General features: G+C 48.7%; 2 protein-coding genes and 1 non-coding gene across 3 annotated transcripts; 2 read left to right on the top strand and 1 right to left on the bottom strand.

The window, feature by feature from the left end:
* Positions 1-5,707: 5,707 nt before the first annotated feature.
* On the bottom strand, positions 5,708-7,127 carry nat16 (N-acetyltransferase 16). The gene is made up of 3 exons (XM_030779516.1): positions 6,912-7,127; positions 6,509-6,733; positions 5,708-6,274 (listed from the first exon to the last, which is right to left on the bottom strand). Exons 1-3 carry the CDS (start codon positions 7,125-7,127, stop codon positions 5,708-5,710), a joined length of 1,008 nt encoding a protein of 335 aa, XP_030635376.1.
* Positions 7,128-18,471: 11,344 nt separating this feature from the next.
* Positions 18,472-18,553, top strand: trnal-aag (transfer RNA leucine (anticodon AAG)). The gene has a single exon. It is a non-coding gene; the product is annotated as a tRNA-Leu (tRNA).
* Positions 18,554-19,772: 1,219 nt separating this feature from the next.
* snapc2 (small nuclear RNA activating complex, polypeptide 2) lies at positions 19,773-38,600 on the top strand. The gene is made up of 5 exons (XM_030779211.1): positions 19,773-19,979; positions 20,246-20,419; positions 20,731-21,331; positions 21,529-21,668; positions 38,571-38,600. The coding sequence occupies exons 1-5, from the start codon at positions 19,773-19,775 to the stop codon at positions 38,598-38,600; spliced, it is 1,152 nt and encodes a 383-aa protein (XP_030635071.1).
* Positions 38,601-67,960: the final 29,360 nt, after the last annotated feature.

The following is a 67,960-nucleotide window of genomic DNA, read 5'->3' on the forward strand; positions in this document are numbered from 1 at the left end:
CACGTAAATCCCATATGCACTGTCATGCTTTATGCAATCCAGTTGCCTTTTACTTCCAAACTCGGCACAAAACAATCTACAGAAATGAACAGCATACAGTTGCACATAGTTTGAGGAAATCCAACACCAATAGCATCGATCGGAACATGTGGTTGTGTTTTTCAATCATGAGTATATGAATTATAATTATTAACAGCCACGTGTTGGGCCATGGATGTTATGAGAAACTGTCAAAAATTTGGTGTTGCTTTTCCCTTTGCGTTCCTTCAACACGTTATGTCCAATTTAACCAGAGGCACAGCTCATCATCAAACAACACTGCCCTTAAACAAATGTACAAGAAATATACTTTAAACCACAGATTTCAAAAGTCATAGCAGAGACAGGTAATAAAATGTGAAACAAAACAGTAAAAAAAAAGGCTGAAAAAAGGCTGAGAAGGAGAGAAATATGACATAACATGACATGAATTAGTGTTTCTTTTGTCTGGAGTGAAACGAATAATGGAATTCTCTACATTCTCCACTATACTCTTCTGCTAACTGTTTCATCTCTGTCCTTTCTTACAAAGGTTTTTCCATTCATCCTTTATGGTGATAGGACCCAGGAGATCAAGTGGAAGGTCAGGACCCCTAGAGCTTAGATGGTAACTCTACATCTAAGTAGGCATAATGTCCACGCAACCTGACACTGCAAGGAAAACACCAGATTGTATTTCACTCACTTGAAACTACACCTGACAGCTAATACAGCAGCTGTGTGAGTGTGGGTTAGGGTAAATGCTCACAACACTGCACTGTTACTATAATACCATCTCTGTTGTCTCTTGAGACTTTTTTTTTTTCAAAAATGGCAATGAAAAGCTTAGTACTGCACACAGTACCTATGAACCTAAACAGAACTTCTAAAGGAGTTATCTCATATGGACAGTTCTTTCATTATCAGAGTGGTAACGTGACCAGATGCTTCCTTCAATTACCAGCTACCCAAGAATAACCCTAACCCTAACCTTGTCCTCTATCTTCCAACTGTCTTTGTTGCCATTTCAGGAAAAGAAAGTTAAAAGCCAATTCCTATTTGAGTTCACGTGATGCCACAACATAACCCTAACATCTGATATATCCCTTATGGAACTGTGCCTGCTGTTCAGGGAATGAACACAAAACTTGGATTCCAATTCTAGAACTACTCAGTAACCCCCAGTGTTCTATTCACAGCTACATCTTCATGGCACTAAGACAGTAGAGTTAGTTAGCAAGGATTTTCTGGCACCCAAGAAATACATCTGGGAAACAATGTCAGCAAAGCTAAAGGAAGTGAAGGAGAGGTGTGAAAAATCAACAAATAAATAAATTAAACGTTTAAAATTGTGAAATGCAAACATTTTCAAACAATTTCCCAAAGATGTATCCATGGCATAGTAGCAGAGGTCACCAATGGACAGCTCATTTTGGCTTGAAAAATATTTGCTGCAAACATTATGCATAGATTTCATTGTTCCAGTGGTACATCATGAATCATAAAATCATATATAATCTGGTGACAAAATACCTTGCCATGGATGTAGATTAATAATGGATTATATTCTTTGAAACCACCAATCTTTGGACTTCTCCACATATAAACCTTTCATCAAGTTTATTTGTATCTGTGGTAAATTGTCTGACTTCGACCACTCGTTGGAGACCCATAAATAAATTCATCAAGCTGTGCCGGCTCAGACAATTACTGAGGTGACAGACTGGGTTGAAATAAACATTGCTAACATAGCTATTTCTAGTGCTGGAGGCAAACATGCAGTGCAGGCTCACATAGAGTTTGGTTTTGTATGGTCCCAGTTCACATGTTACCAATTATGTAGCTATACAGAATAGCTAAGAAAAATGTCATGATATATCATTTAAAAAAAAAAAAGCATACAATAATTAGAGCATGTGTCATTAAGTTAATACAACGGAGCATGTGCTTTAAGGAGAAAAGAAATGGAGATTATGATTTTAAACCAATCAAACCATCTGCATTTTAATAATATCACCAACTATCTGGTATTCTGAGACAAGATGAAGGGCCATTTCCAGACACTTTGGAGTCTCTAAAGTTTTGAATTTTTAGAATCTGATGTAGCAGTCGTTGTGTCAAACACAAGCAATGAATGCCCTTTTAACAATTCCCAAAATCATGTGTTTTTTTTTTATATTTCTTTTTTGGCAATATTAAGCCAAAAACAGCAGTACATCATACAGGGTTTTGTTTGGTTTTTTTTTTTTTTTACAGAATAGTTCTCTCTTCCTTTGTTTTCCCCTTTAAGCTCAAAACATACAAAGCCTTCATTCATGTCATGTCATTTTGTACACTGAAGAGAGGCTGAACAATACACTGGCCTTCATATACCACATATTCTGTATGTCATTACGCACAACAAAAGATAAGTACATGGGTTACATAACCTTGTTTACCATGAGGCCTTTTATGTTTTTGTGAGGTATTACTAAACTGCAAACATAGCAGCATTTATAAATACCAGCAACTACACTGATTCAGCAGAAAGACACTATGCGTGCACATGTATAAATTTCCTATTTTCACTGCAGGCATTACACCAGTATAACAGGTCACCTTCCACTTATTGAAGAAATTAGTCAAATTCAACAAAGAACCATGGAATGCAGTCCAAGTGAGGACGAGGAATTGGTCTTCCTTTTTTCCTGCAGTGATAGAGTGTTTTTAACACAACACCTCCTACTCACAGTGGGCATCTGATAGAATATATATGAATAATAAATTGGTTGTGTTACATAGACAGAATCAATGGGCCTTTTTTAAGAGGACATATTTTCCTTAATGGCTTTGGGAACTTTACAGAATCTATGTAGTGTTAAAACCAATCCCTTCAGTGTTACCACATCAGTCACAATCTGACTTTAAATCTTTCATAGTGCCAGCTGCGAAATCTGATTCATTCTGGTCATTCTGTTATGGAATATCATTGTCGTGAGGACACAGCAGTGCCACAAAAAACAATACCGACATTACAAGGTCCAATACAAAACAAAAATATACCAGTAGGTTTAACAACAATGCACACAGCGTATTAATGTAAACAGTCAGCTAAAACGGTAACATATGGCTGGAGCAGTGTAATAATGGTCAAAAAAAGAGACTCAATCTTTGAAGAAACTTAGAAGCTGAGAAGAAAATATATGTATAGTATAATTTACCTGATGTCCAATTGCCTGGGTTCTGGGAAACAAAATTTATGTCCAAATTGTATATTTTAAAATAGCAAAAAAAAAACTGATTTATTGTGCATCGTATGCTGTCTTAATTTATTTTTGCTTAATTTCTTTACTATTAAAAAAATAGCCAATATGAGCATTATTCAACTAACTTTGATGTGGTAATTCAATGTTTTAAGGTTAGAGTATTACAAACTGCCAAATCAAGAGTGGGCATTTTTGTCGAGAGTAACAGGTGGGGCTAACGTGTTTGTATAGAGTATTTCACCTTTCTCATTGATAAAGGTGGGAAGCTTACTATGTAAGATGTGGTTGCAGATCAGGTAGTTGCATGTAAATGTGGGTGGTAGAGTAGGGAAGAGTTGGGTGTTGGGTTGGATGTTTGAAGAAGTGAGTGAATAATGGATGACTTTCACTTCTCTCCACTTCATCACTGTTCGGCACTCACTTCTTCTTTCTTCTCCTCTTCACACTCTCAGCTATAAGATCAGTAAAGGGATTCCTCATCCTCACTCGGTGTTACGTGGTATCCATTGAACGTGTCCAATAGCCAGTACCGTTTTGAGATCTTGACGGGGATAGTGTGCCACTGATGTTGTGTTTTTAAGAAGTTGGTTGGTTTTTCTGACAGGTCTAACTGAAAGCTCACTGGGCTTTATCTCAATGCCTTTGGGGTGGTTTTTTTTCCCAATGATCAAGAATGTGATTCTCCTTCTGAATGTCAATGCTTCTCTAAAAAGAATTCCGCAAAGTATACCTGGAAAGTTCAATGAAAAATGTTCATGTTTAATAACTTTCCTCCTTCCTTGAGCTGCCTTCAAAGGCCAGTGGTGATGTGGGTTAAAATTACTGTCTAGTTTCTCCTCCTGAGAAGATTTTTCCTTTTTTTTTCAGAGTTCTGTTCCTTTTTTTTTCTTTTATTGTCGATGAGTACTGTTGTCCCCTGAGTCAAGCTAAAACAGACAGGCCATCCTCTTCTTTTCTTTTATTAACTGTAGCTTCTAAGTGTGAAAAATGCTCAGTGCCATTAAATGTCAGATCATCGTAATCCTGCGGAAAGTTGATGGAATGTGATCTAAGAATTGTGATGGTTTCTCCATCTTCTGAATAATCAGCTGTTTTATCTTTTTTTATTTAAGATATTAGGCTGTGAGGGCACCTAAGGATGACTGATAGTGACGAAGAGTTTATGTTAATGACCAGAGTCTGGTTAATCTTAATTTGTATGTAACATAGTAACATAGACTGCGATTATCAAGGGACATAGCCTTTCCGAGTTTTGTTGCCAATACTATTGTTAAGATGACTTTGGTAGTTTTATGTAAGTTAAGTAATACAAGTAATGTTGCATTCTGGCAACATTTTGTAATTTAATCTTTTTAAATTTTGTGAGCAAGGGGTTTGACAGCATGTAGATGTCTAAAACAAATAAACAACAACAAACCCAATATTATTGTCTAACTTAGCTTTGGCTACGTTTCTATTGTTTTTACAGTAATACAATATATTAGCAATCTTCAAATGGATAACTGAACAGCACATAGAGAGACATTTATAATTTTTCTGCATCTCCTGCATTAATATGTTAAATTTCTGGAGCCGCGGTCAAACATAAACAACAAATGAAAACATTAGCCATAGGATCTACTTGCATAACTTAAAACAAAAATCTCAGACACCCTGAAAATCATAAACAGGAGGTTTTAAGAACTTTGAGGTCGATAAGAGCTACCTGTCCTGAAAGTGGTTTACGGAACATATAGTATATGAAATGTTTTACTGCTCTTTCAAGGTACAACTATAAATAAGAAAGTTTAGTTTAATAAAATTCATTGAGAATTTTAGATTTGATTCTAAATGGTTAAATGAGATTTAGTCAGGCTCCCTTCACATTTACCGATGCTACGCAATGTTCAAAGATTGCAGGCTAATAAAAGCAACCAGTTCCATCCACTCTCTAATCTATAGCACAAGGTGCCATATAAGTTGTTATAAAGTGCCTATGAGTTGTGCAGTCCTATTTGCAACTCCGTATATGTATAGATATCTGTATATTTATGTACAAAGAAAGGGACCAAAATGAACTAGTGCTTGACATGGGTTTTTCTGTCTAAATTTCATTTTGTTTTATCAGCACTTCTTGTTGTGGGATATTTTATAACTGAATTTACACGAGCACAAGGTTTTAATTTTCAAAGAGTATTCAAGTATTTTTTCCTTCCATACTTTTTTTTAGGGGAAATTTTAGCATCTTCAGTTCATATTTCACTGGCTCAATCAGATTTTATTCCTTAAGATGCATAAGAAGAAACTATCTGAGAGATGCTAGACCATCATGGTGTTGTTGTTGGAGTTTTGCACTCTTACAAAAGAGAGACGTAATTCTTATTTGGAGGAGACGGGGACTAGGGGGGGAAGGAAGGAGTGTCTGACATGTTTGAATCCTCAATCAAATTAGCAATTGGCCCTGGCTACACGACATCAGACTCCACCACACATTGCTCAGTGTATTCCTTCACCAGCTCCACTCCCAGGGTCTGCCGGAAGAAATCTGCCATGGGCTTCCAAAGTGGTGGATCCAAGAACACCTGACACATCACGTGGCCCTTCAGGGTACCAGTGTGGCGCCGGAGGTGGCAGAGCAGTTGCTGCACAGCCAGCCTCAGGTCTTTCCCAAACACATCAATGTTGAGGTAAAACCAGTCTTCGCCGATGGGCACATGGAACGGAAAGGTGCACAGGCTGGCTACCGAGGGCTGACTGGCGTCGTCTACCATCCAATCAATGTCTTTCTTCAGGAGTATGTCCATGTTGCTTGGCAACGGCTTGAATGGCTGCCAGTCCTGCACGATGGTGGCATTGGGTAGAACATCCTGCATCAGCTCGCTGCTCAAAAAGAGGTCAAGCACCTCTGCTTGCTCCAGGCGCACGGGCGGCTTTGGAGCAGGGAGGCTGTCACCAGGGAGACCAATGTCGGGCCCAAGTTCGGCCAGGCGAAGCTTGAGGTCTTCAGCACAAAAACGAACCAGGAGAATTCCCTTTAGGCAAGAGTTTGGTAATGGCGTGAGAAAATGTGAAGAGATAATGAGATACCATAGTTTAAGTGTGGCATTATCATAAAAAAAAAATCATTGTTAGATCATGCCTTCAGAATTATGAACAGGTGCCATCTCTCACATGGAAAAAATAACAGCTGAAATAAATAGCCAGACCATTATCAAAGGTATTTTAACTTCATCTGCCAAGCAGTCTACCAAACAAGTAGCTCCTACCTGTTTGGTGATGAGCCGGTATTTTTGGAAGTCCTTGGGGCCGAGTTTGTCATCTCTGGTCAGTCGGGTCACTTTGACCTCAGGATACTTGGACTTGATCAGTTGGGAACAAAAGCGGAGCAGCACCCCAGCTACACCCTTCCCCCTTTCCTGTGGTGCTACACGTAGTCCCTCAACCAGCATGGTCTCTCCATCATCAATAACACACACTGACTCAAGTGCAATCTGGAATTATAAATGTAGAGATTTACATTTTTGTAGGAAAGGAAACAGAGTCATGTAAGAGACTTTCCATGGATTTCTTTTTGTTTTGATGTTTCAAGCACAGACTCATCTGCAATGTCATGTAGAAGTATGTTGTCTAATGTCTGCTTGGAGTTCAGAACATGATATTTAGTCTTACCACTTTGCCTTGCTTGCGAGCCAGAATAACAGTGCGGTTCGATTCCTGTAGCCATGCTTGGTAGCGTGTGGGCAGATAATCTAGGCCGCCATAGATATCTTGACTCATTGCCATGATATCGTCAAAATCCTCCTCTGTTGCCACGGTGAACTGAAGCTCTGTCTGAGGAGGGGTCTCAGGCAGCTGAGGGCAAGGAAGGCTGTTTTCGATTTTCATCCTTACCTACCTCTGGTGGTAAGAAAGACAAAAAGACAGAGAGAGAGGCAGAGAGAAAGAGAGAGAGAGAGAGAGAGAGAGAGAGAGAGAGAGAGAGAGAAAAAGAGAACAGAAAATCATTTTGTCTGTTGAACTCAGTTTAATAAACAATATTTCCACCTGAAACCAACCTCTTGAAGCAGAACCAATTGATCCTGATCAAACAAGCTTTGTATTACACTGATAACTAAACCATTCCAAAACAATGGTTTAAACTCTTCAAATTCCTTAAACCCTGTTTAATCAAAAAGTCCCTATCAAAGTCTTTTTTGCCACAACTACAGCTGCCCTGCTTATTCGTGGACTCAGAGCAGAGACCTTTGGTAAAATGCCTTTAGGAAACACCTTCTATCTTTTTCACCAACAAAGTTTACAAACTTAGATGATACTGACTCTCGGGCAGCCAAGACACAGGGAAGACCTCATAATGACCAATCACTGCCTGTGGACTGATTACTCAAATGATTCAAAGCGTTAGTGCTTCAAAACTGAAGGCCATGGGAAGTTGAGTGGTAAAATGGTACATTGTTTACTTTCATTTGCCAGGCTGGCACCAGGGTAGCACCAACAGAGGCAGCTGGCAGTGTTCCTCAAAATTTCCCCACCCTTCCAGTCCCTACCTCTACTGCCAGCTCCCTAATCCCTTCACTAATTCCCTCTCTACCGCTCTGGCCTGGATCATTTCCGAAAACAAACACATTTTTCCCAGCTAAGAAGAGAAAGGATTAGAAGTATGGGCTGGTATCAAGGCAGAGTGAGGGAAAAGATGGATGGATGGGCAGAGAGAGGAGTGCAGGCATGCATGTATGGACAGTGAGAACAGAGGATTGAGCTGTTGAAAAGCTGACAGATCCCCAGAATCTGCCTGCTGGAAGAAATACCATGGTATATCCCAGAGAAAACACAGCGCCTGTGTGCCTGGTTCAAATTAGAAGTAAAACACTCTGGTACTTTTCCACCCAGTACACTGCTAAAATGGACTAATCGCCTAGCCTGTTGTCATCCAACAGTGCTTCGGATGGGTGCGGCAAACAGGAAATGTGTTGACATTCCTCTCTAGTGAGCGTGAAATGAGAATTATTCATTCCTGTTCAAATGAACTCGGAAGGTATTCACTATTTGTTTAAATCTTAATCTTTTGGCATGCGCGCTATCTTCAGTGGAATGTTTACATCAGAGCTTCAGAACTGGAAAACATCTTATCCCTGACCATGTACATCATAGATATAGCTGCATAAAACTGACTTTTCATAGCTGAATTTTTTAGACTAGGTAAAAAGTTTCACAATCAATTTCAAATTTTTGTTTGACATCAAAAAGCAGACACTTAAATAAATATGGTTTAAGTAGATCAGTGGACAGCTCACCGCCTGATTACATATGAGGAGTCACATCAATCATAATTCTGGACGTACCATTACATTTAGTGTGATAAAGCTACAACACAGAATTTCAGGAGAAGATTAAGGTCAAGGAGAGTTTAAATTTGGTAACTATAATCTAGATTGTTGTTCGTGTGACATTTAAGTGGATCAGTGATGAAGGATAAAGTTTATTTATCTTCATTTTTTTCATGACCCTTTCTCATTGAATCTTTCAGCTTCCAATCTGTTCCGGGCAGCACACCATAACTTACATCACATCTGTGTTTTCAGCCAAATCAATGACAGTCTGTTTCTTTCTCTTGTCCTACCCTAATTGACATCTTGCCCTGGCTCTCTGTTTCCCACCGTCTTTAATCCCCAATTCATTTACCCTAGTTATTTACCCAGTTTAATTTCCACATCAAACGTGTATGGGATCACGCAGCATGGGAAGATGGGTGAGTGTTTAGACTGCATTTCATTTGATGATTCTTTTTGTTTGGACAACACAAGCCCTTACTATGAACTACAAAACACTTTCAAAATGCTGCTGAACACATCCAAACATAAGGAACGAGATCAGTGAGCTTTCATGCATTTTTATAACCTTTATGACAACTCACTGATGTTAACAGTACACAATGTCCTAACATGTATTAAATATCATATATGTAAGGTCTTCCTGTACAGCAAGGTACGTGACACCCCCATCAGTGAGACAGCCCTCGTTCTCAGTTATGATAAATGATGACAAATAAATAAATGTGATATGACATCAGTGATATCATCAATATGCAGACCGCTCAGGCTGAAAGTTCATTGAATGTTCCAGACTAAATTGTAACATTAATGTCTCTAATACCTTTATGTAACTCCAGCTGTGCTGTGGTAGTTTTCGATGATGTGTTGTTATACGCAGTTTGCACAGTCAAAGTACGATGGGAGGTTGGTCAATATGTTTTTTTTAAAAATTGTTTTGAGCATACGTCCTCACAATAAAGACTCGAACATCCTCTCATTTATTATTTGTAAACAGTAGTACATGGTACTAAGAACAAGATGAACAGAGGTATGTACAGTAGTGCAACTCACTGAATGTAAAGAATACCACGAGAATTATTCCTGCACTTGTCTCTAAAAAACATGCATGGCAAGCAAAACTACAAACCACCATTCCATTTACAAACTAGATATAATTCAAGCTTGTTGTGTTTTCAGAAATAGATAAAATATTTGGTTTATTTGTTATGCAAAAGATGTCAACACTTAAAAAAAGAAATTAATCATTTACATTATTTCTTGTATGATTTTTATGATACTCAAATTATATAAACATCAGAGCTCAGAATATGCTCTATCTCAAGAACAAAAAACAGAAAACAGAAACAAAAGAGGAGAGAGAGAGAGAGAGAGAGAGAGAGAGAGGGAGGGAGAGAGAGCGTGCATAAAATACGAATAATTTTACCTGCTGAACCAAGAGAGAACACAATAAAAAAACAGAGACAGAAACACGGAAAACTGTTATAAAGAAAGTGGAATTTAAGGGAGGGAAAGTGAACTGGCAGCAGACATACTTAAGCAGGATACATTCTCCATAATCTATGCGCGGACTGTCCTGAGTTTACGTAACATGCATGGGTAATATCCTATGACATCACATAGACAGATACAAGCTCTCTGCTTCTTGTTTCCGTACATTAATCTAGGTTAAAATTCACATGAGTTCATCTGTGCAGTAAGCCTTACTCTAATACATGACATAATACTGAATGATTAAAAACTGTTATTAGATTTAAAAAAAAACAAAAACAAAAAGAACAGCCTTTGGGGTCATCAAGCATAAATGACCTCTCATCGTATGCAGGTATACAGGGCACAGAACATCTTGCGAGAATGCATCGCATAAGAGAGATGGTTTCTTCTGATTTATTCATTTCCACTTTTATCCTTCCCATTCCCTTTTTCCTTCTGCTCTCATATTTGTATCCTTCCCCCTCTGTCTATCTTCCTACCCTTAATAGTTCTGAGACAGAGAGGGATAGAGCCAGTAAAACCACAGTTATTATGGCAACCAACCACATTGTGTCCAAATTTAACTGCCCTCCAATCTCTTTGTAGAAATTCATTAAACTGACTATGGTGACCAAACTCAAACTCAAACTTAGGACAAACCAAAGACCCTTTTGTCATATTCTTTATAAACTAAAAATGCACAAAACTAATCTGATGTAGACAGACACTTTTTCCCCTAAAAACCGGATTCATGGTCATGTGTGAGGAAGGACCAAGCACAAAACCAAGGACTCCACTGAGAGGAACTTATTAACCAAACAGGTAAGAGAATGAACACACCAAGAAAAGACTGCGTTTGTACTGACTACAGTACTCAAAAGGGGCACAGAACCCAATGCATCTTATATACTCGTTTTAGATATGTACACAACATTTTGCACAAAAGTGTGTAGTCATGAGACACATACACACTTGTTATAACTACACACAGAACCTTACTTAAGATGTTAGATGCTACTTATAAGCCTTTTCTTGGGTCATTTGCTGAGCGGCCAGTTGAATCAGAGTTTCTCAGTGGGTAAGCCATCAAAGTTTATTGAACCGGGACATATATGGAGATATATGCATTTGAACACATATACTGCAGAACTCCCTGGTGTGGTCTGCAGCTGTTGGCTGCCTCTCCCAACAACTTACGGGGCGCCACAAGGGCAACATTATAATCACTTCAGGGCCCTCGCTCTCTCTCTCTCTCTCACAGCCCAGAAAACAGCATTATATGTTCATGGGATGGTTCCAGATCAAATGTAGGAACACCTCCAAATGGGTACAACATATAACACTTAACATATTTTGCCAAGAATAACAACACAGTACACAGAATGTGTATAATTGTGTGTGTATGTGTGTGTTTCACACGAGGTGCTTATTTACACAATTGAGTGTATTTCTATTACATCATAAGAAAGCAGTGGCTGGCTGTACAGCCAGACAGAATGATAGCCAGAACAGAAGAGTATCAGCTCACAAGTAACAAATCAAAACACCACACCACTGCAAAATCTGTGCCTTTGCATTCACGTGTTCCGCATCGTTTTGCTATTTCAACGCCAATCAATCACCATTTCGGGATCTAGGTATGTCATAGTAATATTTTCAATCTGTAGTAGCCTACCTTGATTTTATATGTAATGTTCATTATGAGTAATGGTGAGTCTCATGGTGATTCAGGGAGTCAGCAGCCTGGGTATGCTAAATATTTCGTATTGCCGACTGCACACATGTTAAGAAGCTATATGGCTGAAAGCTTTTATATTGACTGTTTATCAAAAGGGCTCTGAATCATTCATGAAAATAGCAATATTCATATAGCATGATGCAGTGAACAAAAATATCTGCCTGCAAATAATAAGGTCATGTCATGGATCTTTTTTAAACCAAGGGAGGTGCTGATGGGGCTGGTGGGGGTGACGGGGGCTTAAAGCTGATTGGTAGAGGCTTATACATACTGTACTGTGTCCCCACGACTTTGCAGTCCTTAGCATTGCATCAAAAGCAATGTACAGACGTAAAACTGACCAAGCATGACAATGGTGCGTGCTCATCGCCACTGCAGCAAGCAACCTACACCACAAGCCCTATGAATCACGAAAGCTGACACAGTCTCTTATTAAACAGGTATAGCACTGTGCAGTTGAGAGTAGAGGAATAAATATAGAGCAGGTTATATTTTCTCCTGAAATGAGAGTTTTCTTGGACACGCAGAATCCAGGTAAATACGAATTTACAGCAAACGCACCATCAAAACGCAAGCGCTGGCACCAAAGCAATGGCGAGTATAAATCTCGATATTTATATGCAAACCAATCACTGACTCCCGCTTGTCCGATTTTCAGGCGCGCCCGCACACAGACGCGCGCGCACCAAGTATGCAGTCACGTTGGGAGAAATGCAGGCGTTTTGCAGGTCATTAAAACATTCTTTGTGTGGTCCCAATAAAAGCTCATTCACAAGAAGATTGTTTATATATGATGAAACATAGATCCCACTTAATATTATTTAGCGACAGTTAACGATGTCAAGGTCGTGGGACTCAATTAAGAAATGACCGACTTGAGCATCATCACGAGACATCCAATCGCTCGCATTTCATGGAAATTCGTTCGTCAGTGAACCTACACGCTTCCATTCTTTTCAATGTGCTCTTTCATTGGGACTGAAAATACACGTCATTACAGTAAGAATGTCTATTCATTTACAATTGCACTCGATAACCATTATGAATCTTTCAACTGCTTCTAAATTACAGTTCTTGTAGGTGAAATTCTCACGTTTTTCTTTGCTGCAAGATATGACAAAGAAATAGTCATTGTTTTCATCCATAATATTCACGCAATGCCACCACATTGTGAGCGTTTTCTGTCACATATTGATGAAGAAGTGACAACTTGTGCGCGCGCACTTATGACGACGTGAAGGTATAAATACGGTGCTAAGTAAAATGAAATTAATTTAATCTAAAGATATAGTTCCCTTATACTTATCTATTCTTGTCTCTTTAAGGACTTCCATAATTTGGGCCACACAAAATGGCCGTTGAAGATGTGGGGGTTCATATTTATAACGATTAGGCTATATTTAATGAAAGGAATGATGGCAAGGCGCAAATGCAATCGTCATTACAGACGGAACATCGAAGCATTTCTAATTATGCTAAAATAGCCTAAACTAACAGACCAATTCAAATAACCGTATTGCATTGTTTGATTGTCTGTGAGCTCACGTTATGGTGAACTATCTAGGTTAACAGCTAAACTAACAGTTAGTTTAAATGACGTTTGACTCATTTTTCCTACCTTTGGAGGAATCTATAGATGTGAGCTGGTGATGTGGACAGGCGTCAGGCAGATGGAGAATGCGTGAGAGTAGTGGTAATTTTCCCGTGGCTCTATCGGCTACCGTGGTCGGTCATTCAGTATATGAGATTACCACAAAGCCCCTCCCGCAATCCCCGCCCCCAATAAGTGACTCCCTTGAGCACTACGCAGACATGTGTATGTTTCTATGCATATCAAACACTCCTTCCTTTTCAAGAGGGTGTTGTTTGACGCAGCACTTTAACTGAAGTTTACATTCTGGACAGACACACAGAGACATATTCGTGTTTCATAGACACTAATATATCATCTCGGTGGGTTCCTACTTTGCTTATGTTAATTCACATAGAGATAGCCTGAACGTGGCACCGCTGTGCATTGTAGCTACTTGACGTAGCTAAAATACATTTTGCAGTTTCGGCTTTCGGGTATATAGCATGGATCTATTTTTTTATGGCATAGCACACAAATGAACCACGAGATCAGAAATCATGACAAGATTCTGAATTAACAGAAAAGCAAACCGGTCGTTAAACTCGGCACAATTTAAAACCTTTTAAACAGGGTCCTGCGACCCAGTGTACTTGTTTATTCGTTGTTATTCAAGCAAAACAGGTTTTGTTTGATGGTGCTCAGAGAGAGTTCGTTTACCACCTGAGACCGTATCAGCACACCGAATGTTTGTGGCAGAAGTAGCGGTCAGAAATTTATGCAGTTAGATTTAATGACAAATAAGCATCGTAGGCCGCTGTTGCTATGTTCCCTGGACATATAGGCCTACTCATAACTTCAACTTGTATTTTAGTTTAACGCTCTTGCCTCTTTAATCCAAAGGCTGGAACCGTGAATTCAGGTACGTTATCTCGGCAAAATGGTGATCGTTGCATTTTCCCAGTCCCAGATAGATAGGCTACAGGAAAAGGCTCAAGGATAAGCTATTGCTGCGCCTGCGGAAGAAACATCAACTATTCCAAGTATTTCAGACCTTTTATCCAAAATTGAATTTAGGAACATATCATTTAATCCTCCGCTATGCTCCTGCTACCTGCTTTTATTTCAAACAACTTACAGATCTGGGGAATGTAAGCAATAGATTTCTAAAGTCTCATTTAAACAAATCGCAAATTATTTGATCATTTTATTTGATAAGCGTAACAATAAGGGTCACGGTGGAGACCACTTAAATTGCAAAGTCAGTCTCAAAACTGTGTGGTTCAAAAGAGCATTCAGCTGAATCTCTGATTCAGAACCATGGACAGCTTAACTTCGGTTTTATGAATGAGCGCCTCCCACCGATGCGATTTGAATGAGGGATTTTTCCCTGACGTCTTTAGTCTGCATTTTTTCAAATGGTCTTGCCAAATTGCCACAAAGTGACCTCGCGGTTAAAATTATAATGACACTTACAGTTTCCCCCCCCCCCAATGATGTTTCGGTAATCAACTGAGCATTAACAGGCAGACATTAATGTCACCCAAAACTGATCAGCTGCATTCCACAATTTAATTTTTGCAGTCTGATCCAAGATTTAAGAAAAGACCCAGTAATAGGTTATTTTTGCATGAGAACGAACTAGCTCAGAAGTCAGGCCTATTCACAAGTTGTGGCTCACCCTGCATTTCTGTTAAAGACGACGTTCTGATAATTGTAGGCCCGATAATGGTCGACCTATTTTGTTCGATCATCCCAGGCAGCAGGAGTAAAGACGTTAACAAAAAGCCAAGGCTTGAACAGAGCACCATTTCCTTTCGTGAGCTTGACATATGTGTGTTAGGCATACGGAATAATTGAATAATTGTGCAGGAAAAGTGTCGAAATAACTTTTTTTATTTAATTTTTTGCCCTTTTATCTCACTATCTCCCAATATAGTCATGGCCGTTTCCCCTCGTATTTCTGGTCCCGGTTGGTTGCACAACCCCCACTCCGGCCGGGTAGAGCGCAGACCTCCACATGTCTCCAGCGATACATGTGGAGTCAAACACCACTTCTTTTCACCAGACCGCGCGAGACTTTCCCGAGAAGCTGAAACGTGCGCGGAGCTTCACGCAATGCTGCCCAGAATGATCCGCCTCTAATCTGGTGCCCCAAACCAGCGGCGGGAGCTGGTGTTGCAACAATTGGGAGACGATTTCCTGCCGCCTTCCCTCCCACGAGCACAGCCAGCTATGTTTATATGGATGCCCGGACAAGCGGGAAACCCCACAACTGGGATTAAATAGTGGTTGGCTAAGGTGTTTACTTCTACACCACCCGAGCTCTCCTGGGAAGATGAAGTTTTGGTATCAATGTCACCAGGGTAGGAACTAATTTGGCCAATAGTAATAGGTTTTATGTCGGAGACGAGCAGCTGTAAACTCTTACAACTGTCTAAAAGGCAGAAAGTGAACCAGTTCAAGACACTATCAAAATTATTTCCTGTTGGAAAACCAAAAAACAGACAGACAAGCAAAACAGATTTAAGTTCAGCACCAAGTTAGTAGAGAGCTCCAAATCAACACTTGCCTGGGTTTTTGTTGAAAAGGGCAATAGAGTTTTTAGTTAGTTTGTTAATCGAGGTGTGATGTTCTAGCAATGTCAGCATAATGTTAAACACACTTTTCAAGGTTAATAACATTTGAAAAGCCATGTGGAGGAATCATGAGATCCCCTTCCCACTTTCCCTGTCCTTTTACAGGGGTTTTAGGAAGCAGTCTTCCCATTTGAGATGTCTCCCTCCCTTCTGTGTTTTGGTGATAAGGGAGTTCTGTGTCCAGCCGAGGTCACATGAAGATGTGGGTGTTACTTGACTCCAGGTCAGGGACATAACAGCTGCGGGTGTCACATTGCTGACATATTCAGTATTGTCACAGTAATCCTGGTCATTTTATTACAATGATTTCCATAATTCGTGTAGGATGTCCGAAGACAATGGTGTGTGTGCCAGAGCAATTTCACTACATGCTTTATATATCCACATAATCTCTCATTTCCTGTAAATAGCTATCACAAGTAGGGGAAGTACAGATGCAACTATTATGCAAATATCAGTGCTCCCGCTGCAGTAATAGTATGATCTGAGATACAGTGACCAGCATAGCGTGCATGGATAAGAACATAAATCTTTATTATTATCATTAAAGAAAATCAAAGAAAAGATTAAAACAATAAGAGCGAAAAAAAGCAAAGAAGAAGAAAATATGATATTTTAATGGACCTCCATGGGGCTTCCACGCAGCCTGGATACAAGATAGTAGGGGAATGCACACCATGAGATCACACAGATCAAAAAACACACTGCAATTGAATTTCAAACTGTAGTGATAAAATGACTGCTTATGGCTTTTACAGATCTTTAAAACACCTGGTCAATCAGAGATATAAGTATTTTAAAGAAGTTCACTCCAAGCCCTGTACACTGCAAGACCCAACACAACAAGACCATATTACAGACAAGAATTCTAAAGTCCTAAAAAGGTCCAGGGTGACATGGCCATTGGAAAATCAGCCCTTAACCTGTTATTTTAATGATAAGTAGAAGCGTATGTGAGTAGAGGTTGTGAAGCTCCAGTCATTTAGCAAGGTTGTTAAGTCCTCTTAACAAAGTCCATGCCCAGAACAATGATGTATCAGAGTCATCATTTGATTGTCACATTTCAGGTGATTTTCTAGGTTTTTTGGATGTTATTTTTTGTGGTGTCCGTCAAGTCACTTTTAAGGCAGTAGAGGCAAGGACTCAAGGTGGGATGTCAGAACTGGGTGTTGAAGGCACTGGTTATATTTCTCAGTTTGTCATATGCCTTCCTCTTGGCTTGCTGTTCATAAAATGTGGCTGGGCTTCCTAAGCCCAATGATCTTGGAGCAGGCAATTACTAGACAGTTTCTACTGTTGATTGGAAAGGATAAGAAACAATATCTGAGGAGATGAAGAAATTCAACACTTTTTTTCTGTGAAGCAGCTGTAATTGAGGGACAGTTTATCTGCTTAAACTTCTGAAATCGATACTGGTTCACAGTCTTCACCCTTTCAAAATGAACAGCCACTGTGACCAAAGGACAGCCAATGAACACTGAACATGAGGTCCTTCCCAAAGTCTATCACCGTATCCATCTTGGGGTAATGTTTATCTCATGTCATACATTGTCACAACAGATGATGGATTCCTGAAGGGCCAAGCCATAATCTTGCTCAGACCCTGAGAAACCTGAGAAGAGGACAGCATCACCTGCAGGTTTGACAAGATGGTGGTGGGCATGTTTGCTTTCACAGTTATTAGAACAAAAGGGAAAGAAGGAAGTGGGGAAGAACACACCCTTGTGGCCAGACTCTGCTTGTGGTCAGGATGCCTAATATAATGCCATACAAATAATGTGTTCACTCTGTGTTGTCTGTCTGTTAAAATTCATAAAATTAGGCTGTAGTCATGACTGTTGCGGTAAATGGATTAGAAAACTAGATCACATTTCATGAATAGTCATGGGAAGTACTTCTTGGGTCTAGAAAAATCAGCTTCATCTCTCCATGGTAATACAAATACACAATCAACTTGTTGAGGACAGAAAAAATAGCTTTGGCAAGCTGGGAGGGAAGGAGAGAAGAGGATAGTGTTGGAGAAATATTACTCTCCCTTAAGATAACCATTGTAGCAACCATGATAAACAATAGAAGCGTAAATAATGTATTCATTACCTGCCGGCCCACAATAGGTTGCCCTAAAATAACTGCCTGTAAATTATGGACCACTGTTGAATCCAAAAATCTTGCTCTGTTGTACATGCCTCCCAATTTGCTCGTGTAGTCAAAGAAAATTGTGGATAATGTTTATGTATTATCATATTTCCATATACTAACGTTGTCGTCCTTGGACATTGATGAAATGAAAGTGCGAATTTAATCGTTGCTCTGTGATGGATTATAGGCACAAATAGCAATTAACAGCACAACTAACCACCGCATGGGAGGCCATCTAATCCTGCCATTAACTTTAAGAGATATTTGATTGTAAAACAACAAAACCGCAGATTTATAAACGTATAAATAGGATATATATCAGAAAAATGCATACTACATCACAGGTAGCGTGGCCGAGCGGTCTAAGGCGCTGGATTAAGGCTCCAGTCTCTTCGGGGGCGTGGGTTCGAATCCCACCGCTGCCAGTAAAACTTTTTTCATAAAATGATTACATAACGCGTAACAATCATGCAGGGAAATAGTTACAAATGACAAAATGTTGAGTTTAAAAATAGTGACATTAGTTTAAAAATTAAGTGCCTGAGACTCAAAGAACTCGGAATTCAATTCTGCAACGCACAAGATATTTACTTTAAACTGCAGTGAATGTTTTAGGATGTTTAAAGCTCACTGTGCTTATAACACTCTAATACTCATTATTCATTTCTTTTTTTTTCTTCCAGTTTTTTTTTCGGTTTCAAAGAGTGTGATGGAAAATGTAATAAACAGTAATCATCGAACTTTGATGAAAAATGTATTAGTAACCGGTAGGACTAAAAAAAGATATATAATTTTCGAAGTGAAACGAGGTATATAAAATGGAATTAAACGCAATGTTTATATGTAGCATAACATGTGGACATCTCTTTTACAACGTTTGCTCCTGCTCCTCAAAGCTGACGGAAGGGAGCGCAAGGTTGTTAAAAACGCTTATTTAAAACGGATACTTTTTGGTCCCACTTGTGACTCGTTTCATAGCCATCAGTCGCTGGAAGGATTCTCAAGGAATATTCAGGTAATGTAAATGCTCATGTAAATATATATCGTTCGTGTATTCCATTCGCTATTCAGCGTTATGATATGTATACAGTACGTTACACGCTCTCTTTTGCTACCCACTTTAACTTGTTAACGTAGTCTAGTTGGTAGCTAGTTAGCTTTCTTGTATGCTACTCATTACCTACAGTTAGACACAGTCATGTTGAATAAAACAGAACGAGACTGAGAAATACGTTATCAGCTTGTTTATTCTCATTACAACTAGGAAGTATATCAGTCTAGTGACTACACCCATAACTGAGATGACAAATATATTTAAGTTAGCACCACATGCTAAAGCTACGCATGTGCGCAGGCTTCTTTACTTAACAAGCAGCTCGGCATTAAGCTAAATGGGACTACTTTGCTATATGTTATGCAATATCTTGAAAATGTCTTGCTAAATGAATAAGTATGTGTTCGCCCTTCGTATCACACTTACGGCTGAATGTAGACTCTTCCAGATAATAGCGAAACAACAATCTTACAGGACTGTTCAAAAACCGTCATAGGGTTGTCACCAAAATTGTCCTAAAAGCATATAATTCTTATTAGGGACATATAATCCTTTGCTGCATCAAATTTGATCATTTGTGCCTCTCAGCTATGAAGCCACCATCTCGTCGTCGTGTTCGGCCCTCGCGTTTTGCAGTTGTGAAGAAGACTGAACAAAAACAAAAACGAGAAGTTACTGCGTGGAATCGGCAAGAACAGCGCCAATTCTTGTATGGTCTGAAAAAGTTAGCCTTAGGCAACAGTGACCTTGATCTCTCAGTTCTGCAGAAGAGGGTACCAAAGCGCTCCATTCTGGAGGTAAGGTTGTTAAAGTATACAAGATCCTAATAAGCTGTGCCTCGGGACAGCAAGTGTTTAGTCTATTTATGAGTGCAGTTTTGGGGACCAATAGCACTGCACATTTTTGTTCTACCTCAGAATTAATGTGGTAGATTGATTGCTGTAATCCAACACCAAGAGATTATATTCTTAATTGGATCAATCAAAAAAAAAAAAAAAAAAATTAAAAATGGTGACCTGGGTTCACATAATGCTGGCACTGACAAGTTTGCACCTTGTTTCAGATTGAGAGCTTCATTAAATCTTTGAAGAACCGTGTTGTGCAGAGAGTGTCCCTGCAAGTGCACAAGCAGAAGAGGGAGGAGCGTAAAGCTAAAGTACCCATTGAAGTCTGGGCAGAACTTGCTCAGCGGATAGCTGGGTCCCATGGGGATAGCATCTCTGCTGCTTTCACTCAGGTTTGTGTCAAGAGTTAATGTTATTTGTGGTATTTAACTAAGGACTGTTTTCCAAATCCTTCTCTCCGCAGTTTGATCCATAAATTAACAGAAATTCAGTTTTTGACATGAAAAAATAACTTACCAAAAGTACTTATATTAAATTTTATAAAAAATAACATCACATTTACTCACATGTATTACTAGTTTCTTGTATCAACCCATAACAGTAGTGATTTTATGAAGTTAGCCTAAGTCTACATTGTCAGTGGGTGACAAAATGTTGCAGACTTTGTCTTTGGGTCATTAAGAAACATAAGGTCTCGTTCCAGATGCTTGTTATTGCTGCTACTGAGCCCCAGAGTTTCGTCCACTCTGATCCCCCTCGTCCTATCAATGCTCCAGCCCCCCTCTCCACCAGCCTCCGCACTGTCCCCTTAAGGCCTATGCTCAGGACTCAGCAAGGGTCCAGATTACCTTCTGCTTCTCCCCCGCTCATCTTACCCAAGCAGTCCCATCAGATCTCTGAAGCCACGACTGTTGCAACAAGTCCCCACGCTGGAGCTCGATTTCTGGTGTCTTCTCCACTTGCTCAGCCGTCATCCTCGACAGCTTTGAATGATCGTTCTAAAGGGTTACTTCAGGGCAGCACAACATGCAGTGCATCTGCGTATAACATACTGCAGACACTGGACAGTACAGCAAATTCTAATCAGACCGTTATGAAATCAGCATTAGCTACCTGCACACAAAGCACCAAAACTGGACCAGCATTGCTGTCACTTCCTTCCAATTCTAAACAACAGTCTAAAGAAACCCAAGACATCCAGCCAACACCAGTCGGGCTGAAGTGGATTGTGGATTTCAGTAAGATGTATAGATTTCTTAGCACTATCAACAGTAATACAGGAGAGCTCTCTCTCAGCGCAATGGGTGAGTACCCTTTCTCCATAGTTGCTAGTGAAATAATCTGATTTTCATGTGTCAGCATGTGCTACTGACTTTAAGAACACATTCCCAGTACGAGTGCAGAAACCTTCTAAAAACTGCCAATTTCTGAGAGAATTTAATGAACTGAAAATATTCCAGGGTTGAAAGACACTGAATAATGTATTTTGTTGCTTCCACAGAGAGTGCTGTGTTGTTAGATCTTCTGATGTCTTTGCCTGAAGAGCTCCCCCTGCTGGATTGTAAGGAACTGCAGCATCACTTTCTTCAGGTCTACTCAGGCTTAACCTCGTCTACAGAGGTGCCAGGCTCAGCTCTTTGTGTTAGTCGAGACTCTCCACACACCATAATGTCCTCAGATACACAGAGAGGAAATAATACAGATGGAAACACTGATGGAACTAACCATGACAAGGGTTTTGGGACCTTTTTCCACACAAAAGCAAATCAAACTAATGATGGAGTAAGAAAACACAGTAATGTAACCACAGTCATGTCCCAGTCTGTAAAATGCACCACACAAAAGAGCACCGAACAGATGAGCGAGTCACGCAAAACCCCAATGGTCACAGGAGATAACACAAGCCAATCATCTGCCTCAGTTTCACCCAAGGACAAAAATGATTGGGAAAATGTTGGAATGTGCCCCCTTAACCCCTTCACTGTACCAACTGCACTGATGACAAGACTGAAATCCAGTGCAAGGGAGGGGGTAACAGGGTAGACTTAGCTTAATTTCTGACTGAATAATGTTGCTTGGGACACAAAATAACTGCAAATTGATCTTGACAAAACCTGTCTTGGTTAAATCATAATCCAAATGCATGTTTATAAAAATGACCAGTTTTCTTAAAAAAAAAAAAAAAGAAGAAGTTTCATTTGGTGGTGTTTTTTTTTTTAGTCCTAGATGGAATGAAGTGGTTCGTTAAAATCCCAAGGGATAAGTTTTCATTTAGATCTGTTTATTTGTCTTTACATTGTCCTTTCGTTGTATGGCTCCAATAAAAACTGACAGTACACAGAATAATTTATAAATACATATACATTGCTTTAATCTAAGGAGTGCCAAACAGTTCTACAGTACAGTTCAGGATTTGGTTTGTGTGTTTGTAAACAGTTCATTTTTCATTTAGATATATGGAGATCAAAGCATAGAATTTACTGAAAACACTCTCATTCATTAAAATAAATACAATATATAAAATGAATACTAATAATAGTTCAGCAAATAAAACAAACTTTCAGCAGAGAAATTTAATTTAATAAAGACTTTATGATGGACACTGATCTGTGAATCCATGGCTTAATGCATTTTCTTCCATCCTAAATGTGTATACTTAAAATCAATTTATGGGTCATTAACAGGGAAGGTACAGTCCTTCAATACTATCTATATACCCACTTGTATGGGAAATGATTATGATTGTTGTAGGTGATCATCAGTGAGTTCCCCGTTTTCTCTGTAGCTTGACCCTTAGCACTTCCATTTATGACAAAGTGTAGTCAAAGAAGATTATATCTGACTTTGGGGAATTCTGCCTGGCTTGAGGGCCATGATAAGGTGATACCGGGTTTTCAGCTGATGAAGTTGAAGATTGATCTCCTTCATTATTGGACTCTAAACCGAAAAGGCCATCTCCTGTGGAGGGCACTTCATTTTGTTTGAGAAGCAAAACAAAGACAAAAGGGTCAACACAAAATTCACAAACAACCTCTACTCTTATTGATTGTCTAAATTCTTAAAAGAACCAAGTAAGGAAATCTCTATGCAACAGTGAGAGAAATAAGAATGTAAACATGTAAAGGTTCTTTGAGAAGTGTGCAAAAGTTCAATCCTTAATGAAATCCTTTAAAGAAGAAGGACTCACCTATGAGGTTGGCTCTGCTAGTGGAGAACATGTTAGAAGGTGGCCACTCAAATTCTTCATCCAGCCACTGATTCACCTGGTCATTTTTGATATCGCTCATTCTGGCCAAGTGGGAAGAAACAAAAGGTGTCAGTTGGCTGTTTGCGCTTCTGCTAGGTCGATTAATCTTTTGGTTTCAAGAATGCCTTATGACTTGTGAGTCATACCTTTTTTCACACTGTACCACATGATTATCTCCAAGAAAAGTATTATAAATTCACCATCATTTCAAACACACAGGTAAGATAGCGGGCCAGTTTTACTGTCCAAATGAAACATAAACTCTGTGTGCAATTTCCAAACATAAAGTTTAACATTTCCAACCACTGAACAATATTGAATACTACTTACCGCTTTGTCCTCCTTCTTTGCATAAACCAGTATACTGCTAAAACCACAACAGAAGCTACCATGACTCCTGCCAAGGTTCCAATCCCAGCAAACACATTCCTTTTCAGTACAGGCCCATGGCAGTCAGATCCTGCGTACCAGTATGCATTGTTACACCTGTTTTACAGGGAAAAGTCTTGTGAGACATAAGTCACTACTTATCAGCATGATACTTCTGCCTTTCTTTCTTTTTCTTTCTTTTGCTAAGGAAATTTTAGGAGATTCTACCCCTTGTTGAGGCACCAAGTCCCTCTCTCTATCTGTTTTAAAGTCTATTTTAGTGAGAAAATGGATGATGTCTCACTTGCAAGATGGGCCATTGACTTTTATTTCACATTCACCAATGCCAGCGTTGCAGTCCCTTGGGTCATGATGTTTTGGGTCACAGGCTGAAATACACTGAATTTTTCCGTTCTCCTTCAGTGGTGTGAAGTACATACTAAATTCATTTACTTGACTACACACCACTGTTGGACAGAAAAAAGAAATTGGTTAACGGATCTTCATAAACAGTTTTGCAGAATTGGATGTCCATGAACTCATTGGGAATTCTTGATCACAGTAACTTACGTTTATAGTCAACTTCTGGTTCGATATATTCTGGTTCAGCTGTCATGATGTACCCAAGGCAGCCATCCCCTGAGAATGTGTGAGCATGGGTATAGAATGTTATTGCACACAAGCGAACATTCTAAGCTCATAATGAACAGCATGTCTTGCCAAGCCTATTTCTCAGTAAATATTTCTAATTGAACACGTTTTTCACATTTAAATAACACTTAAGATAGAATTCCAAATAAACTACAAAGGCAGATGTTTCATGCTCTGTTCTAAAAGCTCCTTAGCATTACCTTCTGTGCAGTTCTTTGTTGTGTTGAGAGCATTTATGACTTGCTGATAACTCTCATCAATCTGTTCTGTCATGTTTTGTCCGTTATCTACTTCAACAACAACCTCATAATCCACCACAACACTTCCTCTCCTTTGGAAAGATAGAACGCAGGTTAACTAAGGTCAGGGGCTTCAATGTAACATTTCAAGTAAATGTGTATTATTTCTCACTATCACAACATCTCACATGTGGTGATATACATGACAGACTTTAACTAAATTTTATAAAAGTCACAGAAAATGGCTGGGATTCCAATTTAGTTTTTATCCAACCTCCAACTTTTATGATCGGATGTAGAACAAGTCAACACTGTCTTTGAAGAACTGGCAGGGAAAACAAGGAGACACCACGCTTACTTGGTGGACTTACCTGAGTTTCAGGATATTTATTGTTTTAAATCTGTCCACTTTTTTTTCATAAACTTTCCTCATCTGGAAAAGAAAAGCATAAAAATGATTTTAAATGAATGAAATGAATTTCTTAAACAGTGCCTAACACATGTCAAATTAGAACGTAAATATTTATCAGTGTGAACAATTTTAAGATTATGCAGTTATGCTATGATTATGAGCTTTGAGTTACTTTGTAATAAAAATACATTTAACTGATTGCAAAAGAGAATTCTTATGTCTTTTAGATTTTGAGCTGTGTTTAAAAAAACAAATGACAGGTCTACACAGGCAGGTTATTATGTATATGTGTGTACATGCAATCATGCATCCACAAAGATGTAGGAATCCTGCAGTAGGATTATGTGTATAAAAGCAATGAGGCAATAATTACCGTGCTTGTGAAATTCTTCTCAAATTCTTTATATTTTGTAGAATTTTTGTCTTTGTATTCATCTACAAAGTCTTCATCTATTTTTATTGTGACATCTGTGTTCACCAGAATGACATCTAGAGTTCGAAAAAGGGTGAAAAGTTGAATGGAGATAATGTAAAAAAAACTCAATGTCTTAATATTAGCGCAATTAAATGACAGGATTCAAGGCCAGGTTTGAAAGATCCTAATTTACCTGGATTGAATGAATTGGGTACCGGAGTGGTTGACACTTGCTCTGTGACTGTAGTCAAAACTGTTGTTGTCACTTGCTCTGTGGAAGCGGCAGCTTGTGAAGTAGTTGGCTCTTGCGTTGCTGTACTGGGTGCTGCAGTGGTGCTTTGTGTTGTTTCTTGTGTAGAGGGCTCAGTGGCTGCAGTTGAAAGCGTAGCAGTTGTGGCCTCAGCTGTGGTTGTGCTGTCAGTGACTGGCGCAGTTGCAGCCGTACTGGGTGCTGCAGTGGTGCTTTGTGTTGTTTCTTGTGTAGAGGGCTCAGTGGCTGCAGTTGAAAGCGTAGCAGTTGTGGCTTCAGCTGTGGTTGTGCTGTCAGTGACTGGCGCAGTTGCAGCCGTACTGGGTGCTGCAGTGGTGCTTTGTGTTGTTTCTTGTGTAGAGGGCTCAGTGGCTGCAGTTGAAAGCGTAGCAGTTGTGGCCTCAGCTGTGGTTGTGCTGTCAGTGACTGGCGCAGTTGCAGCCGTACTGGGTGCTGCAGTGGTGCTTTGTGTTGTTTCTTGTGTAGAGGGCTCAGTGGCTGCAGTTGAAAGCGTAGCAGTTGTGGCCTCAGCTGTGGTTGTGCTGTCAGTGACTGGCGCAGTTGCAGCCGTACTGGGTGCTGCAGTGGTGCTTTGTGTTGTTTCTCGTGTAGACGGCTCAGTGGCTGCAGTTGAAAGCGTAGCAGTTGTGGCCTCAGCTGTGGTTGTGCTGTCAGTGACTGGCGCAGTTGCAGCCGTACTGGGTGCTGCAGTGGTGCTTTGTGTTGTTTCTTGTGTAGAGGGCTCAGTGGCTGCAGTTGAAAGCGTAGCAGTTGTGGCCTCAGCTGTGGTTGTACTGTCAGTGACTGGCGCAGTTGCAGCCGTACTGGGTGCTGCAGTGGTGCTTTGTGTTGTTTCTTGTGTAGAGGGCTCAGTGGCTGCAGTTGAAAGCGTAGCAGTTGTGGCCTCAGCTGTGGTTGTGCTGTCAGTGACTGGCGCAGTTGCAGCCGTACTGGGTGCTGCAGTGGTGCTTTGTGTTGTTTCTTCTGTAGAGGGCTCAGTGGTTGCAGTTGAAAGCGTAGCAGTTGTGGTTCCAGCTGTGGTTGTGCTGTCAGTGACTGGCGCAGTTGCAGCCGTACTGGGTGCTGCAGTGGTGCTTTGTGTTTTTTCTTCTGTAGAGGGCTCAGTGGCTGCAGTTGAAAGCGTAGCAGTTGTGGCCTCAGCTGTGGTTGTGCTGTCAGTGACTGGCGCAGTTGCAGCCGTACTGGGTGCTGCAGTGGAGCTTTGTGTTGTTTCTTGTGTAGAGGGCTCAGTGGCTGCAGTTGAAAGCGTAGCAGTTGTGGCCTCAGCTGTGGTTGTGCTGTCAGTGACTGGCGCAGTTGGAGCCGTACTGGGTGCTGCAGTGGTGCTTTGTGTTGTTTCTTGTGTAGAGGGCTCAGTGGCTGCAGTTGAAAGCGTAGCAGTTGTGGCCTCAGCTGTGGTTGTGCTGTCAGTGACTGGCGCAGTTGCAGCCGTACTGGGTGCTGCAGAGGTGCTTTGTGTTGTTTCTTGTGTAGAGGGCTCAGTGGCTGCAGTTGAAGGCGTAGCAGTTGTGGCCTCAGCTGTGGTTGTGCTGTCAGTGACTGGCGCAGTTGCAGCCGTACTGGGTGCTGCAGTGGTGCTTTGTGTTGTTTCTTGTGTAGAGGGCTCAGTGGCTGCAGTTGAAAGCGTAGCAGTTGTGGTTCCAGCTGTGGTTGTGCTGTCAGTGACTGGCGCAGTTGCAGCTGTACTGGGTGCTGCAGTGGTGCTTTGTGTTGTTTCTTGTGTAGAGGGCTCAGTGGCTGCAGTTGAAAGCATAGCAGTTGTGGCCTCAGCTGTGGTTGTGCTGTCAGTGACTGGCGCAGTTGCAGCCGTACTGGGTGCTGCAGTGGTGCTTTGTGTTGTTTCTTGTGTAGAGGGCTCAGTGGCTGCAGTTGAAAGCGTAGCAGTTGTGGCCTCAGCTGTGGTTGTGCTGTCAGTGACTGGCGCAGTTGCAGCCGTACTGGGTGCTGCAGTGGTGCTTTGTGTTGTTTCTTGTGTAGAGGGCTCAGTGGTTGCAGTTAAAAGCGTAGCAGTTGTGGCCTCAGCTGTGGTTGTGCTGTCAGTGACTGGCGCAGTTGCAGCCGTACTGGGCGCTGCAGTGGTGCTTTGTGTTGTTTCTTGTGTAGAGGGCTCAGTGGCTGCAGTTGAAAGCGTAGCAGTTGTGGCCTCAGCTGTGGTTGTGCTGTCAGTGACTGACGCAGTTGCAGCCGTACTGGGTGCTGCAGTGGTGCTTTGTGTTGTTTCTTGTGTAGAGGGCTCAGTGGCTGCAGTTGAAAGCGTAGCAGTTGTGGCCTCAGCTGTGGTTGTGCTGTCAGTGACTGGCGCAGTTGCAGCCGTACTGGGTGCTGCAGTGGTGCTTTGTGTTGTTTCTTGTGTAGAGGGCTCAGTGGCTGCAGTTGAAAGCGTAGCAGTTGTGGCCTCAGCTGTGGTTGTGCTGTCAGTGACTGGCGCAGTTGCAGCCGTACTGGGTGTTGCAGTGGTGCTTTGTGTTGTCTCTTGTGTAGAGGGCTCAGTGGCTGCAGTTGAAAGCGTAGCAGTTGTGGCCTCAGCTGTGGTTGTGCTGTCAGTGACTGGCGCAGTTGCAGCCGTACTGGGTGCTGCAGTGGTGCTTTGTGTTGTTTCTTGTGTAGAGGGCTCAGTGGCTGCAGTTGAAAGCGTAGCAGTTGTGGCCTCAGCTGTGGTTGTGCTGTCAGTGACTGAGGCAGTTGCAGCCGTATTAGGTGCTGCAGTGGTGCTTTGTGTTGTTTCTTGTGTAGAGGGCTCAGTGGCTGCAGTTGAAAGCGTAGCAGTTGTGGCCTCAGCTGTGGTTGTGCTGTCAGTGACTGGCGCAGTTGCAGCCGTACTGGGTGCTGCAGTGGTGCTTTGTGTTGTTTCTTGTGTAGAGGGCTCAGTGGCTGCAGTTGAAAGCGTAGCAGTTGTGGCCTCAGCTGTGGTTGTGCTGTCAGTGACTGGCGCAGTTGCAGCCGTACTGGGTGTTGCAGTGGTGCTTTGTGTTGTTTCTTGTGTAGAGGGCTCAGTGGCTGCAGTTGAAAGCGTAGCAGTTGTGGCCTCAGCTGTGGTTGTGCTGTCAGTGACTGGCGCAGTTGCAGCCGTACTGGGTGCTGCAGTGGTGCTTTGTGTTGTTTCTTGTGTAGAGGGCTCAGTGGCTGCAGTTGAAAGCGTAGCAGTTGTGGTTCCAGCTGTGGTTGTGCTGTCAGTGACTGGCGCAGTTGCAGCCGTACTGGGTGCTGCAGTGATGCTTTGTGTTGTTTCTTGTGTAGAGGGCTCAGTGGCTGCAGTTGAAAGCGTAGCAGTTGTGGCCTCAGCTGTGGTTGTGCTGTCAGTGACTGGTGCAGTTGCAGCCGTACTGGGTGCTGCAGAGGTGCTTTGTGTTGTTTCTTGTGTAGAGGTCTCAGTGGCTGCAGTTGAAAGCGTAGCAGTTGTGGCCTCAGCTGTGGTTGTGCTGTCAGTGACTGGCGCAGTTGCAGCCGTACTGGGTGCTGCAGTGGTGCTTTGTGTTGTTTCTTGTGTAGAGGGCTCAGTGGCTGCAGTTGAAAGCGTAGCAGTTGTGGTTCCAGCTGTGGTTGTGCTGTCAGTGACTGGCGCAGTTGCAGCCGTACTGGGTGCTGCAGTGGTGCTTTGTGTTGTTTCTTGTGTAGAGGGCTCAGTGGCTGCAGTTGAAAGCGTAGCAGTTGTGGCCTCAGCTGTGGTTGTGCTGTCAGTGACTGGCGCAGTTGCAGCCGTACTGGGTGTTGCAGTGGTGCTTTGTGTTGTCTCTTGTGTAGAGGGCTCAGTGGCTGCAGTTGAAAGCGTAGCAGTTGTGGCCTCAGCTGTGGTTGTGCTGTCAGTGACTGGCGCAGTTGCAGCCGTACTGGGTGCTGCAGTGGTGCTTTGTGTTGTTTCTTGTGTAGAGGGCTCAGTGGCTGCAGTTGAAAGCGTAGCAGTTGTGGCCTCAGCTGTGGTTGTGCTGTCAGTGACTGGCGCAGTTGCAGCCGTACTGGGTGCTGCAGTGGTGCTTTGTGTTGTCTCTTGTGTAGACGGCTCAGTGGCTGCAGTTGAAAGCGTAGCAGTTGTGGCCTCAGCTGTGGTTGTGCTGTCAGTGACTGGCGCAGTTGCAGCCGTACTGGGTGCTGCAGTGGTGCTTTGTGTTGTTTCTTGTGTAGAGGGCTCAGTGGCTGCAGTTGAAAGCATAGCAGTTGTGGTTCCAGCTGTGGTTGTGCTGTCAGTGACTGGCGCAGTTGCAGCCGTACTGGGTGTTGCAGTGGTGCTTTGTGTTGTCTCTTGTGTAGAGGGCTCAGTGGCTGCAGTTGAAAGCGTAGCAGTTGTGGCCTCAGCTGTGGTTGTGCTGTCAGTGACTGGCGCAGTTGCAGCCGTACTGGGTGCTGCAGTGGTGCTTTGTGTTGTTTCTTGTGTAGAGGGCTCAGTGGCTGCAGTTGAAAGCGTAGCAGTTGTGGCCTCAGCTGTGGTTGTGCTGTCAGTGACTGGCGCAGTTGCAGCCGTACTGGGTGTTGCAGTGGTGCTTTGTGTTGTCTCTTGTGTAGAGGGCTCAGTGGCTGCAGTTGAAAGCGTAGCAGTTGTGGCCTCAGCTGTGGTTGTGCTGTCAGTGACTGGCGCAGTTGCAGCCGTACTGGGTGCTGCAGTGGTGCTTTGTGTTGTTTCTTGTGTAGAGGGCTCAGTGGCTGCAGTTGAAAGCGTAGCAGTTGTGGTTCCAGCTGTGGTTGTGCTGTCAGTGACTGGCGCAGTTGCAGCCGTACTGGGTGCTGCAGTGATGCTTTGTGTTGTTTCTTGTGTAGAGGGCTCAGTCGCTGCAGTTGAAAGCGTAGCAGTTGTGGCCTCAGCTGTGGTTGTGCTGTCAGTGACTGGCGCAGTTGCAGCCGTACTGGGTGCTGCAGAGGTGCTTTGTGTTGTTTCTTGTGTAGAGGTCTCAGTGGCTGCAGTTGAAAGCGTAGCAGTTGTGGCCTCAGCTGTGGTTGTGCTGTCAGTGACTGGCGCAGTTGCAGCCGTACTGGGTGCTGCAGTGGTGCTTTGTGTTGTTTCTTGTGTAGAGGGCTCAGTGGCTGCAGTTGAAAGCGTAGCAGTTGTGGTTCCAGCTGTGGTTGTCCTGTCAGTGACTGGCGCAGTTGCAGCCGTACTGGGCGCTGCAGTGGTGCTTTGTGTTGTTTCTTGTGTAGAGGGCTCAGTGGCTGCAGTTGAAAGCGTAGCAGTTGTGGCCTCAGCTGTGGTTGTGCTGTCAGTGACTGGCGCAGTTGCAGCCGTACTGGGTGCTGCAGTGGTGCTTTGTGTTGTCTCTTGTGTAGACGGCTCAGTGGCTGCAGTTGAAAGCGTAGCAGTTGTGGCCTCAGCTGTGGTTGTGCTGTCAGTGACTGGCGCAGTTGCAGCCGTACTGGGTGCTGCAGTGGTGCTTTGTGTTGTTTCTTGTGTAGAGGGCTCAGTGGCTGCAGTTGAAAGCATAGCAGTTGTGGTTCCAGCTGTGGTTGTGCTGTCAGTGACTGGCGCAGTTGCAGCCGTACTGGGTGTTGCAGTGGTGCTTTGTGTTGTCTCTTGTGTAGAGGGCTCAGTGGCTGCAGTTGAAAGCGTAGCAGTTGTGGCCTCAGCTGTGGTTGTGCTGTCAGTGACTGGCGCAGTTGCAGCCGTACTGGGTGTTGCAGTGGTGCTTTGTGTTGTCTCTTGTGTAGAGGGCTGAGTGGCTGCAGTTGAAAGCGTAGCAGTTGTGGCCTCAGCTGTGGTTGTGCTGTCAGTGACTGGCGCAGTTGCAGCCGTACTGGGTGCTGCAGTGGTGCTTTGTGTTGTTTCTTGTGTAGAGGGCTCAGTGGCTGCAGTTGAAAGCGTAGCAGTTGTGGCCTCAGCTGTGGTTGTGCTGTCAGTGACTGGCGCAGTTGCAGCCGTACTGGGTGTTGCAGTGGTGCTTTGTGTTGTCTCTTGTGTAGAGGGCTCAGTGGCTGCAGTTGAAAGCGTAGCAGTTGTGGCCTCAGCTGTGGTTGTGCTGTCAGTGACTGGCGCAGTTGCAGCCGTACTGGGTGCTGCAGTGGTGCTTTGTGTTGTTTCTTGTGTAGAGAGCTCAGTGGCTGCAGTTGAAAGCGTAGCAGTTGTGGTTCCAGCTGTGGTTGTGCTGTCAGTGACTGGCGCAGTTGCAGCCGTACTGGGTGCTGCAGTGGTGCTTTGTGTTGTCTCTTGTGTAGAGGGCTCAGTGGCTGCAGTTGAAAGCGTAGCAGTTGTGGCCTCAGCTGTGGTTGTGCTGTCAGTGACTGGCGCAGTTGCAGCCGTACTGGGTGCTGCAGTGGTGCTTTGTGTTGTTTCTTGTGTAGAGGGCTCAGTGGCTGCAGTTGAAAGCATAGCAGTTGTGTTTCCAGCTGTGGTTGTGCTGTCAGTGACTGGCGCAGTTGCAGCCGTACTGGGTGTTGCAGTGGTGCTTTGTGTTGTCTCTTGTGTAGAGGGCTCAGTCGCTGCAGTTGAAAGCGTAGCAGTTGTGGCCTCAGCTGTGGTTGTGCTGTCAGTGACTGGCGCAGTTGCAGCCGTACTGGGTGCTGCAGAGGTGCTTTGTGTTGTTTCTTGTGTAGAGGTCTCAGTGGCTGCAGTTGAAAGCGTAGCAGTTGTGGCCTCAGCTGTGGTTGTGCTGTCAGTGACTGGCGCAGTTGCAGCCGTACTGGGTGCTGCAGTGGTGCTTTGTGTTGTTTCTTGTGTAGAGGGCTCAGTGGCTGCAGTTGAAAGCGTAGCAGTTGTGGTTCCAGCTGTGGTTGTGTTGTCAGTGACTGGCGCAGTTGCAGCCGTACTGGGTGCTGCAGTGGTGCTTTGTGTTGTTTCTTCTGTAGAGGGCTCAGTGGCTGCAGTTGAAAGCGTAGCAGTTGTGGCCTCAGCTGTGGTTGTGCTGTCAGTGACTGGCGCAGTTGCAGCCGTACTGGGTGTTGCAGTGGTGCTTTGTGTTGTCTCTTGTGTAGAGGGCTCAGTGGCTGCAGTTGAAAGCGTAGCAGTTGTGGCCTCAGCTGTGGTTGTGCTGTCAGTGACTGGCGCAGTTGCAGCCGTACTGGGTGCTGCAGTGGTGCTTTGTGTTGTTTCTTGTGTAGAGGGCTCAGTGGCTGCAGTTGAAAGCGTAGCAGTTGTGGCCTCAGCTGTGGTTGTGCTGTCAGTGACTGGCGCAGTTGCAGCCGTACTGGGTGCTGCAGTGGTGCTTTGTGTTGTCTCTTGTGTAGAGGGCTCAGTGGCTGCAGTTGAAAGCGTAGCAGTTGTGGCCTCAGCTGTGGTTGTGCTGTCAGTGACTGGCGCAGTTGCAGCCGTACTGGGTGCTGCAGTGGTGCTTTGTGTTGTTTCTTGTGTAGAGGGCTCAGTGGCTGCAGTTGAAAGCATAGCAGTTGTGGTTCCAGCTGTGGTTGTGCTGTCAGTGACTGGCGCAGTTGCAGCCGTACTGGGTGTTGCAGTGGTGCTTTGTGTTGTCTCTTGTGTAGAGGGCTCAGTGGCTGCAGTTGAAAGCGTAGCAGTTGTGGCCTCAGCTGTGGTTGTGCTGTCAGTGACTGGCGCAGTTGCAGCCGTACTGGGTGTTGCAGTGGTGCTTTGTGTTGTCTCTTGTGTAGAGGGCTCAGTGGCTGCAGTTGAAAGCGTAGCAGTTGTGGCCTCAGCTGTGGTTGTGCTGTCAGTGACTGGCGCAGTTGCAGCCGTACTGGGTGCTGCAGTGGTGCTTTGTGTTGTTTCTTGTGTAGAGAGCTCAGTGGCTGCAGTTGAAAGCGTAGCAGTTGTGGTTCCAGCTGTGGTTGTGCTGTCAGTGACTGGCGCAGTTGCAGCCGTACTGGGTGTTGCAGTGGTGCTTTGTGTTGTCTCTTGTGTAGAGGGCTCAGTGGCTGCAGTTGAAAGCGTAGCAGTTGTGGCCTCAGCTGTGGTTGTGCTGTCAGTGACTGGCGCAGTTGCAGCCGTACTGGGTGCTGCAGTGGTGCTTTGTGTTGTTTCTTGTGTAGAGAGCTCAGTGGCTGCAGTTGAAAGCGTAGCAGTTGTGGTTCCAGCTGTGGTTGTGCTGTCAGTGACTGGCGCAGTTGCAGCCGTACTGGGTGCTGCAGTGGTGCTTTGTGTTGTTTCTTGTGTAGAGGGCTCAGTGGCTGCAGTTAAAAGCGTAGCAGTTGTGGCCTCAGCTGTGGTTGTGCTGTCAGTGACTGGCGCAGTTGCAGCCGTACTGGGCGCTGCAGTGGTGCTTTGTGTTGTTTCTTGTGTAGAGGGCTCAGTGGCTGCAGTTGAAAGCGTAGCAGTTGTGGCCTCAGCTGTGGTTGTGCTGTCAGTGACTGACGCAGTTGCAGCCGTACTGGGTGCTGCAGTGGTGCTTTGTGTTGTTTCTTGTGTAGAGGGCTCAGTGGCTGCAGTTGAAAGCGTAGCAGTTGTGGCCTCAGCTGTGGTTGTGCTGTCAGTGACTGGCGCAGTTGCAGCCGTACTGGGCGCTGCAGTGGTGCTTTGTGTTGTTTCTTGTGTAGAGGGCTCAGTGGCTGCAGTTGAAAGCGTAGCAGTTGTGGCCTCAGCTGTGGTTGTGCTGTCAGTGACTGACGCAGTTGCAGCCGTACTGGGTGCTGCAGTGGTGCTTTGTGTTGTTTCTTGTGTAGAGGGCTCAGTGGCTGCAGTTGAAAGCGTAGCAGTTGTGGCCTCAGCTGTGGTTGTGCTGTCAGTGACTGGCGCAGTTGCAGCCGTACTGGGTGCTGCAGTGGTGCTTTGTGTTGTTTCTTGTGTAGAGGGCTCAGTGGCTGCAGTTGAAAGCGTAGCAGTTGTGGCCTCAGCTGTGGTTGTGCTGTCAGTGACTGGCGCAGTTGCAGCCGTACTGGGTGTTGCAGTGGTGCTTTGTGTTGTCTCTTGTGTAGAGGGCTCAGTGGCTGCAGTTGAAAGCGTAGCAGTTGTGGCCTCAGCTGTGGTTGTGCTGTCAGTGACTGGCGCAGTTGCAGCCGTACTGGGTGCTGCAGTGGTGCTTTGTGTTGTTTCTTGTGTAGAGGGCTCAGTGGCTGCAGTTGAAAGCGTAGCAGTTGTGGCCTCAGCTGTGGTTGTGCTGTCAGTGACTGAGGCAGTTGCAGCCGTATTAGGTGCTGCAGTGGTGCTTTGTGTTGTTTCTTGTGTAGAGGGCTCAGTGGCTGCAGTTGAAAGCGTAGCAGTTGTGGCCTCAGCTGTGGTTGTGCTGTCAGTGACTGGCGCAGTTGCAGCCGTACTGGGTGCTGCAGTGGTGCTTTGTGTTGTCTCTTGTGTAGAGGGCTCAGTGGCTGCAGTTGAAAGCGTAGCAGTTGTGGCCTCAGCTGTGGTTGTGCTGTCAGTGACTGGCGCAGTTGCAGCCGTACTGGGTGCTGCAGTGGTGCTTTGTGTTGTTTCTTGTGTAGAGGGCTCAGTGGCTGCAGTTGAAAGCGTAGCAGTTGTGGCCTCAGCTGTGGTTGTGCTGTCAGTGACTGGCGCAGTTGCAGCCGTACTGGGTGTTGCAGTGGTGCTTTGTGTTGTCTCTTGTGTAGAGGGCTCAGTGGCTGCAGTTGAAAGCGTAGCAGTTGTGGCCTCAGCTGTGGTTGTGCTGTCAGTGACTGGCGCAGTTGCAGCCGTACTGGGTGCGGCAGTGGTGCTTTGTGTTGTTTCTTGTGTAGAGAGCTCAGTGGCTGCAGTTGAAAGCGTAGCAGTTGTGGTTCCAGCTGTGGTTGTGCTGTCAGTGACTGGCGCAGTTGCAGCCGTACTGGGTGCTGCAGTGGTGCTTTGTGTTGTTTCTTGTGTAGAGGGCTCAGTGGTTGCAGTTGAAAGCGTAGCAGTTGTGGCCTCAGCTGTGGTTGTGCTGTCAGTGACTGGCGCAGTTGCAGCCGTACTGGGTGCTGCAGTGGTGCTTTGTGTTGTTTCTTGTGTAGAGGGCTCAGTGGCTGCAGTTGAAAGCGTAGCAGTTGTGGCCTCAGCTGTGGTTGTGCTGTCAGTGACTGGCGCAGTTGCAGCCGTACTGGGTGCTGCAGTGGTGCTTTGTGTTGTTTCTTGTGTAGAGGGCTCAGTGGCTGCAGTTGAAAGCGTAGCAGTTGTGGCCTCAGCTGTGGTTGTGCTGTCAGTGACTGGCGTAGTTGCAGCCGTACTGGGTGCTGCAGTGGTGCTTTGTGTTGTTTCTTGTGTAGAGGGCTCAGTGGCTGCAGTTGAAAGCGTAGCAGTTGTGGCCTCAGCTGTGGTTGTGCTGTCAGTGACTGGCGCAGTTGCAGCCGTACTGGGTGCTGCAGTGGTGCTTTGTGTTGTTTCTTGTGTAGAGGGCTCAGTGGCTGCAGTTGAAAGCGTAGCAGTTGTGGCCTCAGCTGTGGTTGTGCTGTCAGTGACTGGCGCAGTTGCAGCCGTACTGGGTGCTGCAGTGGTGCTTTGTGTTGTTTCTTGTGTAGAGGGCTCAGTGGCTGCAGTTGAAAGCGTAGCAGTTGTGGCCTCAGCTGTGGTTGTGCTGTCAGTGACTGGCGCAGTTGCAGCCGTACTGGGTGCTGCAGTGGTGCTTTGTGTTGTTTCTTGTGTAGAGGGCTCAGTGGCTGCAGTTGAAAGCGTAGCAGTTGTGGCCTCAGCTGTGGTTGTGCTGTCAGTGACTGGCGTAGTTGCAGCCGTACTGGGTGCTGCAGTGGTGCTTTGTGTTGTTTCTTGTGTAGAGGGCTCAGTGGCTGCAGTTGAAAGCGTAGCAGTTGTGGCCTCAGCTGTGGTTGTGCTGTCAGTGACTGGCGCAGTTGCAGCCGTACTGGGTGCTGCAGTGGTGCTTTGTGTTGTTTCTTGTGTAGAGGGCTCAGTGGCTGCAGTTGAAAGCGTAGCAGTTGTGGCCTCAGCTGTGGTTGTGCTGTCAGTGACTGGCGCAGTTGCAGCCGTACTGGGTGCTGCAGTGGTGCTTTGTGTTGTTTCTTGTGTAGAGGGCTCAGTGGCTGCAGTTGAAAGCGTAGCAGTTGTGGCTCCAGCTGTGGTTGTGCTGTCAGTGACTGGCGCAGTTGCAGCCGTACTGGGTGCTGCAGTGGTGCTTTGTGTTGTTTCTTGTGTAGAGGGCTCAGTGGCTGCAGTTGAAAGCGTAGCAGTTGTGGCCTCAGCTGTGGTTGTGCTGTCAGTGACTGGCGCAGTTGCAGCCGTACTGGGTGCTGCAGTGGTGCTTTGTGTTGTTTCTTGTGTAGAGGGCTCAGTGGCTGCAGTTGAAAGCGTAGCAGTTGTGGCCTCAGCTGTGGTTGTGCTGTCAGTGACTGGCGCAGTTGCAGCCGTACTGGGTGCTGCAGTGGTGCTTTGTGTTGTCTCTTGTGTAGAGGGCTCAGTGGCTGCAGTTGAAAGCATAGCAGTTGTGGTTCCAGCTGTGGTTGTGCTGTCAGTGACTGGCGCAGTTGCAGCCGTACTGGGTGTTGCAGTGGTGCTTTGTGTTGTCTCTTGTGTAGAGGGCTCAGTGGCTGCAGTTGAAAGCGTAGCAGTTGTGGCCTCAGCTGTGGTTGTGCTGTCAGTGACTGGCGCAGTTGCAGCCGTACTGGGTGTTGCAGTGGTGCTTTGTGTTGTCTCTTGTGTAGAGGGCTCAGTGGCTGCAGTTGAAAGCGTAGCAGTTGTGGCCTCAGCTGTGGTTGTGCTGTCAGTGACTGGCGCAGTTGCAGCCGTACTGGGTGCTGCAGTGGTGCTTTGTGTTGTTTCTTGTGTAGAGGGCTCAGTGGCTGCAGTTGAAAGCGTAGCAGTTGTGGCCTCAGCTGTGGTTGTGCTGTCAGTGACTGGCGCAGTTGCAGCCGTACTGGGTGTTGCAGTGGTGCTTTGTGTTGTCTCTTGTGTAGAGGGCTCAGTGGCTGCAGTTGAAAGCGTAGCAGTTGTGGCCTCAGCTGTGGTTGTGCTGTCAGTGACTGGCGCAGTTGCAGCCGTACTGGGTGCTGCAGTGGTGCTTTGTGTTGTTTCTTGTGTAGAGAGCTCAGTGGCTGCAGTTGAAAGCGTAGCAGTTGTGGTTCCAGCTGTGGTTGTGCTGTCAGTGACTGGCGCAGTTGCAGCCGTACTGGGTGCTGCAGTGGTGCTTTGTGTTGTTTCTTGTGTAGAGGGCTCAGTGGCTGCAGTTGAAAGCGTAGCAGTTGTGGCCTCAGCTGTGGTTGTGCTGTCAGTGACTGGCGCAGTTGCAGCCGTACTGGGTGTTGCAGTGGTGCTTTGTGTTGTTTCTTGTGTAGAGGGCTCAGTGGCTGCAGTTGAAAGCGTAGCAGTTGTGGCCTCAGCTGTGGTTGTGCTGTCAGTGACTGGCGTAGTTGCAGCCGTACTGGGTGCTGCAGTGGTGCTTTGTGTTGTTTCTTGTGTAGAGGGCTCAGTGGCTGCAGTTGAAAGCGTAGCAGTTGTGGCCTCAGCTGTGGTTGTGCTGTCAGTGACTGGCGCAGTTGCAGCCGTACTGGGTGCTGCAGTGGTGCTTTGTGTTGTTTCTTGTGTAGAGGGCTCAGTGGCTGCAGTTGAAAGCGTAGCAGTTGTGGCCTCAGCTGTGGTTGTGCTGTCAGTGACTGGCGCAGTTGCAGCCGTACTGGGTGCTGCAGTGGTGCTTTGTGTTGTTTCTTGTGTAGAGGGCTCAGTGGCTGCAGTTGAAAGCGTAGCAGTTGTGGTTCCAGCTGTGGTTGTGCTGTCAGTGACTGGCGCAGTTGCAGCCGTACTGGGTGCTGCAGTGGTGCTTTGTGTCGTTTCTTGTGTAGAGGGCTCAGTGGCTGCAGTTGAAAGCGTAGCAGTTGTGGCCTCAGCTGTGGTTGTGCTGTCAGTGACTGGCGCAGTTGCAGCCGTACTGGGTGTTGCAGTGGTGCTTTGTGTTGTCTCTTGTGTAGAGGGCTCAGTGGCTGCAGTTGAAAGCGTAGCAGTTGTGGCCTCAGCTGTGGTTGTGCTGTCAGTGACTGGCGCAGTTGCAGCCGTACTGGGTGCTGCAGTGGTGCTTTGTGTTGTTTCTTGTGTAGAGGGCTCAGTGGCTGCAGTTGAAAGCGTAGCAGTTGTGGCCTCAGCTGTGGTTGTGCTGTCAGTGACTGGCGCAGTTGCAGCCGTACTGGGTGCTGCAGTGGTGCTTTGTGTTGTCTCTTGTGTAGACGGCTCAGGGGCTGCAGTTGAAAGCGTAGCAGTTGTGGCCTCAGCTGTGGTTGTGCTGTCAGTGACTGGCGCAGTTGCAGCCGTACTGGGTGCTGCAGTGGTGCTTTGTGTTGTTTCTTGTGTAGAGGGCTCAGTGGCTGCAGTTGAAAGCATAGCAGTTGTGGTTCCAGCTGTGGTTGTGCTGTCAGTGACTGGCGCAGTTGCAGCCGTACTGGGTGTTGCAGTGGTGCTTTGTGTTGTCTCTTGTGTAGAGGGCTCAGTGGCTGCAGTTGAAAGCGTAGCAGTTGTGGTTTCAGCTGTGGTTGTGCTGTCAGTGACTGGCGCAGTTGCAGCCGTACTGGGTGTTGCAGTGGTGCTTTGTGTTGTCTCTTGTGTAGAGGGCTCAGTGGCTGCAGTTGAAAGCGTAGCAGTTGTCGCCTCAGCTGTGGTTGTGCTGTCAGTGACTGGCGCAGTTGCAGCCGTACTGGGTGCTGCAGTGGTGCTTTGTGTTGTTTCTTGTGTAGAGGGCTCAGTGGCTGCAGTTGAAAGCGTAGCAGTTGTGGCCTCAGCTGTGGTTGTGCTGTCAGTGACTGGCGCAGTTGCAGCCGTACTGGGTGTTGCAGTGGTGCTTTGTGTTGTCTCTTGTGTAGACGGCTCAGTGGCTGCAGTTGAAAGCGTAGCAGTTGTGGCCTCAGCTGTGGTTGTGCTGTCAGTGACTGGCGCAGTTGCAGCCGTACTGGGTGCTGCAGTGGTGCTTTGTGTTGTTTCTTGTGTAGAGAGCTCAGTGGCTGCAGTTGAAAGCGTAGCAGTTGTGGTTCCAGCTGTGGTTGTGCTGTCAGTGACTGGCGCAGTTGCAGCCGTACTGGGTGTTGCAGTGGTGCTTTGTGTTGTCTCTTGTGTAGAGGGCTCAGTGGCTGCAGTTGAAAGCGTAGCAGTTGTGGCCTCAGCTGTGGTTGTGCTGTCAGTGACTGGCGCAGTTGCAGCCGTACTGGGTGCTGCAGTGGTGCTTTGTGTTGTTTCTTGTGTAGAGAGCTCAGTGGCTGCAGTTGAAAGCGTAGCAGTTGTGGTTCCAGCTGTGGTTGTGCTGTCAGTGACTGGCGCAGTTGCAGCCGTACTGGGTGCTGCAGTGGTGCTTTGTGTTGTTTCTTGTGTAGAGGGCTCAGTGGTTGCAGTTGAAAGCGTAGCAGTTGTGGCCTCAGCTGTGGTTGTGCTGTCAGTGACTGGCGCAGTTGCAGCCGTACTGGGTGCTGCAGTGGTGCTTTGTGTTGTTTCTTGTGTAGAGGGCTCAGTGGCTGCAGTTGAAAGCGTAGCAGTTGTGGCCTCAGCTGTGGTTGTGCTGTCAGTGACTGGCGCAGTTGCAGCCGTACTGGGTGCTGCAGTGGTGCTTTGTGTTGTTTCTTGTGTAGAGGGCTCAGTGGCTGCAGTTGAAAGCGTAGCAGTTGTGGCCTCAGCTGTGGTTGTGCTGTCAGTGACTGGCGTAGTTGCAGCCGTACTGGGTGCTGCAGTGGTGCTTTGTGTTGTCTCTTGTGTAGAGGGCTCAGTGGCTGCAGTTGAAAGCGTAGCAGTTGTGGCCTCAGCTGTGGTTGTGCTGTCAGTGACTGGCGCAGTTGCAGCCGTACTGGGTGCTGCAGTGGTGCTTTGTGTTGTTTCTTGTGTAGAGGGCTCAGTGGCTGCAGTTGAAAGCGTAGCAGTTGTGGCCTCAGCTGTGGTTGTGCTGTCAGTGACTGGCGCAGTTGCAGCCGTACTGGGTGCTGCAGTGGTGCTTTGTGTTGTCTCTTGTGTAGACGGCTCAGTGGCTGCAGTTGAAAGCGTAGCAGTTGTGGCCTCAGCTGTGGTTGTGCTGTCAGTGACTGGCGCAGTTGCAGCCGTACTGGGTGCTGCAGTGGTGCTTTGTGTTGTTTCTTGTGTAGAGGGCTCAGTGGCTGCAGTTGAAAGCGTAGCAGTTGTGGCCTCAGCTGTGGTTGTGCTGTCAGTGACTGGCGCAGTTGCAGCCGTACTGGGTGCTGCAGTGGTGCTTTGTGTTGTTTCTTGTGTAGAGGGCTCAGTGGCTGCAGTTGAAAGCGTAGCAGTTGTGGCCTCAGCTGTGGTTGTGCTGTCAGTGACTGGCGCAGTTGCAGCCGTACTGGGTGCTGCAGTGGTGCTTTGTGTTGTTTCTTGTGTAGAGGGCTCAGTGGCTGCAGTTGAAAGCGTAGCAGTTGTGGCCTCAGCTGTGGTTGTGCTGTCAGTGACTGGCGCAGTTGCAGCCGTACTGGGTGCTGCAGTGGTGCTTTGTGTTGTCTCTTGTGTAGACGGCTCAGTGGCTGCAGTTGAAAGCGTAGCAGTTGTGGCCTCAGCTGTGGTTGTGCTGTCAGTGACTGGCGCAGTTGCAGCCGTACTGGGTGCTGCAGTGGTGCTTTGTGTTGTTTCTTGTGTAGAGGGCTCAGTGGCTGCAGTTGAAAGCGTAGCAGTTGTGGCCTCAGCTGTGGTTGTGCTGTCAGTGACTGGCGCAGTTGCAGCCGTACTGGGTGCTGCAGTGGTGCTTTGTGTTGTTTCTTGTGTAGAGGACTCAGTGGCTGCAGTTGAAAGCGTAGCAGTTGTGGCCTCAGCTGTGGTTGTGCTGTCAGTAACTGGCGCAGTTGCAGCCGTACTGGGTGCTGCAGTGGTGCTTTGTGTTGTTTCTTGTGTAGAGGGCTCAGTGGCTGCAGTTGAAAGCGTAGCAGTTGTGGCCTCAGCTGTGGTTGTGCTGTCAGTGACTGGCGCAGTTGCAGCCGTACTGGGTGCTGCAGTGGTGCTTTGTGTTGTTTCTTGTGTAGAGGGCTCAGTGGTTGCAGTTGAAAGCGTAGCAGTTGTGGTTCCAGCTGTGGTTGTGCTGTCAGTGACTGGCGCAGTTGCAGCCGTACTGGGTGCTGCAGTGGTGCTTTGTGTTTTTTCTTCTGTAGAGGGCTCAGTGGCTGCAGTTGAAAGCGTAGCAGTTGTGGCCTCAGCTGTGGTTGTGCTGTCAGTGACTGGCGCAGTTGCAGCCGTACTGGGTGCTGCAGTGGTGCTTTGTGTTGTTTCTTGTGTAGAGGGCTCAGTGACTGCAGTTGAAAGCGTAGCAGGTGTGGCCTCAGCTGTGGTTGTGCTGTCAGTTACTGGCGCAGTTGCAGCCGTACTGGGTGCTGCAGTGGTGCTTTGTGTTGTTTCTTGTGTAGAGGGCTCAGTGGCTGCAGTTGAAAGCGTAGCAGTTGTGGCCTCAGCTGTGGTTGTGCTGTTAGTGACTGGCGCAGTTGCAGCCGTACTGGGTGCTGCAGAGGTGCTTTGTGTTGTTTCTTGTGTAGAGGGCTCAGTGGCTGCAGTTGAAGGCGTAGCAGTTGTGGCCTCAGCTGTGGTTGTGCTGTCAGTGACTGGCGCAGTTGCAGCCGTACTGGGTGCTGCAGTGGTGCTTTGTGTTGTTTCTTGTGTAGAGGGCTCAGTGGCTGCAGTTGAAAGCGTAGCAGTTGTGGTTCCAGCTGTGGTTGTGCTGTCAGTGACTGGCGCAGTTGCAGCCGTACTGGGTGCTGCAGTGGTGCTTTGTGTTGTTTCTTGTGTAGAGGGCTCAGTGGCTGCAGTTGAAAGCGTAGCAGTTGTGGCCTCAGCTGTGGTTGTGCTGTCAGTGACTTGCGCAGTTGCAGCCGTACTGGGTGCTGCAGAGGTGCTTTGTGTTGTTTCTTGTGTAGAGGTCTCAGTGGCTGCAGTTGAAAGCGTAGCAGTTGTGGCCTCAGCTGTGGTTGTGCTGTCAGTGACTGGCGCAGTTGCAGCCGTACTGGGTGCTGCAGTGGTGCTTTGTGTTGTTTCTTGTGTAGAGGGCTCAGTGGCTGCAGTTGAAAGCGTAGCAGTTGTGGTTCCAGCTGTGGTTGTGCTGTCAGTGACTGGCGCAGTTGCAGCCGTACTGGGTGCTGCAGTGGTGCTTTGTGTTGTTTCTTGTGTAGAGGGCTCAGTGGCTGCAGTTGAAAGCGTAGCAGTTGTGGCCTCAGCTGTGGTTGTGCTGTCAGTGACTGGCGCAGTTGCAGCCGTACTGGGTGTTGCAGTGGTGCTTTGTGTTGTCTCTTGTGTAGAGGGCTCAGTGGCTGCAGTTGAAAGCGTAGCAGTTGTGGCCTCAGCTGTGGTTGTGCTGTCAGTGACTGGCGCAGTTGCAGCCGTACTGGGTGCTGCAGTGGTGCTTTGTGTTGTTTCTTGTGTAGAGGGCTCAGTGGCTGCAGTTGAAAGCGTAGCAGTTGTGGCCTCAGCTGTGGTTGTGCTGTCAGTGACTGGCGCAGTTGCAGCCGTACTGGGTGCTGCAGTGGTGCTTTGTGTTGTTTCTTGTGTAGAGGGCTCAGTGGCTGCAGTTGAAAGCGTAGCAGTTGTGGCCTCAGCTGTGGTTGTGCTGTCAGTGACTGGCGCAGTTGCAGCCGTACTGGGTGTTGCAGTGGTGCTTTGTGTTGTTTCTTGTGTAGAGGGCTCAGTGGCTGCAGTTGAAAGCGTAGCAGTTGTGGCCTCAGCTGTGGTTGTGCTGTCAGTGACTGGCGCAGTTGCAGCCGTACTGGGTGCTGCAGTGGTGCTTTGTGTTGTTTCTTGTGTAGAGGGCTCAGTGGCTGCAGTTGAAAGCGTAGCAGTTGTGGCCTCAGCTGTGGTTGTGCTGTCAGTGACTGGCGCAGTTGCAGCCGTACTGGGTGCTGCAGTGGTGCTTTGTGTTGTTTCTTGTGTAGAGGGCTCAGTGGCTGCAGTTGAAAGCGTAGCAGTTGTGGCCTCAGCTGTGGTTGTGCTGTCAGTGACTGGCGCAGTTGCAGCCGTACTGGGTGCTGCAGTGGTGCTTTGTGTTGTTTCTTGTGTAGAGGGCTCAGTGGCTGCAGTTGAAAGCGTAGCAGTTGTGGCCTCAGCTGTGGTTGTGCTGTCAGTGACTGGCGCAGTTGCAGCCGTACTGGGTGCTGCAGTGGTGCTTTGTGTTGTTTCTTGTGTAGAGGGCTCAGTGGCTGCAGTTGAAAGCGTAGCAGTTGTGGCCTCAGCTGTGGTTGTGCTGTCAGTGACTGGCGCAGTTGTAGCCGTACTGGGTGCTGCAGTGGTGCTTTGTGTTGTTTCTTGTGTAGAGGGCTCAGTGGCTGCAGTTGAAAGCGTAGCAGTTGTGGCCTCAGCTGTGGTTGTGCTGTCAGTGACTGGCGCAGTTGCAGCCGTACTGGGTGCTGCAGTGGTGCTTTGTGTTGTTCTCTTGTGTAGAGGGCTCAGTGGCTGCAGTTGAAAGCGTAGCAGTTGTGGCCTCAGCTGTGGTTGTGCTGTCAGTGACTGGCGCAGTTGCAGCCGTACTGGGTGCTGCAGTGGTGCTTTGTGTTGTTTCTTGTGTAGAGGGCTCAGTGGCTGCAGTTGAAAGCGTAGCAGTTGTGGCCTCAGCTGTGGTTGTGCTGTCAGTGACTGGCGCAGTTGCAGCCGTACTGGGTGCTGCAGTGGTGCTTTGTGTTGTTTCTTGTGTAGAGGGCTCAGTGGCTGCAGTTGAAAGCGTAGCAGTTGTGGCCTCAGCTGTGGTTGTGCTGTCAGTGACTGGCGCAGTTGCAGCCGTACTGGGTGTTGCAGTGGTGCTTTGTGTTGTTTCTTGTGTAGAGGGCTCAGTGGCTGCAGTTGAAAGCGTAGCAGTTGTGGCCTCAGCTGTGGTTGTGCTGTCAGTGACTGGCGCTAGTTGCAGCCGTACTGGGTGCTGCAGTGGTGCTTTGTGTTGTTTCTTGTGTAGAGGGCTCAGTGGCTGCAGTTGAAAGCGTAGCAGTTGTGGCCTCAGCTGTGGTTGTGCTGTCAGTGACTGGCGCAGTTGCAGCCGTACTGGGTGCTGCAGTGGTGCTTTGTGTTGTTTCTTGTGTAGAGGGCTCAGTGGCTGCAGTTGAAAGCGTAGCAGTTGTGGCCTCAGCTGTGGTTGTGCTGTCAGTGACTGGCGCAGTTGCAGCCGTACTGGGTGCTGCAGTGGTGCTTTGTGTTGTTTCTTGTGTAGAGGGCTCAGTGGCTGCAGTTGAAAGCGTAGCAGTTGTGGTTCCAGCTGTGGTTGTGCTGTCAGTGACTGGCGCAGTTGCAGCCGTACTGGGTGCTGCAGTGGTGCTTTGTGTCGTTTCTTGTGTAGAGGGCTCAGTGGCTGCAGTTGAAAGCGTAGCAGTTGTGGCCTCAGCTGTGGTTGTGCTGTCAGTGACTGGCGCAGTTGCAGCCGTACTGGGTGTTGCAGTGGTGCTTTGTGTTGTCTCTTGTGTAGAGGGCTCAGTGGCTGCAGTTGAAAGCGTAGCAGTTGTGGCCTCAGCTGTGGTTGTGCTGTCAGTGACTGGCGCAGTTGCAGCCGTACTGGGTGCTGCAGTGGTGCTTTGTGTTGTTTCTTGTGTAGAGGGCTCAGTGGCTGCAGTTGAAAGCGTAGCAGTTGTGGCCTCAGCTGTGGTTGTGCTGTCAGTGACTGGTGCAGTTGCAGCCGTACTGGGTGCTGCAGTGGTGCTTTGTGTTGTCTCTTGTGTAGACGGCTCAGGGGCTGCAGTTGAAAGCGTAGCAGTTGTGGCCTCAGCTGTGGTTGTGCTGTCAGTGACTGGCGCAGTTGCAGCCGTACTGGGTGCTGCAGTGGTGCTTTGTGTTGTTTCTTGTGTAGAGGGCTCAGTGGCTGCAGTTGAAAGCATAGCAGTTGTGGTTCCAGCTGTGGTTGTGCTGTCAGTGACTGGCGCAGTTGCAGCCGTACTGGGTGTTGCAGTGGTGCTTTGTGTTGTCTCTTGTGTAGAGGGCTCAGTGGCTGCAGTTGAAAGCGTAGCAGTTGTGGCCTCAGCTGTGGTTGTGCTGTCAGTGACTGGCGCAGTTGCAGCCGTACTGGGTGTTGCAGTGGTGCTTTGTGTTGTCTCTTGTGTAGAGGGCTCAGTGGCTGCAGTTGAAAGCGTAGCAGTTGTGGCCTCAGCTGTGGTTGTGCTGTCAGTGACTGGCGCAGTTGCAGCCGTACTGGGTGCTGCAGTGGTGCTTTGTGTTGTTTCTTGTGTAGAGGGCTCAGTGGCTGCAGTTGAAAGCGTAGCAGTTGTGGCCTCAGCTGTGGTTGTGCTGTCAGTGACTGGCGCAGTTGCAGCCGTACTGGGTGTTGCAGTGGTGCTTTGTGTTGTCTCTTGTGTAGAGGGCTCAGTGGCTGCAGTTGAAAGCGTAGCAGTTGTGGCCTCAGCTGTGGTTGTGCTGTCAGTGACTGGCGCAGTTGCAGCCGTACTGGGTGCTGCAGTGGTGCTTTGTGTTGTTTCTTGTGTAGAGAGCTCAGTGGCTGCAGTTGAAAGCGTAGCAGTTGTGGTTCCAGCTGTGGTTGTGCTGTCAGTGACTGGCGCAGTTGCAGCCGTACTGGGTGTTGCAGTGGTGCTTTGTGTTGTCTCTTGTGTAGAGGGCTCAGTGGCTGCAGTTGAAAGCGTAGCAGTTGTGGCCTCAGCTGTGGTTGTGCTGTCAGTGACTGGCGCAGTTGCAGCCGTACTGGGTGCTGCAGTGGTGCTTTGTGTTGTTTCTTGTGTAGAGAGCTCAGTGGCTGCAGTTGAAAGCGTAGCAGTTGTGGTTCCAGCTGTGGTTGTGCTGTCAGTGACTGGCGCAGTTGCAGCCGTACTGGGTGCTGCAGTGGTGCTTTGTGTTGTTTCTTGTGTAGAGGGCTCAGTGGTTGCAGTTGAAAGCGTAGCAGTTGTGGCCTCAGCTGTGGTTGTGCTGTCAGTGACTGGCGCAGTTGCAGCCGTACTGGGTGCTGCAGTGGTGCTTTGTGTTGTTTCTTGTGTAGAGGGCTCAGTGGCAGCAGTTGAAAGCGTAGCAGTTGTGGCCTCAGCTGTGGTTGTGCTGTCAGTGACTGGCGCAGTTGCAGCCGTACTGGGTGCTGCAGTGGTGCTTTGTGTTGTTTCTTGTGTAGAGGGCTCAGTGGCTGCAGTTGAAAGCGTAGCAGTTGTGGCCTCAGCTGTGGTTGTGCTGTCAGTGACTGGCGCAGTTGCAGCCGTACTGGGTGCTGCAGTGGTGCTTTGTGTTGTTTCTTGTGTAGACGGCTCAGTGGCTGCAGTTGAAAGCGTAGCAGTTGTGGCCTCAGCTGTGGTTGTGCTGTCAGTGACTGGCGCAGTTGCAGCCGTACTGGGTGCTGCAGTGGTGCTTTGTGTTGTTTCTTGTGTAGAGGGCTCAGTGGTTGCAGTTGAAAGCGTAGCAGTTGTGGTTCCAGCTGTGGTTGTGCTGTCAGTGACTGGCGCAGTTGCAGCCGTACTGGGTGCTGCAGTGGTGCTTTGTGTTTTTTCTTCTGTAGAGGGCTCAGTGGCTGCAGTTGAAAGCGTAGCAGTTGTGGCCTCAGCTGTGGTTGTGCTGTCAGTGACTGCCGCAGTTGCAGCCGTACTGGGTGCTGCAGTGGAGCTTTGTGTTGTTTCTTGTGTAGAGGGCTCAGTGGCTGCAGTTGAAAGCGTAGCAGTTGTGGCCTCAGCTGTGGTTGTGCTGTCAGTGACAGGCGCAGTTGGAGCCGTACTGGGTGCTGCAGTGGTGCTTTGTGTTGTTTCTTGTGTAGAGGGCTCAGTGGCTGCAGTTGAAAGCGTAGCAGTTGTGGCCTCAGCTGTGGTTGTGCTGTCAGTGACTGGCGCAGTTGCAGCCGTACTGGGTGTTGCAGTGGTGCTTTGTGTTGTCTCTTGTGTAGAGGGCTCAGTGGCTGCAGTTGAAAGCGTAGCAGTTGTGGCCTCAGCTGTGGTTGTGCTGTCAGTGACTGGCGCAGTTGCAGCCGTACTGGGTGCTGCAGTGGTGCTTTGTGTTGTTTCTTGTGTAGAGGGCTCAGTGGCTGCAGTTGAAAGCGTAGCAGTTGTGGCCTCAGCTGTGGTTGTGCTGTCAGTGACTGAGGCAGTTGCAGCCGTATTAGGTGCTGCAGTGGTGCTTTGTGTTGTTTCTTGTGTAGAGGGCTCAGTGGCTGCAGTTGAAAGCGTAGCAGTTGTGGCCTCAGCTGTGGTTGTGCTGTCAGTGACTGGCGCAGTTGCAGCCGTACTGGGTGCTGCAGTGGTGCTTTGTGTTGTCTCTTGTGTAGAGGGCTCAGTGGCTGCAGTTGAAAGCGTAGCAGTTGTGGCCTCAGCTGTGGTTGTGCTGTCAGTGACTGGCGCAGTTGCAGCCGTACTGGGTGCTGCAGTGGTGCTTTGTGTTGTTTCTTGTGTAGAGGGCTCAGTGGCTGCAGTTGAAAGCGTAGCAGTTGTGGCCTCAGCTGTGGTTGTGCTGTCAGTGACTGGCGCAGTTGCAGCCGTACTGGGTGTTGCAGTGGTGCTTTGTGTTGTCTCTTGTGTAGAGGGCTCAGTGGCTGCAGTTGAAAGCGTAGCAGTTGTGGCCTCAGCTGTGGTTGTGCTGTCAGTGACTGGCGCAGTTGCAGCCGTACTGGGTGCGGCAGTGGTGCTTTGTGTTGTTTCTTGTGTAGAGAGCTCAGTGGCTGCAGTTGAAAGCGTAGCAGTTGTGGTTCCAGCTGTGGTTGTGCTGTCAGTGACTGGCGCAGTTGCAGCCGTACTGGGTGCTGCAGTGGTGCTTTGTGTTGTTTCTTGTGTAGAGGGCTTAGTGGTTGCAGTTGAAAGCGTAGCAGTTGTGGCCTCAGCTGTGGTTGTGCTGTCAGTGACTGGCGCAGTTGCAGCCGTACTGGGTGCTGCAGTGGTGCTTTGTGTTGTTTCTTGTGTAGAGGGCTCAGTGGCTGCAGTTGAAAGCGTAGCAGTTGTGGCCTCAGCTGTGGTTGTGCTGTCAGTGACTGGCGCAGTTGCAGCCGTACTGGGTGCTGCAGTGGTGCTTTGTGTTGTTTCTTGTGTAGAGGGCTCAGTGGCTGCAGTTGAAAGCGTAGCAGTTGTGGCCTCAGCTGTGGTTGTGCTGTCAGTGACTGGCGTAGTTGCAGCCGTACTGGGTGCTGCAGTGGTGCTTTGTGTTGTTTCTTGTGTAGAGGGCTCAGTGGCTGCAGTTGAAAGCGTAGCAGTTGTGGCCTCAGCTGTGGTTGTGCTGTCAGTGACTGGCGCAGTTGCAGCCGTACTGGGTGCTGCAGTGGTGCTTTGTGTTGTCTCTTGTGTAGACGGCTCAGTGGCTGCAGTTGAAAGCGTAGCAGTTGTGGCCTCAGCTGTGGTTGTGCTGTCAGTGACTGGCGCAGTTGCAGCCGTACTGGGTGCTGCAGTGGTGCTTTGTGTTGTTTCTTGTGTAGAGGGCTCAGTGGCTGCAGTTGAAAGCATAGCAGTTGTGGTTCCAGCTGTGGTTGTGCTGTCAGTGACTGGCGCAGTTGCAGCCGTACTGGGTGTTGCAGTGGTGCTTTGTGTTGTCTCTTGTGTAGAGGGCTCAGTGGCTGCAGTTGAAAGCGTAGCAGTTGTGGCCTCAGCTGTGGTTGTGCTGTCAGTGACTGGCGCAGTTGCAGCCGTACTGGGTGCTGCAGTGGTGCTTTGTGTTGTTTCTTGTGTAGAGGGCTCAGTGGCTGCAGTTGAAAGCGTAGCAGTTGTGGCCTCTGCTGTGGTTGTGCTGTCAGTGACTGGCGCAGTTGCAGCCGTACTGGGTGCTGCAGTGGTGCTTTGTGTTGTCTCTTGTGTAGACGGCTCAGTGGCTGCAGTTGAAAGCGTAGCAGTTGTGGCCTCAGCTGTGGTTGTGCTGTCAGTGACTGGCGCAGTTGCAGCCGTACTGGGTGCTGCAGTGGTGCTTTGTGTTGTTTCTTGTGTAGAGGGCTCAGTGGCTGCAGTTGAAAGCGTAGCAGTTGTGGCCTCAGCTGTGGTTGTGCTGTCAGTGACTGGCGCAGTTGCAGCCGTACTGGGTGCTGCAGTGGTGCTTTGTGTTGTTTCTTGTGTAGAGGGCTCAGTGGCTGCAGTTGAAAGCGTAGCAGTTGTGGCCTCAGCTGTGGTTGTGCTGTCAGTGACTGGCGCAGTTGCAGCCGTACTGGGTTTTGCAGTGGTGCTTTGTGTTGTTTCTTGTGTAGAGGGCTCAGTGGCTGCAGTTGAAAGCGTAGCAGTTGTGGCCTCAGCTGTGGTTGTGCTGTCAGTGACTGGCGCAGTTGCAGCCGTACTGGGTGCTGCAGTGGTGCTTTGTGTTGTCTCTTGTGTAGACGGCTCAGTGGCTGCAGTTGAAAGCGTAGCAGTTGTGGCCTCAGCTGTGGTTGTGCTGTCAGTGACTGGCGCAGTTGCAGCCGTACTGGGTGCTGCAGTGGTGCTTTGTGTTGTCTCTTGTGTAGACGGCTCAGTGGCTGCAGTTGAAAGCGTAGCAGTTGTGGCCTCAGCTGTGGTTGTGCTGTCAGTGACTGGCGCAGTTGCAGCCGTACTGGGTGTTGCAGTGGTGCTTTGTGTTGTTTCTTGTGTAGAGGGCTCAGTGGCTGCAGTTGAAAGCGTAGCAGTTGTGGTTCCAGCTGTGGTTGTGCTGTCAGTGACTGGCGCAGTTGCAGCCGTACTGGGTGTTGCAGTGGTGCTTTGTGTTGTCTCTTGTGTAGAGGGCTCAGTGGCTGCAGTTGAAAGCGTAGCAGTTGTGGCCTCAGCTGTGGTTGTGCTGTCAGTGACTGGCGCAGTTGCAGCCGTACTGGGTGCTGCAGAGGTGCTTTGTGTTGTTTCTTGTGTAGAGGGCTCAGTGGCTGCAGTTGAAGGCGTAGCAGTTGTGGCCTCAGCTGTGGTTGTGCTGTCAGTGACTGGCGCAGTTGCAGCCGTACTGGGTGTTGCAGTGGTGCTTTGTGTTGTTTCTTGTGTAGAGGGCTCAGTGGCTGCAGTTGAAAGCGTAGCAGTTGTGGTTCCAGCTGTGGTTGTGCTGTCAGTGACTGGCGCAGTTGCAGCCGTACTGGGTGCTGCAGTGGTGCTTTGTGTTGTTTCTTGTGTAGAGGGCTCAGTGGCTGCAGTTGAAAGCGTAGCAGTTGTGGCCTCAGCTGTGGTTGTGCTGTCAGTGACTTGCCCAGTTGCAGCCGTACTGGGTGCTGCAGAGGTGCTTTGTGTTGTTTCTTGTGTAGAGGTCTCAGTGGCTGCAGTTGAAAGCGTAGCAGTTGTGGCCTCAGCTGTGGTTGTGCTGTCAGTGACTGGCGCAGTTGCAGCCGTACTGGGTGCTGCAGTGGTGCTTTGTGTTGTTTCTTGTGTAGAGGGCTCAGTGGCTGCAGTTGAAAGCGTAGCAGTTGTGGTTCCAGCTGTGGTTGTGCTGTCAGTGACTGGCGCAGTTGCAGCTGTACTGGGTGCTGCAGTGGTGCTTTGTGTTGTTTCTTGTGTAGAGGGCTCAGTGGCTGCAGTTGAAAGCGTAGCAGTTGTGGCCTCAGCTGTGGTTGTGCTGTCAGTGACTGGCGCAGTTGCAGCCGTACTGGGTGTTGCAGTGGTGCTTTGTGTTGTCTCTTGTGTAGAGGGCTCAGTGGCTGCAGTTGAAAGCGTAGCAGTTGTGGCCTCAGCTGTGGTTGTGCTGTCAGTGACTGGCGCAGTTGCAGCCGTACTGGGTGCTGCAGTGGTGCTTTGTGTTGTTTCTTGTGTAGAGGGCTCAGTGGCTGCAGTTGAAAGCGTAGCAGTTGTGGTCTCAGCTGTGGTTGTGCTGTCAGTGACTGGCGCAGTTGCAGCCGTACTGGGTGCTGCAGTGGTGCTTTGTGTTGTCTCTTGTGTAGACGGCTCAGTGGCTGCAGTTGAAAGCGTAGCAGTTGTGGCCTCAGCTGTGGTTGTGCTGTCAGTGACTGGCGCAGTTGCAGCCGTACTGGGTGCTGCAGTGGTGCTTTGTGTTGTTTCTTGTGTAGAGGGCTCAGTGGCTGCAGTTGAAAGCGTAGCAGTTGTGGTTCCAGCTGTGGTTGTGCTGTCAGTGACTGGCGCAGTTGCAGCCGTACTGGGTGTTGCAGTGGTGCTTTGTGTTGTCTCTTGTGTAGAGGGCTCAGTGGCTGCAGTTGAAAGCGTAGCAGTTGTGGCCTCAGCTGTGGTTGTGCTGTCAGTGACTGGCGCAGTTGCAGCCGTACTGGGTGCTGCAGTGGTGCTTTGTGTTGTTTCTTGTGTAGAGGGCTCAGTGGCTGCAGTTGAAAGCGTAGCAGTTGTGGCCTCAGCTGTGGTTGTGCTGTCAGTGACTGGCGCAGTTGCAGCCGTACTGGGTGCTGCAGAGGTGCTTTGTGTTGTTTCTTGTGTAGAGGGCTCAGTGGCTGCAGTTGAAGGCGTAGCAGTTGTGGCCTCAGCTGTGGTTGTGCTGTCAGTGACTGGCGCAGTTGCAGCCGTACTGGGTGTTGCAGTGGTGCTTTGTGTTGTTTCTTGTGTAGAGGGCTCAGTGGCTGCAGTTGAAAGCGTAGCAGTTGTGGTTCCAGCTGTGGTTGTGCTGTCAGTGACTGGCGCAGTTGCAGCCGTACTGGGTGCTGCAGTGGTGCTTTGTGTTGTTTCTTGTGTAGAGGGCTCAGTGGCTGCAGTTGAAAGCGTAGCAGTTGTGGCCTCAGCTGTGGTTGTGCTGTCAGTGACTTGCCCAGTTGCAGCCGTACTGGGTGCTGCAGAGGTGCTTTGTGTTGTTTCTTGTGTAGAGGTCTCAGTGGCTGCAGTTGAAAGCGTAGCAGTTGTGGCCTCAGCTGTGGTTGTGCTGTCAGTGACTGGCGCAGTTGCAGCCGTACTGGGTGCTGCAGTGGTGCTTTGTGTTGTTTCTTGTGTAGAGGGCTCAGTGGCTGCAGTTGAAAGCGTAGCAGTTGTGGTTCCAGCTGTGGTTGTGCTGTCAGTGACTGGCGCAGTTGCAGCTGTACTGGGTGCTGCAGTGGTGCTTTGTGTTGTTTCTTGTGTAGAGGGCTCAGTGGCTGCAGTTGAAAGCGTAGCAGTTGTGGCCTCAGCTGTGGTTGTGCTGTCAGTGACTGGCGCAGTTGCAGCCGTACTGGGTGTTGCAGTGGTGCTTTGTGTTGTCTCTTGTGTAGAGGGCTCAGTGGCTGCAGTTGAAAGCGTAGCAGTTGTGGCCTCAGCTGTGGTTGTGCTGTCAGTGACTGGCGCAGTTGCAGCCGTACTGGGTGCTGCAGTGGTGCTTTGTGTTGTTTCTTGTGTAGAGGGCTCAGTGGCTGCAGTTGAAAGCGTAGCAGTTGTGGCCTCAGCTGTGGTTGTGCTGTCAGTGACTGGCGCAGTTGCAGCCGTACTGGGTGCTGCAGTGGTGCTTTGTGTTGTCTCTTGTGTAGACGGCTCAGTGGCTGCAGTTGAAAGCGTAGCAGTTGTGGCCTCAGCTGTGGTTGTGCTGTCAGTGACTGGCGCAGTTGCAGCCGTACTGGGTGCTGCAGTGGTGCTTTGTGTTGTTTCTTGTGTAGAGGGCTCAGTGGCTGCAGTTGAAAGCGTAGCAGTTGTGGTTCCAGCTGTGGTTGTGCTGTCAGTGACTGGCGCAGTTGCAGCCGTACTGGGTGTTGCAGTGGTGCTTTGTGTTGTCTCTTGTGTAGAGGGCTCAGTGGCTGCAGTTGAAAGCGTAGCAGTTGTGGCCTCAGCTGTGGTTGTGCTGTCAGTGACTGGCGCAGTTGCAGCCGTACTGGGTGCTGCAGTGGTGCTTTGTGTTGTTTCTTGTGTAGAGGGCTCAGTGGCTGCAGTTGAAAGCGTAGCAGTTGTGGCCTCAGCTGTGGTTGTGCTGTCAGTGACTGGCGCAGTTGCAGCCGTACTGGGTGCTGCAGTGGTGCTTTGTGTTGTCTCTTGTGTAGAGGGCTCAGTGGCTGCAGTTGAAAGCGTAGCAGTTGTGGTTCCAGCTGTGGTTGTGCTGTCAGTGACTGGCGCAGTTGCAGCCGTACTGGGTGCTGCAGTGGTGCTTTGTGTTGTTTCTTGTGTAGAGGGCTCAGTGGCTGCAGTTGAAAGCGTAGCAGTTGTGGCCTCAGCTGTGGTTGTGCTGTCAGTGACTGGCGCAGTTGCAGCCGTACTGGGTGTTGCAGTGGTGCTTTGTGTTGTCTCTTGTGTAGAGGGCTCAGTGGCTGCAGTTGAAAGCGTAGCAGTTGTGGCCTCAGCTGTGGTTGTGCTGTCAGTGACTGGCGCAGTTGCAGCCGTACTGGGTGCTGCAGTGGTGCTTTGTGTTGTTTCTTGTGTAGAGGGCTCAGTGGCTGCAGTTGAAAGCGTAGCAGTTGTGGCCTCAGCTGTGGTTGTGCTGTCAGTGACTGGCGCAGTTGCAGCCGTACTGGGTGCTGCAGTGGTGCTTTGTGTTGTCTCTTGTGTAGACGGCTCAGTGGCTGCAGTTGAAAGCGTAGCAGTTGTGGCCTCAGCTGTGGTTGTGCTGTCAGTGACTGGCGCAGTTGCAGCCGTACTGGGTGCTGCAGTGGTGCTTTGTGTTGTTTCTTGTGTAGAGGGCTCAGTGGCTGCAGTTGAAAGCGTAGCAGTTGTGGTTCCAGCTGTGGTTGTGCTGTCAGTGACTGGCGCAGTTGCAGCCGTACTGGGTGTTGCAGTGGTGCTTTGTGTTGTTTCTTGTGTAGAGGGCTCAGTGGCTGCAGTTGAAAGCGTAGCAGTTGTGGCCTCAGCTGTGGTTGTGCTGTCAGTGACTGGCGCAGTTGCAGCCGTACTGGGTGCTGCAGTGGTGCTTTGTGTTGTTTCTTGTGTAGAGGGCTCAGTGGCTGCAGTTGAAAGCGTAGCAGTTGTGGCCTCAGCTGTGGTTGTGCTGTCAGTGACTGGCGCAGTTGCAGCCGTACTGGGTGCTGCAGTGGTGCTTTGTGTTGTCTCTTGTGTAGACGGCTCAGTGGCTGCAGTTGAAAGCGTAGCAGTTGTGGCCTCAGCTGTGGTTGTGCTGTCAGTGACTGGCGCAGTTGCAGCCGTACTGGGTGCTGCAGTGGTGCTTTGTGTTGTTTCTTGTGTAGAGGGCTCAGTGGCTGCAGTTGAAAGCGTAGCAGTTGTGGTTTCAGCTGTGGTTGTGCTGTCAGTGACTGGCGCAGTTGCAGCCGTACTGGGTGCTGCAGTGGTGCTTTGTGTTGTTTCTTGTGTAGAGGGCTCAGTGGCTGCAGTTGAAAGCGTAGCAGTTGTGGCCTCAGCTGTGGTTGTGCTGTCAGTGACTGGCGCAGTTGCAGCCGTACTGGGTGCTGCAGTGGTGCTTTGTGTTGTTTCTTGTGTAGAGGGCTCAGTGGCTGCAGTTGAAAGCGTAGCAGTTGTGGCCTCAGCTGTGGTTGTGCTGTCAGTGACTGGCGCAGTTGCAGCCGTACTGGGTGCTGCAGTGGTGCTTTGTGTTGTCTCTTGTGTAGACGGCTCAGTGGCTGCAGTTGAAAGCGTAGCAGTTGTGGCCTCAGCTGTGGTTGTGCTGTCAGTGACTGGCGCAGTTGCAGCCGTACTGGGTGCTGCAGTGGTGCTTTGTGTTGTTTCTTGTGTAGAGGGCTCAGTGGCTGCAGTTGAAAGCGTAGCAGTTGTGGCCTCAGCTGTGGTTGTGCTGTCAGTGACTGGCGCAGTTGCAGCCGTACTGGGTGCTGCAGTGGTGCTTTGTGTTGTTTCTTGTGTAGAGGACTCAGTGGCTGCAGTTGAAAGCGTAGCAGTTGTGGCCTCAGCTGTGGTTGTGCTGTCAGTAACTGGCGCAGTTGCAGCCGTACTGGGTGCTGCAGTGGTGCTTTGTGTTGTTTCTTGTGTAGAGGGCTCAGTGGCTGCAGTTGAAAGCGTAGCAGTTGTGGCCTCAGCTGTGGTTGTGCTGTCAGTGACTTGCGCAGTTGCAGCCGTACTGGGTGCTGCAGAGGTGCTTTGTGTTGTTTCTTGTGTAGAGGGCTCAGTGGCTGCAGTTGAAGGCGTAGCAGTTGTGGCCTCAGCTGTGGTTGTGCTGTCAGTGACTGGCGCAGTTGCAGCCGTACTGGGTGTTGCAGTGGTGCTTTGTGTTGTTTCTTGTGTAGAGGGCTCAGTGGCTGCAGTTGAAAGCGTAGCAGTTGTGGTTCCAGCTGTGGTTGTGCTGTCAGTGACTGGCGCAGTTGCAGCCGTACTGGGTGCTGCAGTGGTGCTTTGTGTTGTTTCTTGTGTAGAGGGCTCAGTGGCTGCAGTTGAAAGCGTAGCAGTTGTGGCCTCAGCTGTGGTTGTGCTGTCAGTGACTTGCCCAGTTGCAGCCGTACTGGGTGCTGCAGAGGTGCTTTGTGTTGTTTCTTGTGTAGAGGTCTCAGTGGCTGCAGTTGAAAGCGTAGCAGTTGTGGCCTCAGCTGTGGTTGTGCTGTCAGTGACTGGCGCAGTTGCAGCCGTACTGGGTGCTGCAGTGGTGCTTTGTGTTGTTTCTTGTGTAGAGGGCTCAGTGGCTGCAGTTGAAAGCGTAGCAGTTGTGGTTCCAGCTGTGGTTGTGCTGTCAGTGACTGGCGCAGTTGCAGCTGTACTGGGTGCTGCAGTGGTGCTTTGTGTTGTTTCTTGTGTAGAGGGCTCAGTGGCTGCAGTTGAAAGCGTAGCAGTTGTGGCCTCAGCTGTGGTTGTGCTGTCAGTGACTGGCGCAGTTGCAGCCGTACTGGGTGTTGCAGTGGTGCTTTGTGTTGTCTCTTGTGTAGAGGGCTCAGTGGCTGCAGTTGAAAGCGTAGCAGTTGTGGCCTCAGCTGTGGTTGTGCTGTCAGTGACTGGCGCAGTTGCAGCCGTACTGGGTGCTGCAGTGGTGCTTTGTGTTGTTTCTTGTGTAGAGGGCTCAGTGGCTGCAGTTGAAAGCGTAGCAGTTGTGGCCTCAGCTGTGGTTGTGCTGTCAGTGACTGGCGCAGTTGCAGCCGTACTGGGTGCTGCAGTGGTGCTTTGTGTTGTCTCTTGTGTAGACGGCTCAGTGGCTGCAGTTGAAAGCGTAGCAGTTGTGGCCTCAGCTGTGGTTGTGCTGTCAGTGACTGGCGCAGTTGCAGCCGTACTGGGTGCTGCAGTGGTGCTTTGTGTTGTTTCTTGTGTAGAGGGCTCAGTGGCTGCAGTTGAAAGCGTAGCAGTTGTGGTTCCAGCTGTGGTTGTGCTGTCAGTGACTGGCGCAGTTGCAGCCGTACTGGGTGCTGCAGTGGTGCTTTGTGTTGTCTCTTGTGTAGAGGGCTCAGTGGCTGCAGTTGAAAGCGTAGCAGTTGTGGCCTCAGCTGTGGTTGTGCTGTCAGTGACTGGCGCAGTTGCAGCCGTACTGGGTGCTGCAGTGGTGCTTTGTGTTGTTTCTTGTGTAGAGGGCTCAGTGGCTGCAGTTGAAAGCGTAGCAGTTGTGGCCTCAGCTGTGGTTGTGCTGTCAGTGACTGGCGCAGTTGCAGCCGTACTGGGTGCTGCAGTGGTGCTTTGTGTTGTTTCTTGTGTAGAGGGCTCAGTGGCTGCAGTTGAAAGCGTAGCAGTTGTGGTTCCAGCTGTGGTTGTGCTGTCAGTGACTGGCGCAGTTGCAGCCGTACTGGGTGCTGCAGTGGTGCTTTGTGTTGTTTCTTGTGTAGAGGGCTCAGTGGCTGCAGTTGAAAGCGTAGCAGTTGTGGCCTCAGCTGTGGTTGTGCTGTCAGTGACTGGCGCAGTTGCAGCCGTACTGGGTGTTGCAGTGGTGCTTTGTGTTGTCTCTTGTGTAGAGGGCTCAGTGGCTGCAGTTGAAAGCGTAGCAGTTGTGGCCTCAGCTGTGGTTGTGCTGTCAGTGACTGGCGTAGTTGCAGCCGTACTGGGTGCTGCAGTGGTGCTTTGTGTTGTTTCTTGTGTAGAGGGCTCAGTGGCTGCAGTTGAAAGCGTAGCAGTTGTGGCCTCAGCTGTGGTTGTGCTGTCAGTGACTGGCGCAGTTGCAGCCGTACTGGGTGCTGCAGTGGTGCTTTGTGTTGTTTCTTGTGTAGACGGCTCAGTGGCTGCAGTTGAAAGCGTAGCAGTTGTGGCCTCAGCTGTGGTTGTGCTGTCAGTGACTGGCGCAGTTGCAGCCGTACTGGGTGCTGCAGTGGTGCTTTGTGTTGTTTCTTGTGTAGAGGGCTCAGTGGCTGCAGTTGAAAGCGTAGCAGTTGTGGTTCCAGCTGTGGTTGTGCTGTCAGTGACTGGCGCAGTTGCAGCCGTACTGGGTGTTGCAGTGGTGCTTTGTGTTGTCTCTTGTGTAGAGGGCTCAGTGGCTGCAGTTGAAAGCGTAGCAGTTGTGGCCTCAGCTGTGGTTGTGCTGTCAGTGACTGGCGCAGTTGCAGCCGTACTGGGTGCTGCAGTGGTGCTTTGTGTTGTTTCTTGTGTAGAGGGCTCAGTGGCTGCAGTTGAAAGCGTAGCAGTTGTGGCCTCAGCTGTGGTTGTGCTGTCAGTGACTGGCGCAGTTGCAGCCGTACTGGGTGCTGCAGTGGTGCTTTGTGTTGTCTCTTGTGTAGACGGCTCAGTGGCTGCAGTTGAAAGCGTAGCAGTTGTGGCCTCAGCTGTGGTTGTGCTGTCAGTGACTGGCGCAGTTGCAGCCGTACTGGGTGCTGCAGTGGTGCTTTGTGTTGTTTCTTGTGTAGAGGGCTCAGTGGCTGCAGTTGAAAGCGTAGCAGTTGTGGTCTCAGCTGTGGTTGTGCTGTCAGTGACTGGCGCAGTTGCAGCCGTACTGGGTGCTGCAGTGGTGCTTTGTGTTGTTTCTTGTGTAGAGGGCTCAGTGGCTGCAGTTGAAAGCGTAGCAGTTGTGGCCTCAGCTGTGGTTGTGCTGTCAGTGACTGGCGCAGTTGCAGCCGTACTGGGTGCTGCAGTGGTGCTTTGTGTTGTTTCTTGTGTAGAGGGCTCAGTGGCTGCAGTTGAAAGCGTAGCAGTTGTGGCCTCAGCTGTGGTTGTGCTGTCAGTGACTGGCGCAGTTGCAGCCGTACTGGGTGCTGCAGTGGTGCTTTGTGTTGTCTCTTGTGTAGACGGCTCAGTGGCTGCAGTTGAAAGCGTAGCAGTTGTGGCCTCAGCTGTGGTTGTGCTGTCAGTGACTGGCGCAGTTGCAGCCGTACTGGGTGCTGCAGTGGTGCTTTGTGTTGTTTCTTGTGTAGAGGACTCAGTGGCTGCAGTTGAAAGCGTAGCAGTTGTGGCCTCAGCTGTGGTTGTGCTGTCAGTAACTGGCGCAGTTGCAGCCGTACTGGGTGCTGCAGTGGTGCTTTGTGTTGTTTCTTGTGTAGAGGGCTCAGTGGCTGCAGTTGAAAGCGTAGCAGTTGTGGCCTCAGCTGTGGTTGTGCTGTCAGTGACTGGCGCAGTTGCAGCCGTACTGGGTGCTGCAGTGGTGCTTTGTGTTGTTTCTTGTGTAGAGAGCTCAGTGGCTGCAGTTGAAAGCGTAGCAGTTGTGGCCTCAGCTGTGGTTGTGCTGTCAGTGACTGGCGCAGTTGCAGCCGTACTGGGTGCTGCAGTGGTGCTTTGTGTTGTTTCTTGTGTAGAGGGCTCAGTGGTTGCAGTTGAAAGCGTAGCAGTTGTGGCCTCAGCTGTGGTTGTGCTGTCAGTGACTGGCGCAGTTGCAGCCGTACTGGGTGCTGCAGTGGTGCTTTGTGTTGTTTCTTGTGTAGAGGGCTCAGTGGCTGCAGTTGAAAGCGTAGCAGTTGTGGCCTCAGCTGTGGTTGTGCTGTCAGTGACTGGCGCAGTTGCAGCCGTACTGGGTGCTGCAGTGGTGCTTTGTGTTGTTTCTTGTGTAGAGGGCTCAGTGGCTGCAGTTGAAAGCGTAGCAGTTGTGGCCTCAGCTGTGGTTGTGCTGTCAGTGACTGGCGCAGTTGCAGCCGTACTGGGTGCTGCAGTGGTGCTTTGTGTTGTTTCTTGTGTAGAGGGCTCAGTGGTTGCAGTTGAAAGCGTAGCAGTTGTGGCCTCAGCTGTGGTTGTGCTGTCAGTGACTGGCGCAGTTGCAGCCGTACTGGGTGCTGCAGTGGTGCTTTGTGTTGTTTCTTGTGTAGAGGGCTCAGTGGCTGCAGTTGAAAGCGTAGCAGTTGTGGCCTCAGCTGTGGTTGTGCTGTCAGTGACTGGCGCAGTTGCAGCCGTACTGGGTGCTGCAGTGGTGCTTTGTGTTGTTTCTTGTGTAGAGGGCTCAGTGGCTGCAGTTGAAAGCGTAGCAGTTGTGGCTTCAGCTGTGGTTGTGCTGTCAGTGACTGACGCAGTTGCAGCCGTACTGGGTGCTGCAGTGGTGCTTTGTGTTGTTTCTTGTGTAGAGGGCTCAGTGGCTGCAGTTGAAAGCGTAGCAGTTGTGGCCTCAGCTGTGGTTGTGCTGTCAGTGACTGGCGCAGTTGCAGCCGTACTGGGTGCTGCAGTGGTGCTTTGTGTTGTTTCTTGTGTAGAGGGCTCAGTGGCTGCAGTTGAAAGCGTAGCAGTTGTGGCCTCAGCTGTGGTTGTGCTGTCAGTGACTGGCGCAGTTGCAGCCGTACTGGGTGCTGCAGTGGTGCTTTGTGTTGTTTCTCGTGTAGACGGCTCAGTGGCTGCAGTTGAAAGCGTAGCAGTTGTGGCCTCAGCTGTGGTTGTGCTGTCAGTGACTGGCGCAGTTGCAGCCGTACTGGGTGCTGCAGTGGTGCTTTGTGTTGTTTCTTGTGTAGAGGGCTCAGTGGCTGCAGTTGAAAGCGTAGCAGTTGTGGCCTCAGCTGTGGTTGTACTGTCAGTGACTGGCGCAGTTGCAGCCGTACTGGGTGCTGCAGTGGTGCTTTGTGTTGTTTCTTGTGTAGAGGGCTCAGTGGCTGCAGTTGAAAGCGTAGCAGTTGTGGCCTCAGCTGTGGTTGTGCTGTCAGTGACTGGCGCAGTTGCAGCCGTACTGGGTGCTGCAGTGGTGCTTTGTGTTGTTTCTTCTGTAGAGGGCTCAGTGGTTGCAGTTGAAAGCGTAGCAGTTGTGGTTCCAGCTGTGGTTGTGCTGTCAGTGACTGGCGCAGTTGCAGCCGTACTGGGTGCTGCAGTGGTGCTTTGTGTTTTTTCTTCTGTAGAGGGCTCAGTGGCTGCAGTTGAAAGCGTAGCAGTTGTGGCCTCAGCTGTGGTTGTGCTGTCAGTGACTGGCGCAGTTGCAGCCGTACTGGGTGCTGCAGTGGAGCTTTGTGTTGTTTCTTGTGTAGAGGGCTCAGTGGCTGCAGTTGAAAGCGTAGCAGTTGTGGCCTCAGCTGTGGTTGTGCTGTCAGTGACTGGCGCAGTTGGAGCCGTACTGGGTGCTGCAGTGGTGCTTTGTGTTGTTTCTTGTGTAGAGGGCTCAGTGGCTGCAGTTGAAAGCGTAGCAGTTGTGGCCTCAGCTGTGGTTGTGCTGTCAGTGACTGGCGCAGTTGCAGCCGTACTGGGTGCTGCAGAGGTGCTTTGTGTTGTTTCTTGTGTAGAGGGCTCAGTGGCTGCAGTTGAAGGCGTAGCAGTTGTGGCCTCAGCTGTGGTTGTGCTGTCAGTGACTGGCGCAGTTGCAGCCGTACTGGGTGCTGCAGTGGTGCTTTGTGTTGTTTCTTGTGTAGAGGGCTCAGTGGCTGCAGTTGAAAGCGTAGCAGTTGTGGTTCCAGCTGTGGTTGTGCTGTCAGTGACTGGCGCAGTTGCAGCTGTACTGGGTGCTGCAGTGGTGCTTTGTGTTGTTTCTTGTGTAGAGGGCTCAGTGGCTGCAGTTGAAAGCATAGCAGTTGTGGCCTCAGCTGTGGTTGTGCTGTCAGTGACTGGCGCAGTTGCAGCCGTACTGGGTGCTGCAGTGGTGCTTTGTGTTGTTTCTTGTGTAGAGGGCTCAGTGGCTGCAGTTGAAAGCGTAGCAGTTGTGGCCTCAGCTGTGGTTGTGCTGTCAGTGACTGGCGCAGTTGCAGCCGTACTGGGTGCTGCAGTGGTGCTTTGTGTTGTTTCTTGTGTAGAGGGCTCAGTGGCTGCAGTTGAAAGCGTAGCAGTTGTGGCCTCAGCTGTGGTTGTGCTGTCAGTGACTGGCGCAGTTGCAGCCGTACTGGGCGCTGCAGTGGTGCTTTGTGTTGTTTCTTGTGTAGAGGGCTCAGTGGCTGCAGTTGAAAGCGTAGCAGTTGTGGCCTCAGCTGTGGTTGTGCTGTCAGTGACTGACGCAGTTGCAGCCGTACTGGGTGCTGCAGTGGTGCTTTGTGTTGTTTCTTGTGTAGAGGGCTCAGTGGCTGCAGTTGAAAGCGTAGCAGTTGTGGCCTCAGCTGTGGTTGTGCTGTCAGTGACTGGCGCAGTTGCAGCCGTACTGGGTGCTGCAGTAGTGCTTTGTGTTGTTTCTTGTGTAGAGGGCTCAGTGGCTGCAGTTGAAAGCGTAGCAGTTGTGGCCTCAGCTGTGGTTGTGCTGTCAGTGACTGGCGCAGTTGCAGCCGTACTGGGTGCTGCAGTGGTGCTTTGTGTTGTTTCTTCTGTAGAGGGCTCAGTGGCTGCAGTTGAAAGCGTAGCAGTTGTGGCCTCAGCTGTGGTTGTGCTGTCAGTGACTGGCGCAGTTGCAGCCGTACTGGGTGCTGCAGTGGTGCTTTGTGTTGTTTCTTGTGTAGAGGGCTCAGTGGCTGCAGTTGAAAGCGTAGCAGTTGTGGCCTCACCTGTGGTTGTGCTGTCAGTGACTGGCGCAGTTGCAGCCGTACTGGGTGTTGCAGTGGTGCTTTGTGTTGTTTCTTGTGTAGAGGGCTCAGTGGCTGCAGTTGAAAGCGTAGCAGTTGTGGCCTCAGCTGTGGTTGTGCTGTCAGTGACTGGCGCAGTTGCAGCCGTACTGGGTGCTGCAGTGGTGCTTTGTGTTGTCTCTTGTGTAGAGGGCTCAGTGGCTGCAGTTGAAAGCGTAGCAGTTGTGGCCTCAGCTGTGGTTGTGCTGTCAGTGACTGGCGCAGTTGCAGCCGTACTGGGTGCTGCAGTGGTGCTTTGTGTTGTTTCTTGTGTAGAGGGCTCAGTGGCTGCAGTTGAAAGCGTAGCAGTTGTGGCCTCAGCTGTGGTTGTGCTGTCAGTGACTGGCGCAGTTGCAGCCGTACTGGGTGCTGCACTGGTGCTTTGTGTTGTTTCTTGTGTAGAGGGCTCAGTGGCTGCAGTTGAAAGCGTAGCAGTTGTGGCATCAGCTGTGGTTGTGCTGTCAGTGACTGGCGCAGTTGCAGCCGTACTGGGTGCTGCAGTGGTGCTTTGTGTTGTTTCTTGTGTAGAGGGCTCAGTGGCAGCAGTTGAAAGCGTAGCAGTTGTGGCCTCAGCTGTGGTTCTGCTGTCAGTGACTGGCACAGTTGCAGCCGTACTGGGTGCTGCAGTGGTGCTTTGTGTTGTTTCTTGTGTAGAGGGCTCAGTGGCTGTACTTGAAAGCGTAGCAGTTGTGGCCTCAGCTGTGGTTCTGCTGTCAGTGACAGGCGCAGTTGCAGCCGTACTGGGTGCTGCAGTGGTGCTTTGTGTTGTTTCTTGTGTAGAGGGCTCAGTGGCTGCAGTTGAAAGCGTAGCAGTTGTGGCCTCAGCTGTGGTTCTGCTGTCAGTGACTGGTGCAGTTGCAGCGGTACTGGGTGCTGCAGTGGTGCTTTGTGTTGTTTCTTGTGTAGAGGGCTCAGTGGCTGCAGTTGAAAGCGTAGCAGTTGTGGCCTCAGCTGTGGTTGTGCTATCAGTGAGTGGCGCAGTTGCAGCCGTACTGGGTGTTGCAGTGGTGCTTTGTGTTGTCTCTTGTGTAGAGGGCTCAGTGGCTGCAGTTGAAAGCGTAGCAGTTGTGGCCTCAGCTGTGGTTGTGCTGTCAGTGACTGGCGCAGTTGCAGCCGTACTGGGTGCTGCAGTGGTGCTTTGTGTTGTTTCTTGTGTAGAGGGCTCAGTGGCTGCAGTTGAAAGCGTAGCAGTTGTGGCATCAGCTGTGGTTGTGCTGTCAGTGACTGGTGCAGTTGCAGCCGTACTGGGTGCTGCAGTGGTGCTTTGTGTTGTTTCTTGTGTAGAGGGCTCAGTGGCTGCAGTTGAAAGCGTAGCAGTTGTGGTTCCAGCTGTGGTTGTGTTGTCAGTGACTGGCGCAGTTGCAGCCGTACTGGGTGCTGCAGTGGTGCTTTGTGTTGTTTCTTGTGTAGAGGGCTCAGTGGCTGCAGTTGAAAGCGTAGCAGTTGTGGCCTCAGCTGTGGTTGTGCTGTCAGGGACTGGCGCAGTTGCAGCCGTACTGGGTGCTGCAGTGGTGCTTTGTGTTGTTTCTTGTGTGGAGGGCTCAGTGGCTGCAGTTGAAAGCGTAGCAGTTGTGGCATCAGCTGTGGTTGTGCTGTCAGTGACTGGCGCAGTTGCAGCCGTACTGGGTGCTGCAGTGGTGCTTTGTGTTGTTTCTTGTGTAGAGGGCTCAGTGGCAGCAGTTGAAAGCGTAGCAGTTGTGGCCTCAGCTGTGGTTCTGCTGTCAGTGACTGGCACAGTTGCAGCCGTACTGGGTGCCGCAGTGGTGCTTTGTGTTGTTTCTTGTGTAGAGGGCTCAGTGGCTGCAGTTGAAAGCGTAGCAGTTGTGGCCTCAGCTGTGGTTGTGCTGTCAGTGACTGGCGCAGTTGCAGCCGTACTGGGGGCTGCAGTGGTGCTTTGTGTTGTTTCTTGTGTAGAGGGCTCAGTGGCTGCAGTTGAAAGCGTAGCAGTTGTGGTTGCAGCTGTGGTTGTGCTGTCAGTGACTGGCGCAGTTGCAGCCGTACTGGGTGCTGTAGTGGTGCTTTGTGTTGTTTCTTGTGTAGACGGCTCAGTGGCTGCAGTTGAAAGCGTAGCAGTTGTGGCCTCAGCTGTGCTTGTGCTGTCAGTGACTGGCGCAGTTGCAGCCGTACTGGGTGCTGCAGTGGTGCTTTGTGTTGTTTCTTCTGTAGAGGGCTCAGTGGCTGCAGTTGAAAGCGTAGCAGTTGTGGTTCCAGCTGTGGTTGTGCTGTCAGTGACTGGCGCAGTTGCAGCCGTACTGGGTGCTGCAGTGGTGCTTTGTGTTTTTTCTTCTGTAGAGGGCTCAGTGGCTGCAGTTGAAAGCGTAGCAGTTGTGGCCTCAGCTGTGCTTGTGCTGTCAGTGACTGGCACAGTTGCAGCCGTACTGGGTGCTGCAGTGGTGCTTTGTGTTGTCTCTTCTGTAGAGGGCTCAGTGGCTGCAGTTGAAAGCGTAGCAGTTGTGGCCTCAGCTGTGGTTGTGCTGTCAGTGACTGGCGCAGTTGCAGCCGTACTGGGTGCCGCAGTGGTGCTTTGTGTTGTTTCTTGTGTAGAGGGCTCAGTGGCTGCAGTTGAAAGCGTAGCAGTTGTGGCCTCAGCTGTGGTTGTGCTGTCAGTGACTGGCGCAGTTGCAGCCGTACTGGGGGCTGCAGTGGTGCTTTGTGTTGTTTCTTGTGTAGAGGGCTCAGTGGCTGCAGTTGAAAGCGTAGCAGTTGTGGTTGCAGCTGTGGTTGTGCTGTCAGTGACTGGCGCAGTTGCAGCCGTACTGGGTGCTGTAGTGGTGCTTTGTGTTGTTTCTTGTGTAGACGGCTCAGTGGCTGCAGTTGAAAGCGTAGCAGTTGTGGCCTCAGCTGTGCTTGTGCTGTCAGTGACTGGCGCAGTTGCAGCCGTACTGGGTGCTGCAGTGGTGCTTTGTGTTGTTTCTTGTGTAGAGGGCTCAGTGGCTGCAGTTGAAAGCGTAGCAGTTGTGGCCTCAGCTGTGCTTGTGCTGTCAGTGACTGGCGCAGTTGCAGCCGTACTGGGTGCTGCAGTGGTGCTTTGTGTTGTTTCTTGTGTAGAGGGCTCAGTGGCTGCAGTTGAAAGCGTAGCAGTTGTGGCCTCAGCTGTGGTTGTGCTGTCAGTGACTGGCGCAGTTGCAGCCGTACTGGGTGCTGCAGTGGTGCTTTGTGTTGTTTCTTGTGTAGAGGGCTCAGTGGCAGCAGTTGAAAGCGTAGCAGTTGTGGCCTCAGCTGTGGTTCTGCTGTCAGTGACTGGCGCAGTTGCAGCCGTACTGGGTGCTGCAGTGGTGCTTTGTGCTGTTTCTTGTGTAGAGGGCTCAGTGGCTGCAGTTGAAAGCGTAGCAGTTGTGGCCTCAGCTGTGGTTCTGCTGTCAGTGACAGGCGCAGTTGCAGCCGTACTGGGTGCTGCAGTGGTGCTTTGTGTTGTTTCTTGTGTAGAGGGCTCAGTGGCTGTACTTGAAAGCGTAGCAGTTGTGGCCTCAGCTGTGGTTCTGCTGTCAGTGACTGGTGCAGTTGCAGCGGTACTGGGTGCTGCAGTGGTGCTTTGTGTTGTTTCTTGTGTAGAGGGCTCAGTGGCTGCAGTTGAAAGCGTAGCAGTTGTGGTTCCAGCTGTGGTTGTGCTGTCAGTGACTGGCGCAGTTGCAGCCGTACTGGGTGCTGCAGTGGTGCTTTGTGTTGTCTCTTCTGTAGAGGGCTCAGTGGCTGCAGTTGAAAGCGTAGCAGTTGTGGCTTCAGCTGTGGTTGTGCTGTCAGTGACTGGCGCAGTTGCAGCCGTACTGGGTGCCGCAGTGGTGCTTTGTGTTGTTTCTTGTGTAGAGGGCTCAGTGGCTGCAGTTGAAAGCGTAGCAGTTGTGGTTCCAGCTGTGGTTGTGCTGCCAGTGACTGGCGCAGTTGCAGCCGTACTGGGTGCTGCAGTGGTGCTTTGTGTTGTTTCTTGTGTAGAGGGCTCAGTGGCTGCAGTTGAAAGCGTAGCAGTTGTGGCTTCAGCTGTGGTTGTGCTGTCAGTGACTGGCGCAGTTGCAGCCGTACTGGGTGCCGCAGTGGTGCTTTGTGTTGTTTCTTGTGTAGAGGGCTCAGTGGCTGCAGTTGAAAGCGTAGCAGTTGTGGCCTCAGCTGTGGTTGTGCTGTCAGTGACTGGCACAGTTGCAGCGGTACTGGGTGCTGCAGTGGTGCTTTGTGTTGTTTCTTGTGTAGAGGGCTCAGTGGCTGCAGTTGAAAGCGTAGCAGTTGTGGCCTCAGCTGTGGTTGTGCTGTCAGGGACTGGCGCAGTTGCAGCCGTACTGGGTGCTGCAGTGGTGCTTTGTGTTGTCTCTTGTGTAGAGGGCTCAGTGGCTGCAGTTGAAAGCGTAGCAGTTGTGGTTCCAGCTGTGGTTGTGCTGTCAGTGACTGGCGCAGTTGCAGCCGTACTGGGTGCTGCAGTGGTGCTTTGTGTTGTTTCTTGTGTAGAGGGCTCAGTGGCTGCAGTTGAAAGCGTAGCAGTTGTGGTTCCAGCTGTGGTTGTGCTGTCAGTGACTGGCGCAGTTGCAGCCGTACTGGGTGCTGCAGTGGTGCTTTGTGTTGTTTCTTGTGTAGAGGGCTCAGAGGCTGCAGTTGAAAGCGTAGCAGTTGTGGCCTCAGCTGTGGTTGTGCTGTCAGTGACTGGCGCAGTTGTAGCCGTACTGGGTGCCGCAATGGTGCTTTGTGTTGTTTCTTGTGTAGAGGGCTCAGGGGATATAGCTGAAAACGGAGCAGTTGCCGCCCCAGCTGAGGTTGGTGCTTCTGTAGAAAATGGATTGTGAGATACTTTGGTGTAAAATTTTTATCCTTTTTTTGCATTAAATTTAATCACCTACATTTTAATGGTATCATGGCAAGTAATAGCTCATAGACATGGGTATATTTGAGTTCAGGAAATATATCAGCCCTTTAAAGTCTTCTTTGTAACTGCACTCACGGCAGATTTCATATTCACTAATTATGACAACAATAATCATAACAATACAGCATTCCTACTTTATTTTAACGCTCATTAGAATACAATGAACTGAAATATCATACTCCAAATCAACATAAAAAAAACTAATTAGCTGGAATAATTAAATAAATGTAATTTTTTTAAAAAAGTGTTCCTAAGGAGTTAATATTTGGGGAAAACAGTATATGTCTGGTATTTATAAAGTACGGCAGACTTCATATTTCTTGTTGGTTCCTCTTCATTTGTTTAACAAGCTTCATCATGATTTTTAACAAACTTTGTAAGTCTGCAAGTCTTTCCTCTCTTTGAATGTGTGTATCCTATCAAATTGAAGAATTAATGAAAGGTACAGATTGGGATCATTTATGTAAGATTAGTCAAATGAAAATATGGAGGTGATTTTAAACATCATCTGTATTCAATTACCGTTTTTTTTTTTGGTAAAAAATTTTCACATTTTAAATATTTCCTTTTTCAAGTCCTGCCTGCATACTCTAAAAAATATATGTAGATCTGTCTCTGGAAATGTTTTGGGTTCAGATTTACAGATGACAGTGTGGAGCATACCTGAAAGAGTTTTGGATGGAGTACAAAGGATTTTTTTTTTTTTTTTTTTTGAGGGAAGTGGATAGAACACTGTGTGTAAGGGATGCAATGTCCATATTTATGAATATATCAGAGACTAAGTACAGGTGGGCTTTAACAAGGCTGGTGGAAAGAGAATAATGGTATACAAAAAGTTTTAGATTTTAATGAGGTCACTGAAGGTTTTTTTTTTTTTTTGTCTGCCTAGAGACAACTAAGAGCTTTGTAGAGAATAGACAAAGCAAGTTTATCCAGGGGGCTACTGGAGGATTTCAGATTGAGCATATGACAAACTGACTTGGAAAAAAAAAACTGATTTTTGCTGCATTACGGAAAACATCCTACCTCTGTAAACCCATCTGATATGTTTAGTAATCATGATATTCAGTCAGGATCTCATTTAGAACAGCTAATACAGAATAACATTTCCTGGGGACTTCCAGTTTGGAGTACATGGAGTACACGCTAAAATCTCAAGCTCCAAATAACATTTCAAAACGTCTATACTTTTGACCCAAATTTCCTTACGCGTCTTTAGTCAACAAAGGGTTTTTAGACACCTGAATATTACAGTATGGCGTCCAAGACTGGATCACCTAGTGAAAAAGACACCCAAGTAGCCTAACAGTGGGGGCTATGACCACGCTGCTAGAGCAACAGAATCCCTGTCTGCCGAATTTAAGTCATCTCTTGGGGCGGTA

This window comes from Chanos chanos, chromosome 7, assembly GCF_902362185.1.
Source record: "Chanos chanos chromosome 7, fChaCha1.1, whole genome shotgun sequence".
NCBI lineage: Eukaryota > Metazoa > Chordata > Actinopteri > Gonorynchiformes > Chanidae > Chanos > Chanos chanos.

Bases quoted from the DNA above. Each gene is read 5' to 3' on its own strand.
- nat16 (XM_030779516.1), bottom strand. From the start codon at position 7,127: ATGAAAATCGAAAACAGCCTTCCTTGCCCTCAGCTGCCTGAGACCCCT. The intron at 6,734-6,911 runs GTAAGACTAAAT...TTATAATTCCAG, and splicing joins CTCGCAAGCAAGGCAAAGTG to ATTGCACTTGAGTCAGTGTG. The intron at 6,275-6,508 runs GTAGGAGCTACT...TCTTGCCTAAAG, and splicing joins ACCGGCTCATCACCAAACAG to GGAATTCTCCTGGTTCGTTT.
- snapc2 (XM_030779211.1), top strand. From the start codon at position 19,773: ATGAAGCCACCATCTCGTCGTCGTGTTCGGCCCTCGCGTTTTGCAGTT. The intron at 21,332-21,528 runs GTGAGTACCCTT...TTGCTTCCACAG, and splicing joins GCTCTCTCTCAGCGCAATGG to AGAGTGCTGTGTTGTTAGAT. The intron at 21,669-38,570 runs GTTAGTCGAGAC...TCTCTTGTGTAG, and splicing joins TGCCAGGCTCAGCTCTTTGT to ACGGCTCAGGGGCTGCAGTT.